Source organism: Carya illinoinensis, chromosome 2 (genome assembly GCF_018687715.1).
Source record: "Carya illinoinensis cultivar Pawnee chromosome 2, C.illinoinensisPawnee_v1, whole genome shotgun sequence".
NCBI lineage: Eukaryota > Viridiplantae > Streptophyta > Magnoliopsida > Fagales > Juglandaceae > Carya > Carya illinoinensis.
Window position 1 is genome coordinate 25,436,996 of NC_056753.1, and position 69,060 is coordinate 25,506,055.

The window sequence follows — 69,060 nt, forward strand, 5'->3', positions numbered from 1 at the left end:
GCGGAATCTCTTCTCTGGACGAAGTACGGCTCGTAAGACTCTACCTCATTTAGAATACGAAGAAATAAGGGACGGCTCATCCGAAATCTCCTTCGAAATAGATTCGAGGGATATACTGGATTTTCAGCAAAATAATCGCGAAATAGCCGCTCGTGCCCCTCAATATGATCACGCCGAATAAACTTACGACGTTGGCGACTGTTACGATGCCTCGATGACTGTCCATCGGCCTCCTCATTAAAAACAACATCACTATCATCTTCAGAGGATACGTATGTCAACAATTTGCGAAAGAAAGTACGAGCCATTTGATGAAAGAAGTGGGAGATCAGGGGAGACTATTGAAATTCGGTTCTATAGATCAAAATAAAGAAGAGTTTGTGAGAGTGAATGTTAGCAATATGCGTATTTATGGAGGAAAAAGTTACTGTTACACATAGGACGAAAAATGTTATCGTTTGAGAGAAGACAAAAAATATTACCGTTTGAGAAAAGACGAAAAATGTTAACGTTGGAGAAAAGACAAAAAATGTTACCGTTAAAAAAATGAGTTTAAATTTTATATTCAATACGTGAGAGAAAATTTTAAAAGAGCGAATAAAGAATACTAAATAATAAAATATGACCATCACGTTAGAAAATTCACTAATTAAATAAAAAATTACTGTTTTTATAATACTAATTCCGGTTAAAAAAATACTGTATTTGATAGTCAAAACCATAAAAAAATTTAATAGAAATTGATATTTGAAAAAAAAGATAATAAGACAAAAGAGTTAGTAGTTAAGATTGTAAATGGAAGAGAGAGAAAAAAGTAATAAAAAAAGAATAGAGAAATATTATTTAATAGAATAGAGATAGGGATGGGGAATGAGATGTGGGAGGTTTTTAGAAGATGAATAAAATTTAGGGAAAAACTTGAAAAAATATGATTTTAAGTTAAATTATAGAGATAGGGATGGGGATACGGATGTGAGTGCTCTAATATTTCAGAACTTTGAATATACTTCGGCCTTGACCGTTGCATATAACACACATTTTCCATCTTCTGCAACGGCTGCCAAAATTATGTTTGAAGGTAAAATACATGGAAGAATAATCACCTTATTACAATAGGATTAACCTGCTCAATACCTACCACGTAAGATAAATGTTTTAGTTACAAATAAATTTTATAAAAATAAATTTATAAACTTACATGAGTTGATATTGTATATTAAAATGTAAAGCTATTTTTTATTATAAAGTAAATATAATATATCATATAAAATTATATCAATTTGTGAATTTATTTTTATAAGATCTTTTTGTGACTGTAGCATTTCTCATTACCTAATACGTAAGATATATGTGTGTGTAACACGCCGCACTATTAAATTATTAAAGATTTTATACTTTACACATAATCTACCAAAACACTCTCAAAATATCAAAACCAAGTCTGGCAGTCAAAATTGTACATCACTTAGTTTTCATTAATCTCAAGGGCCATAATTGAATATCAGGATGTAAAGTTTTAAATTTGATGGATCAATGATGTAATATTTGAGTTTTGATAATTTGATGTGCAAAATAGTGTGAAGGTGTTTGTAAGAACTCAAGTCAACAAAGATAACCTCTCTTCAAGGGGGCTGCCTTTGGAAGATAGAGAGAAGGAAAATGGAACTTTACTAAAATTCTGCATAAAAGGAAATGAAGAGCGTATTCCCTATTTCAAGGGTATTAGTAATTAACTAAAAATTTGTCTACCGTGACTAGGTCTGTAAACCATGCAACCTGTATTGGTTTTGGATCGGACCGGTCCGGACCCGACCAATCACACGCTAGGGCCAAAACAACCTGACTCGTAATATTTGGATCGGGTCTAAAAAAGAATACACTCCAATATTCAAATAACATCACTACACTCTTAACTAATTAAAGCTCAAGCAATAAAAAAAAAGGACTAAAAAAATATCTAAATCCCATGGATCAAGTTTGAGTAATTGGGTGTGCTTGGGATTCCTGGTTTTCCATCGTTTTGTTTGGATAGGTTGGCTTGCAAAGTCTTTCCCTAGTTTGGTTCATCCATTTGGACACACAAAAAGAGAGAGTGGACAGGGAACTGAAATTCTTCTCTTTTTTCCTCCTATTACCAAAAAAGAAAATAGAAAACCATGGCTAGAATGTGACAAGATGAGCGAAATCAAAAAGGACATGCAAAACCAGAAAAGCTCAAACTCATTTATGTATCAAGAAAAGTATTAAGAAATCAAGAAGGCCACGAAAAGTCCTTACACGATTTTTGAATTTTCCATTTTTGGCATTTACTTTTCATGATTTCAAACTTACCATCATAAAAGCTTCTTTCATCTTCAGAACTGGATCTAGGTTCTTCCTAGTCTTTTCACTTTTTTTTTTTTTGGTCATCTATTTATAATAGCCGAGTAAAAAGAGTGCGATCAATAGGGAAAAGAAAGCTAGAAAAAAAAAGCAGAAGGGGAAGGGGAAATAGAAAGAGACAAGTACCATTTGGAGGAGTTGAAGTCTCAACAGAAGAGAGAGAGGCTGAGCTTCATGAGATTCATGGCTACACTTTCATTTCTGCACAATCGTCTTTAGAGCAAAAAGAGAAGTTAGTTGCCCTAGGGTTTTCAGTCTAAGCACTTCAATTTTGTGTCAGATCTTAAGTTGTATATGCCCGTCATTTAATTGTGAAAGAGTGACGTCATTTATCTGGGAACTCATAGCTGAAAACCCGTTCGATTTTGTGAAGAACTCACAACTTAAGAGTCGGGTCTGCCCGTCATTTATCGAGTTCAACCCGACATTGAAGCAAAATCATTTTTATTGGATAGATCTGATCGAGTCAGATGGGTTGCTTAGTCCAATGGGCTTTTTTTTACAGGCCTAACCATGACCCAACCTCTCAATATTACAAATCACTGCCAATAACATTTCACTACTTATTCTACCTAAATGGAAATACAACAGAAATAAAAGTAAAGTAAAAGTCTTCTAGAATCCCACTTTCCATGTGCTGGCTTAATCCCAAATGTCCACTTCATCCACAGTCACGAATTGATCAACTCAATCTTCATCCTTGATTACTCTCGTCGAACCATTTTGGCTTCAAACCACTTCAGATGTGTCACAAAGCCTCCAAGTTCACAACACCTTACCCACAAGGTGTGGGTAGGCATTTTCGAGGAGAGAGTTTCGCATTCTGCCTTTGCACCATCGACTGTTGACAATAAGGTTGCAACCTCATGAATACCCAATCTCCAACCTCCAAAGTTCTTTAATTTCCTTTTAAATCTGCATACTTCTGCAATATTTCTTGTGATTTTTCTAAATTTTGCTTTAGTAATGGCATGACTTGTTCTCTAGAGTATAACATAGAACCCACAGCTTTCACTGGGTAGATCCAGCTGGGTAACTTAGGAGTTTTGGGTGGGGGTACCCAAAGAAGGTCTTGAAGGGAGTGATCTGTGTGGAGGCATGTTTGGGTTTAGTGGTGCTGTACCACCACTCTACCATGGGGATCCATGATGCCTAGTCACAGGGTCTATCTCCAGTGAAACAACGAAGATAGTTTTCTAGGGCTTGTTGATGGCTTCATATTGACTATCTGTTTGGGGGTGGTAGGCTGTGCTGAAAGCTAGTTGTACCCTTTGCAACTTGAAAAGCTCTCTCTAGAACTTGTTGGTGAAGGTCTTATCCCTATCCGAAATGATCTCATTAGGCATCCCATGTAGTCTAAACAAATGCTTCAATAATTGTTGGGCTAATTTAGATGTTGTGTAGGGGGGAGACAAATGAACAAAGTAGTTTAATTTGGTTAACTGATATACAATAACCCACAAATAGTCAAAACCCTGAGATGTTGGTAGCCCTTCAATAAAGTCCATTGAAATACTAATCCATGACCTTGAGGGTATTGCCAAGGGTTGTAAAAGCCCCCTTGGTAGACTTTTTTTAGTTTCACGCACTGGCACACATTACAATTACAGATATAGTCATTCACTTAAATCTTCAAATAGGGCCAGTAAAACTCTCTCATAATCTGGTGTATTGTTTTCTCATAGCCCAAGTTTCCCCCACTAGGACTGTTTGAAGTAGCTCCAATAACTTCCTCTTAAAGGCCCTATTATTGGCCACATACAATCTGTTTTTGCAGTATAGCAGGTCATCCCTACATGAGTAGTTATCATTGAGTTTCCCTTCCTTTCCTCGTTGTAACAAGTCTTGTAGTTTAGCATCTGTAAGGTACAACTGCCTTAATTCTTCTAATAGTCTCAAATCAGGTACTGACACCATAACAAGTGTCATCATTGCTCATTACTGTTATTCCCCTTTCCCCCTTTGAGATAGGGAATCTGCCACTCTATTTTCTTTACCTTGCTTATATTCAACCAAAAAATCATATCCCAGGAGTTTGGAAACTCACCTCTACTACATAGGTGTTCCCACCTTCTAATCCAGGAGGAATTTCAAAATTTTATGATCTGTTTTTACAGTGAATTTAGCTCCCAGTAGATAAGGCCATCACCTCTTGATTGCTAAAATAAGAGCTAGTTGTTCCTTCTTATAGGTTGACATCATTAAGGCTCTTCCCTTCAAGGCTTGACTATAGTATGTTATAGGATGCCTCACTTATAATAAGACAGCCCTTACTGCCCTGCCTGAAGAATCACATTCAATGTTGAGAGGCTTGGCAAAATCTGGAAGGGCCAGCACATGAGGTCTCATCATAGCCTTCTTTAATCTTTCAAAGGCCTTATCAGCTTCTTCATTCAGTAAAACTCATATTTTTTTAGAAGTTCTGTCAAGGGCGCTACTATATCCTCATACCTTTTGATGAAATCTTCTATAGTATCCTGTTAATCTTAAGGATCCTCTAAGGGATTTGAGGGAAGATGGGATTGGCCATTCACCCATAGCTCTCTTAACTTGGGATCTACCGTGACTCCTTGGAAAAATATGAAATGCCCCAAATATGCCACTTCACTGCTTCCAAATTTGCACTTGCTCATCTTGGCAAAAGTTGATGTTGTCTTAAGGTGGCCAAGGTGATTTGCAAGTGTTCCACATGTTGTTTTTCATCCCTACTGTACATCAAAATATCGTGTAAAAACACAAGGATCAATTTTCTCAAATAAAGCTTAAAAACAAAATCATTAAGCTTTGGAAAGTAGAAGGAGCATTGGTCAAGTAAAAGGGCATAACCAAAAACTCGTAGTGCCCTTCATGAGTGCGAAAGGCAATCTTTGGCACATCTTCTGGTTTGACTTGGATCTAGTGGTATATGGACCTCAAGTCTAATTTTGAGAAAATGGTTACCCCACAAAGTTCATCTAGGAGCTCCTCCACCACTGTATTGGGTACTTGTCCTTGACAGTGACACTATTGAGGGCTCTATAATCAACACATAAGCACCAAGAACCACTAGCTTTACGAACCAGCAAGGTGGAGGAAGGATAGGGATTGTGCCTGGGTTGAATCACCCATGTGGATAAGAGTTCTCTAACTATTTTTTCAATTTCATCCTTTTGAAAGAATGGATAGTGGTAGGGTCGAACTGAAATAGGTTTCGTTCCAGGATGTAGAATTATGGAATGGTCACTGGCTCTATGTGGGGCTAGTGTTTTTGGTTCTGAAAATATATCTTGGAACTATAGTAAGAGTTGATGAAAGCTTCAAGAAGCTACTGGTTTCCAACAGTGTCACTAGCCTCCAACATTTGCAATAGGATCCCCTTGTTTTCTAAGTTGTTGCAGCCTGGTAAGCCTTATTTTTCAATTAATTTAGAGTTCTACAACCGTTGTAACACAACCTACTATCCTTCCCACACAAACTGCATTGTTAGATTTTTAAAATCCCAAAAGATGGCCCTTAGGTTTTGGAGCCATGCCACAACTAGGACCATATCACAACCAGCCAATCCAAGGATATAAGCCTCTGTCCTAATGGTAGTCCCTTGTATTGTTAAGGAAACCTAGTCCACATTCCCTTCACCACCCACCAGTTCTCCATTAGCTACCTTTACGTGAACCTTAGTGGCCTTATCCACCCGTAACTTAATTTTCTGTAATACCTCTGAGTCTAGGAAGTTGTGTGTACTTCCCATGTCAATGAGAACCACAACTTTTACAGCACCAATTTTAGCAACTACCCTTATAGTTTTGGGGTTGGAGGACCCTAATATAGCATGCAAAGAAATGTCTGGATTGTCTCTAAGAGTCCTTAGGTCAATTGCTAGACCCTTTTGGTCTTGCTTCAACTCATTGCTTCTACCTCCTTTCTTTTGATCAGTCTCTGCTTCCACAGTCTCAAGTATTTCTTTTATTAGGTATAGCTTGGGCTTTTGACACTTGTGTCCAAGGCTCCACTTGGCTTCACAAAAATGACAAAGGCATTTTTCTCGCCTTTCTTTTATTTGACCTTGGTTTACTTTCTGGATGGGTATTAGGTTCTTTGTGGGGTTTTTTAGATTGGTCTAGGGGTTTTCAAGGTGATTTTAAGATTGTAGGTTCTAGATTGGGGTTAGATGGCCACTTAGTCCATTTTTTTGTAAAGAGCCCCATGCTCCTCTTGGATTTATGCCAAGCTGAATGCAGTCAATAAGTTGTCTGGATTAAACATTCGCACCGGAAGTCTAATTTCATCCCTCAAGCCGCTAAGAATCAACTGAGTTTGTAATGGTCAGATAGGCCCCCAAGCCTATTAGATAAGGCTTCGAACTGGGTTTTGTAGTCTTCTACATACCCAACTTGTTTTAGCCGTGTGAGGCCCTCCCTAGGGCATCATAACAACTCAACCTAAACCTCACAACCAAAGCCTTAACAAAGGCATCCCAATCCCGTAAGGCTCTTGACTTATCCTAGTCTTGGAACTAGGTGAGGGTCTTGCCCTCCATATGAAATGAAACCAAGCATAATTTGTGTAGAGCCAACCATTAAGGTCCTCCCCGTTAAATAGAGGAAAATCCAAATGAATTGAGCGTGTTCATACCTCTCCTCTCATGGTAACTATTGCTTGTTTTGTGTGATTGCTGGAACCATCCCCTAACATATTGTTATTCTTCTTTTGCAGCTCCATCGTAAAGAGGGCAAGTTGCTGGGTACGTCCCTATTTCGGATTGGCACCTGAACGCCAACATTTTAGATTCAATATTTTAAAATTGAGATTGGATTGTACTGAATTGAGATTCAGTTGATTTTTTTAAAGGAGCTTAAGCCTTCTTGTAACCGGTTAATTCTTGTGCCATCCGCCATGATTGAAATTTGTATAAGGATCATGGGCTTTGGGATGCCAATTTGTAAGGACTCAATTCAATAAAGATAACCTCTCTTTGAGGGAAGGTGCCTCCAAAAGATAGAAAGAAGAGAAATGGAACTTTACTGAAATTTTGCATAAAAGGAAATGACAGAGCATATTTCCTATTACCAGTAACTAACTAGACATTTGTCTACTATGACCCAACTTCACAACATGACAAATCACTACCAATACAATTTACTACTTATTCTACTTAAATGGAAATACAACATAAATAAAAGCAAAGTAAAAGTCTTCTAGAATCCCACTTTCCATGTGATGGCTTAATCCCAAACATCCATTTCATCCATGGTCACGAATTGATCAACTCAATCTTCTTCCTTGATTACTCTCTTCGAACCACTTCGGCCTCAAACCACTTCAAACATGTCACAGTGTTGAGTGTATTTCCTTTCTTTTTTCTTTTTCTTTTTAAGTAAATGAGAGTTGCAAAAGGAAGATGCTAATTGGACGATCAAGTGATAAGGGGGAAGGATTGAAATGGAGATGCATCCACTGTGTTCAATAGGTCCATTTTTGGAAGCAATTCAAATTGATGTCACTAATAAAAGAGGTGATTTCTAGTTAACATAGAGAAAAATTCTTTATCATGACGAGATTATTCATCCATAAGAGTTTAAGGTTTTGTTTAGATACTAAGAATATTTTAGATTATCTATAAATAGCAGTGAAATAGTAATAAATAGTTTATGAATAATATTAAAATAGTCTGATAACAGTTATGTTCCCAAATAGACCCTAAGTTGTTTTTGACAAAGTAGCAATAAATAAAAAATAAAAGGGTTAGGTCTACAAAAGAATCTTATAGAAGAATTTTACACATTGATGTAGCTTAAGGTAAATACATGATTAATTCTATTTTACAATAAAAAGAAATTTACAATATGATGGATCACATTAAATCATATCATGGTGTAAATCAAATATTTATCAACGAGAGATATGTGTGGATTGGATGAATGTTAGGGAATAAGAAAGACTTGATCACAAAACTTTTTATGTACTATCCCAGACGAGGAAATTAAGGAAATAATCAATCCTATGGTTTCTACTTTATGCATTCTTCTACAATTTATTTGTTAAAGAATGTACTCTATAGCGATTAATCTATTTATTACTAAAGTAACTCAATTACTCAACATCCCTACATCTTGAAATATTCCAATTCCTGTTCATTTAATGACTACAGGCATATCATCCCAAAAATGTTATCTAATCGTCTAAAAGAGGGTCCTTCACTGTATTGTTTAATTCACTTCATGTACAGTTTGCTCTTATGCTTTGTCATTTTGTATATGATAATTCAATTATATATGGCCTATGATTTATCCCACTACATGAAGCATGAAAAGAAAGAGCATCTCGTAGCCATAAACACTGACATGAAAAAAACCTTCAATATATATATATATATATATGATAGGATGGAGCTTTATAACACAATCTAAAAGTCTTCTAAAAATCAAAAGTCCGATTTGGATGCGATATTGATTTGACTAAACTCTTTAACGGTGATACTGATTTGGTTATACTTTTAACCTTTAAATTACATTTTACAAACTTTGTTTTCCCTCTGAGCCACCTGGCAAACATTATTTTATTTGAGTTGTCATGTTTTATAGGGTTTATGCCCAAAGGGACCCTTAAAAAGAACTCTCACTATCTCTCCCTCTCTCCCAAACATGGAACTCTTTTTCTATGATCTATGTTTCTTTCAAGGGAATGTTGTGATCGTGGTGTCCCAGTTGGTCACATCCTAAACTATATACACAGATCCACTACTTCCACTCATTATTGTACCTTACAAAGACCCAACAAGACTCAACAAAAGAAAGACTCCCCACCATCTGAGTAATTTTCCCTTTTCACATCAGTTTCTGAAGCAACTCTTAAGGGTCCTTGTCATTTGCACCCAATCTGCAACTGCCTTCAAACATGACCCCCATTGAGTTTCAAATAATAAGACTCATCAGTAGGGCCAAAACCCCCTATCTTCTTCCATCACATCTGGAGCAGTATTAGCTGGGTATCGGAACATTAATCCAACTGGTCCACAGAGATTTAGATGCCATATAATCTTATCTTCATACTTTTGCTTAAAAGATAAGGTGTGAAAGCCTTTCCTTGCCATTCTTTTACATGACAATTAAACATGATTGGACACGTGGAGGGCGATATAAGGAATTATTGCATCTGTCAAAAGTTTTACTGTGATTTTGTGATCTACAGAAATATTTACCTTGTTGTCATGTCCTGATGCATATTACATATTTCCACTGTTTCACCCCAAGTTTGCACTAATTATTAGACAATCTATAATATCTGAGGTGCAGAATATGCACTGTGCAATCAACAAGTACAGAACACTGTATTTCATTCTGCCACATATTTCCATATTTGCCCCTCTGAGCAGGAGGTTAAAAGGCTCCCCAGAGACTCCAATCTGGGCGATGAAGGCATCCAAAGGAGACCCTACAGGTGGGTTGCTCCTGGCTGATCTCTGGTCCTTGCAAATAAGGCACCGTGGTGAAGGTGACAAATTTGCTGGCAGAGACCTCTTTTACCTTAGGAATTAGTCCAGAACCAGGACCTTATCTAGGGCAATAAAAGTTCTCAGATACCTCATAATCAAAAAAACATATTTCCATATTTGTTCAGAATATAATCTATAACATGTACAATTTTCGAGCAAAAGCTCTGCTTCTGTTGAGATTTTAAGTTTAAGAGATTTTGAAATTTCATGTGAATAGATATTAGATAATTTGGAATTCTAAAAGCTGGAGCACTTCATATTCTTTAATAACACCGAGTATTAGAGCTTACATGAAATAAGTAATTGTTTAAATTCTGAACGGTCACTTCTTACAAGGTTTCCTGAAGGTCCTTCATTGTTTGTGTCCATACTGCTTAAGTGAAAAAGGACAATGATTCAGAAAGGGATAATCCCGTGGGGTTAGCAACTATTGAGGATAAGATTCGTGTTTTGTACTTGGGACTACTGCTTTAACAAGTGCGACAATAGTCAATGGCCGGCAGCATTTTTAACTTATGGAAGAAGAGACGTTTTAAGACGAGTTTAGAGATAGAACCTGCACGTGATATCCATGCACTGTGGAGGTACAGGTGGACCCTTTGACGTGGCCTTGAAGTGTTACATGTGGACCCAATCTGTTTTGGCAGAATCCTATGCCAGTCAGGATTTGATCTGAATAAATCTGGACCAAGTCAGAGCATGGCTGATCAGTACTGCAATAAACAATATACTGAGAAAAATGGGTGGGAGATTTGAAAAGTGGAAGAGAATGGTGAGACAGCAGAGAGGGAAGCTCTATATCATGTGGATGTGCATCTCTATGCTTGTTGGTTTGCACAAGTACTCTTAACCCATGAAGCAGAGTGTGAGGTGATTTTGAGGAGCATGAGATTTTTTTTTTTTCCTCCCCTCTGTTGTTTATAATCTGATATGTTATAGTTTTTACAAGGGTTTCCATTTGTTCTATTTTTGTTACAGATCTGAGAATCTAAATTTTGTATGTAACATATCAAATAGATATTCATGATAATTATTACTTGTAAATAGAGTTGCAGAAGGCCATGTACTTCATTGAATGCAGGTGTGCATGCAAAACTGTGCTTTATCTTCCCCTCCCTCCCCCCCCCCCCCCCCCCCCCCCCCCCTCTTTTCTTTTCTTTTTTATTGAACTTTTGGGACAGTAACCCAAAAATAGAAAGTTTTTGGCGGTTACAACTTACAAGAGACCAAAAATCAAAAGTCTTGCAAAATTCGCTATCATCCTAAAGAAAGGACTTAAAAAAACAGTTCCTATGGTAGAAAGCATGAGATTCTATTGGTTAAAATTTCAAAGCAGTATGCTACTGTCGTAAACAAGAAAAGTCCAGCTTTAGGAATTGTTTGGATATTGAGATGAGATGAAATGGTTTTAAATGAAAGTTGAAAGTTGAATAAAATATTGTTAAAATATTATTTTTTAATATTATTTTTATTTTGAGATTTGAAAAAGTTGAATTGTTTATTATATTTTATGCGAAAATTTAAAAAAGTTATAAAATGAGATAGATGGTTTCTCAATCTAATGTAAAGACTTTGGTTTATCCAATATCCAGTATCCACCATATAAAAAGCTTGGCTATTTGGTCAGGATTCTAACAAGTTGCCACTATGAATCAACTAGTATGCAATTAGCTTAAATAAATCCTTTAATTTCTTTTCTTATTACCAACAGAGATATAGAATAATAGAACCACCAATCATTAAGGGTAAGGGATTGGCTATTTTGCTTGGACTGGAATTGATATGAAGGGTCTGGCTTATTTCTAAATTGAGTGAGGGATAGAGAAAATAGCGTTCATCTTTACAGGAGTCAGACACTGGATCAATCTTGGCCATAAATCTACCACAATATTTCCTTTGTCTGAGCTAGCTTATTTATACTCGTCAAGACCCATTTCTCGAATTCATTTAGGGGATTGGCAACTCAAGATCCGACAGTTAATCCACAATTTTCATGATTAGGCTTTTTTTCTTCTTTCTGGGAAACTCATGATGGTGGACATTGTTCCTGAATTATTGTCCCTAACCACAATGACAGTGCCATGCCAAGCATAGTGTACCCTTTCAAATAGAGTCCAACTACCCAATTGAAGCTGACATGGATGAGTACAGAAGACAGAAGTGCTATGCAACAAACGTATTTTGTGGCACTAAACGAGTTAAATACTCTTTTTCAAAAGAAAGGTTCTAAACTCCAAAGTAAAACCTAGCAGAATTAAATGTGACCCTTTTTGTTTTATAGCTAAACATATTGGTAACATCCCACCAAGTACATCCAAAAGGATCCGGAAATCAGGCAGCACAGCGGCAGTGGGTTTGTTTTTGCTGTATCATGCACAGAGGGACAAAACAATGCCTTACAGGGACAGAGATGGGCTTGAAATTTGAAAATATAAATTAAGATCAGTTAGAAGCAGTCCTTTTCCAGGTGAATTGGCAAGGGAGACAAGCTGATGCGTCTGCCTTGGCGTCTTTGCTTAAATGGGACCCTGCAATGTCAACCCCATTCAGAGGCCAACACTTGTCAGCCACAATAAACTGTCCCTCACGTTTCTCCATACCCTCCCTGGCTTTAAAAGCATATGTTCTCATAAGTCTTACATTAAAAGCATAAGTCTTATATTACCTTGGCATTTTCTCTACATCAACATGGCAAGGCATTGGGGATCAGTTCGACTACCCAAGCTCTGGTCATGGCAACGGTGTTTGAGGCACATCCGGGAGCAGCGGACGCGGCTTTATATCATATGGAAGTGCACGGTGATTCTTCTTAGTTGGGACGAGCGGCAATGATGATTGTAGTTAACTGGCTGGAAAAAACTTTTGGAGTTCAGGTTGTGAAGGTGAGAGGCTAAGCCTTAGCCATGCAATAGTTGAATGGCTAAAACATTCCGATTTCCGAGTGCTGGGAGGATGGATTCCTAAATTGGACTCAGAATATTGAAATGTGATGGCAAAAGTGAGTTAGCCTGGATGTCCAGAAATTGTGCTCCAAACAGGTCGTTTATGGCTGGAACTTCTAGATATTGTGTAGGATGCATACATGTACATGGTCTCTTTCTTTTTTTTTTTTTTCCTTTTTTTTTTTTAATGTCATATTGTTTTTATAAGTAATGCAATTTTATTAAAAAGCACACGGCACAATCCTTGTACACTGAAAATATACAAAAAGGATATAATCAAGTAGCAGGAAAAATAAAGAGTAGAAAATCTTTGAACTTCCTTTATTTTTGACGAAAGTCTTTGGACTTGGAAAACTAGTGACTGGCTTGGGAGCTGGTGACTGCGAACAACATCCAAAAAAAAAAAAGAAGGTATTGAATACAATGGCTTTTAACTTTGATATCATCAATTTCGAGCATTTTGTTCTTCTTGAATGCATTCTGAATTTCTATTGTGTCAACAACTCCATCTATCGCCGGAACATGACCCAAAAATGCTGAACATTTATTTATGCCTATATCTCTCGAGTCAGCTCACAATATAGCGAAATCTAATAAATGTTTTCCCCCATTCTCATTCGTCCAACTATGAGTTATCAATCAGACTAAAATCAATTTGTTAAATACGTGTCTCACATGCCAATTTATAACCGTTTATCAAAAATCGTCAAGGAGGCTAGTAGGTCTTTACCTGAAAATACTTTGATACTTAAGTCAGTAAAAAGAAACAGCAATCAAATTATCCTTTTCAATTATAAAAAATTACCTGGTATATATAGACCTGCTTATGATACTTATCTTATTTAAGATTTATCGGTGCGAATCATTATTTGATATTTTGAACAATCATGTTACTTCCCGATGCTATTATCCTTCTGTAAAAGATGGCGAGAGGCACATCTTCTCTTGGACTCTTCTTACTTAATCCTATTGCGGCCCTTAGATATGCCCTCTAGGCTTTTGTAATATAATAGGCCTATTTCGATGTCTCGAGCCTTTTGGTCCAAATAGTCCCTCCACAATTAGTTTTGGAGAAGACACTTAAAATCTTTATGGAATTTAATGTTCCAATTCATGGCATTTCACATCATACCTTTTTTCGCCTAATTGTACAAAGAGTAATGCTACATACAGTCATAAAATATATAAATACCATACAACCATTTTGAAAAAGAGTAAAGTTTATTATTAAATTTTTTTTAACGTAAATTTCATATTTATTCACGTTTTTCAAAGTGATTATATTGTGCTTGCGCACTTACAACTAAAGTTATCATTTCTCTTGTACAATAGACATAAAAGCAATATTTTAGATGCATCCCAACATACTTGCATATAGAACACCAATATGTTATTTCCTAAGGAGACAACCCAAATAAAAAAGCTACCCTCTAAAGAAGACCTTATTTATCAAAATACATTTTGAAGGATAAGGAGTAGGGGCATCAAATCTAAGGGGCATCAAATCGTGTTAACGGGTCGTGTTCATGTCGTGTCAAAGTATGTATATTATATTATATAATTCAACCCTAATCTGACCTATTAAGCTTATCGTGTTAAAATTTCAAATCCTAACACAACTCATTAACATAACGGATCATATAAGTCGTGTCAACCTATTTTGACCCATTAGTAACTATTACGAAATAGGTTAACATGATACAATACAATCTATTTTAAATTATTTATGTAAATTAATTGAATATATCCGAAATTAACATATTTGACCTGATTAAATCTAACATAATTTTATATAAATTTTAAAATCACAATATTTATAAAAATTAGAAAGCTAACTACAAGTCTAAAATTACAGTCCAAATAATAAAAATATTTTATTAAAATTTTAACAATTTTACTTTTAAATATAAGGATATAATTGTAACTTTAATTTTTTTAACGTATCATAACGGGTTGACCCATTATCAATCCGTTAAACACTCGTGTCTTAACGAGTCAACCCGTTTTGACCCGAACCCATTAAAACTAAATACTAATATGCTATTATCGTGTCATGATCGTATTTGATTAACGGGTCGTATAACATATTACCACCCCTAACAAAGAGAACCAACCCGGAGAAAGAGCACACTAAAGGGCTCCTTGCAGACGTTGCACACCATGTTTCCCGGAGAAAATCTGCTTATAACATCTTCACAGTTCCCAGCTCCATCCGCTGAAGAATAACAAATCCGATGTGATTTCCTTGTTCCCCAACCTGCCCGCTCCCCATTTTAGATTATCTTCATTACAATTCTTTAGCAGATAGAGAGGCATATGATTAATTTTACATAATGCATATATTTCAAAGCCAAAGTACGTTGAAATAAAAAATTGAATTAAATTAAATAATTCAACCCAATCAAACTGACTTCCAAGACTACAAAAATATTACATGGACATTTGTTCTTTCTCCCTCCACACAACCGGCACCACCGCCTTTTCCTTTTCCCTTTTCTGTATGGAAATAATTACCACTTAATGAGCCAAACGACTTGACTGGAGTATACCATTCATTTATTGATGCCAAGTAGAGGTTCACCAGAAGTCCCCTAACATCTTCAGTTGCTTTCTTTCTTTGGGGTTTGCCCTTGCTTGCCTTGGCCTCCCTAGGGAATCATAGGGAAGAAAAGAGAGTAAAATTTGCGTCAATTACTAGGACTGCATGTACACGAGGAAAATAATCGTGTTTTGTATGCAGTAAATTGCAGAAGTAAATATATAAAAACTTGACCTATCAACTAAAACAAATACCACATGCAAAGAGTTCAAAGCCAATCTTATATATTTATCCCATTATTTGAAAGTAAAGTTCTGTTATAAATATTTTTCAGAAGTTACGCACTACTCGCATCAAACCAACTCTTTCACGAACGTAAAGAGAAACTCAGTTCATTCCCCGTTTTCAAGTTATGCAATCCATAAATTATTTATTATATTTGATCAGGTGAGAATTACAATTCAAAAAAAGTTGGGTTAAAAAATTAAAAACGAAAAACAATTCCACCATAGAGTGCCAATAGCTCGTGGTTCTATCTCCTAAAAACACCACCACAAGATCAGGGACCCACTTAATTAGTTTGTCAATTCAAGCCACCAGTCTACCACATCAAGTGTTGTGGGAGTTTCTTCTATTTCCCCATAATTTCTGCAATTACTATCTTATAGAAACCTTATTCTCGGCACTACAATGATCTTAGCTTATCTTGTCTTCTTCACACTGGGCAAAGCTTACTTTAGCTGATAGGTAAGAAGCACTCAAGCACATAATAGAAAACAGACCAAAACAGGTTAATAAATAATGTTCTCTTTTTTTTTTTTTTTTTTGATAAGTTAATAAATAATGTTCTCTTACTGCTCCCTTATGCCCCGTTAGCCTCCGAATTGATGGAGCTCGTGCCATTGATGAAGCAGCAGCAGCAGCTGCAGCCACACGGATTCTACAAAAAGAAATTCAGAACATCCATTGTCATTTTATTTTTATTTTTTGCAATATTGTATGTTACTGCCGTTGAATCTTTATAGTTGAAATGCCATATACCTATTGTGCACATCAACATATTCATCTGTCTCATCCACAATCTCTTCCTGCATTGATTGACAAAATCATTACCACTTTGTCTTGTGGCAACTGAAGAAATGTGCAGATGGAAAGAAATAGATAAATGAATGATGCACTTTACCTGCAGTAGTTCTTCAAATACATCTTCCAGAGTGATGATACCAATAACTTCACCATCTTCAATATCCTCCGACATATGAGACAAACCATTTCGTGCTGCATCATTACGTTGTAAAGAAGGTGACCTAATCATATTAATAGGCCTTGGAGGCATGTCAATGTCAACAACAACAACAGTATCTGAGTTTTTGTCCTGTTTTGATAGCAAAGGAGTAGTCAATTGAGAGTTCTCAGCAGTGCCTTTGTTCTCTTCAGACTTTTCTCCATCAAGAGTTGGAGGAAGAGTTTTGCCTTTCCCCTTAGCCTTCACCACAGCTGCCATATGACTGCTACCTTTTTGAAACTCATTCAATATATCATACAAAGGCATATCTGCAGGAACCCTGGTGATACCCGCACAGTAGTAGTCAATATCTGAAAGAGATAATACACATATCTAGATATAAATAAGCACACCGTGGAATTCTGCGGATGGAAACAGCACTGACAGGAGTCTCGGTTTCAGGTCGTACAGTGAGTAGACTTTTTACCTAATCCCAAAGTGAAAAGTATAGAAAGTAACAAGTTACAGAATCAGCAAACAGGTAATACATATATTGTTATAAATTTTGTCAACAGCTTCATGTTCTGACCCACCAGAAGAAGTCCAATTATATTCTTGGGATTCCCAGAGTAGACAGGAACTCGACTGTGACCCCGTGCAAGAATTTTTCCCATTGCTTCCCTAGGCGATTAGATTGGAACATGGAATTAAAGCATTGTTTCATAAAGCCAGAAGAAATATGCCAGTCAATATGCATTGCTTTTCATGAAAAGAAACATGCAATCGTTAGCAAAGGCATGTACACATTTTTTTTTATAGGTAGCAAAGGCATGTACACATGTTTTAGTAGACCATACCGGAGTGAGTGGAACGACATTGAAGGATGTATGAATGCAAAATTTAGTTAAGATAAATTTTCATTGAGTTGAATAACTCCTTTTTTGACACAACCTCAACATAGCTTCTAAATCATATTCCAAAAGGTCTTTACCTTTTATATTTAAGGGAATGATAGTGGAACAATAATCTCCACAAAAATAAATTCAACATATTCTAACAAGTTTCTGAAGAAGGAAATTGATTATAAAAGAATGTGGGCAGTAAAATGATAAGAGAATTTAGAAAGAAAATATAATTCTTGGCATTTTGCCAGTGAGGATGGATGAAAAAACAGAAAAATAATAGCAACAAAATTGAGACAGCAGAAGTTACCAGTCCAACTTTGAGTTGACATCTAAAGAAAAGGTTGATTCAATTGGTGTCATGGCCTCTTCAGCAGTCTGAGTAAAAATAAAAGCAAAACAAGGAGGGTGAATTTAAAATGCCACCCACAAATAATACGAAGGGTCCAGGTTATAGAAATGGCAGTATGTAGAAACAACCAACCAAAGCCATTTTGGAGAAGTATGTACATAGTGATGCACTTTGAAGAACTCAGATCACAATATAAAGCATTTCCATTAAATCGTAGCCAGCTATCAAATTTGAATGAAGAGAAGGAAGTATGTGGATGCAATGTAAGAAATGTACATGGCATGCAAAGCACTATTATCCATCAAAGCATGCCCCTCCACCCCCATTCTTTTCCTAAGTAAATAAATAAAATATGTCCTCGGCTGCATTCCACAAATCTTTTAATTTTCTTAAAAATTTAAAGGACTAACTCATCAAAAAAGCTAAAAGGGCTAACCAAAAACTCTAAAAATGCTCAAATACAAGCAAACAACAATAGAAAAATAGCCATATTCATAACAGTTCAAGTCACATTGTTACCTTTTCGGTCAAATCTAATGCTCCACTAATAATGGTCGTCTCATCATGTGTAAGTTCACCTCCCTTCCCAGCCTAAGCATAAAAAAAACAAAATGCTGTGCTATGAATTAAAAAGCCAAGACAAACTTACACATTCTGAACATTAATGGTTTTACTAAGTGATAATTTTTTTTGGATAGGTTTACTAAGTGATAATTGCAGTGCATTGTAACTACAAAGGGATTTACCTCTTTGCCATGGATGGAGACAAGAGCTTTTAGCTGAGCCCGTCTAAATAATGCTTCATTATGTCCCAGTACGCAGTCCAGAACCTGAATCGCATATATTTTAAGTGTGAAGGAGTAAGTATCAATCAAAAGACTACCAGGAGAAGAAAATTGAGAACATTAGCCATAATGTTCGTGAAAGCGTTCTTTGATATTGTATGGAACCTCAAAAACGTTCCGATTATTGAGCCATTTCAGGGCACATAAACATAGGAAGAAAAAATTATCCTAAAGCATCACTCTACAACTCTGTTTTATACCTAACAAAGGTACTGTGATAGCAATAACTAGAAAGTGTGTAAAGGAGAGGTTTGTGAGAAAAGCTTTTTCCACATAAAGAAAAAGATAAAACAAACTGCAGTTTTCTCTTGAACCACTCCAATGCGCAACAACTATGAAAATCTCCCATTCACAAATTGTTATAAAAATTCCAACTTCGATTTTACCTTTCCAATAGGATAAGCTATTGGATAGCAAATTATCATTAAAAATCTCACAAGCCATACAAAGTTGGCCCCTACAGCAAGTCCATATCTTGTGCATATTGCCTGAGGAATAACCTGAAAAATGAAATAAAACAGAAGAATCAATCCCATAAAACAAATGAAGTGTAGTTACAAACATGGTAGCGGAACTGGCAAGTGCATGAAAGTTGGTAAAATAACATACCTCCCCAAAAGCCAGAACAAAAGTTACAGAGAGGATAATTGCGATGTACTGATTGAAGAGTTTATCCAGATAAATAGGAAGGGCCTGCACGTTGCAAATGTCAGAGCTTATAGCTGTAACTGCAATGAGTAATGATGCAGATACAACATTTTCTACAATTCTTTTTACAACTATGATATAAATGAAGGGCAGTATTTTACAAATACTCAGATTTTACAACTAACTTTGATAAACTGGCACCATGGCATTAGTCGGTTGTACAAACGGTTGTCTATATAGCATTATTCAATTGTATTAAAAAATACATAGATGCACGCTATAATACGAACATGCTATCAGATTATTAATACTTGGATCAAATTCAGAATGATTCGAAAGAGACAGATCCCAAATAACCAAGTTCGCCACAAATATAATTAGAAAGAAAGACTCCAGTAAATTAACAAGTCAATTACCTCCATGGCAACGGCATTACATAAAAGCAAAGTCACGAGAAGCTGGTGCTGCTTCTGCACCACTGGAAGTATAGCAGCTGCACATAAAATTCAAAAAAGCAACATAGAGTATAATTTAAAACCGGAACGAAAGCGTTATCTAGTTGCAATCGGGGGATAAAAAGCGGAAGGGGAGTTCATAATGAGATCGGACCTGCTTGCTTTTTCTCGATGGATGTGCCACTACGTCGTAGGATCTCGAGGTCGACGAGGCTGAGGGACATGAGGCCAAGGGTAAGGCCGGACATGATCCCGGCGAAGATGACAAGGAAGCACGATATCCCAGCGTACACGAACCACCAGACCGATCCAAACGATATACCGCTATCGCCGACCTCCGATTCGAAGTTTCGAGTCAGCATCCGAGTCGCCATGAAGGCATTTAGCAGGTGCATCGCGTCGGCTATGCTTATAATCTCCTTCAACTTCCTCTGCTGCTGCTTTTCTTCTTCAGTCTCCTTCTTCTTCTGGCGTTGGTATAAAAAGTTTGATTTTTCGCTGCGTCCGTAAGAAGTGGTGAATCGGTAATTAAAGGAGTTACTTGGAGTGTACACGTGGCGCTATCTCGGAGGTTCGGTTAGGTCTGGGGTACTCGAAACGGCCTCACGCGAGGATCGAACGGCTGAAGTGCCGTAAAGGTGTCAGGTTGTGTGTAAGGACAAAGGTTGGGTGGGGGTGGAGCGATCCACGTATGTCCGTACGGAAGAGGTACGCGTGATCTGGAAAGAGTAATTATTGAAAGTGTATAGTTATGTATAAGATAAAATTTGTATATTAATATTAGTTTTTTAATATTTAAAATTTAAATTAATATTATTTTTAATAAAATTTATTTTTTAACTAATTATATTAAATTAGTGTATATATTAATATATAATTATATTCATAACTAGATTTTTTTTATTAAAATAATATTTACAGTCGAGATGTAATTATCATGTAATTTTATTTTTAAATAAATAAATATAAAATTTATATAAAAAAATATAATTTTTAATAATATATATTAATTTTTTAAAAATAAATTATACTATATTTATGTATTTTACGATTTTATCTAAAATTAATTTTATTTTATTATATAGTGCGGTGGACCAATTTTATCACGAGATTTTATATTATGATTAAGATAACCATGTCACATTTATTTTATCATATAGTCGGGTGGATCAATCTCTCACGCTTCTTAGCCAATACACAATAAAGTGAATATTGACAAAGTGGAGTGGTTTGACGTAGAGGCTGTGTAATATCTTAATTAATCGATTGCTTTTGAATGCCAATTCCAAGTGAAAATGAACGCAAAAAACATGTGGTGTACGTACACCGATCTAAAGCAGACTACGATGTACGGGTGGGAAATGGAACGGCTTTGAATGAGTACGTGGTTGGTGAAGGTCAATGAATTTGTCACGAATTTGGATTCCCAGACCTAAACACAATAAAAGAAAAAAAAAAAAAAAAACACAGTTCTGCTACAGGTATCCGGCTTCTGGGAGAATAAGTTGCCACGACAGCGGATATACTAACAAAATAAAAAATAATAAAAAAGAAAAAAAAAAACCGAAAATACAAATGAAACCCAACCTAGAAAAACAGCTAGCTCTGGGGTGTTTAGTACATGCATTTGGTTTCATCGAAGAAATTATCAGCAGATCAAAACACTTAGAAGGAAATGTCTAAGAAATTGGTTTGAATTAATTTTAAAGATCTTTTTTATATGTTCTACTCATTGTTTCCAAGAGTTTTTGAGTTGAGTAAGTGGGTTTCCCTCTGTTGTTAGGCTTACCGATTTAAATGCATTGAGGGGGCACAAATCCTTCTTGTTTAGTGTGGCCTAAGCATCCACACGGAAGGACACCCCAAAAGCTTTTCATATTTAATGCAGAAAGAGATGGACATAATATTCAATATCAATCGCGATTATGCTAGAAAGTTTCTCTATTCATTCATTATCCACAAGCTCTGAAATTGTGGTCTGCACCAAAATCATGTATAAGTCGCTTTGAAGTATGCTTGTATGCCATCCTTCTAGTTCAAGGTGGGGAAGTCATAGTTAAGGATTTGGGACAGTATATTTTACATCTTTCGTCCTCCGAAGGCAGGGAGTATATTTTACGACATTCATAGTATCTACCAGCAATGCATGCTTAAAGCACTCTTCTGGGGCAAACCCATGAAAATATGAAAGAAAACAAATTAACTTAGCAGCATCTTCACTCCAGTAAAATCACAACCCAATATAAGTATGTTTTTACTTGTCTCCCGCTTAGTTGTAAGATGTGAACTTTACGATATTTTGATACCATATGCTAACACTATGCACGAGATTAATAAAAGACTTTAAAAATGTAATTTAGAGCAAGGTTGAAGTTTTAAGAGATTTTTTCAACACTGTTCCTTCACTCGTCGTTCCCATATATTGCTACCTCCGCCATTAAAATGCTTTTCAACCTTCTCCGCAGTATGCTCTCAGCATCCCACTACAGCAATAACACAAAAGAGAACCATACTCCAACTTCTATTAACGAAACCCACTTTAGTTCAAACAAGCAAGACCATGTAAGAATGCCCCGTCAAACCCTCTGAGCTCTTTCCTTCTCTTTCTTCTTCGTCAGTTACAGAGCCCAATAAGATACGCCCTAGCTCTTCTCCTTCGCTTGCCCACTTCCCTTTTCGCTCTTATTCTCCTTCTCCTCTTAATATACAATGGCTTCTATGTCTTCTACCTTCACCTCCCTTTTCTGTCTTCTACAATGGCTGCATTTCGTCTTCATCATTATCTGTGGGGGAAGATGCGAAGGAGATGCACAGAAAAAGATTAAACAAAACGCTTCATTTTATTATTACACGTGGATGGATGTGTACGCGAGAGGTCCCAACCCCGTTTGCAAATAGACTTTTTGACAAGAAAAAGGACAAGAAGACAAGCAAAATACCGTAAAATGAGATTAGCTAAAAAAGGAAATAAGGTTGGGGAGTTTATATTTGTAGATCAAATGGGGATCCTACGCACCCATGAAAAGGCACGTGAATCTCACAAATTGTGTGGAACCTCACCTGCATGGGCTTGGTTGTTATTTTCCACCTCGCTTTGAGAGGTTTCCGCTCACCTTTGTCAAAAGGATAGGCGGATTTTTAAACTCACTATTTGTATTTCGCTCAACAAAATCTCAAATAAACAAAATATTGAAGAACAAACTAGATCAAATGTCAAATATATAGATAAAAGTAGAAACAGAAAAAAAAATAGTGAATAACAACTTATCCATCGCCACATCTTAGCGACGTGGCTATAAGTCTCACAAAACAGAAACGCTTCAGACCGGATACTCCTACAAGTAGAGAATAATGGAAACCAATAGGTGTGTGCCACGTAAGCGTTATATTTTTAACCTATTGTACCGCGATGCAGGGAAACATCCTGTTATTGGCAACGAAGCACACCCCCAGTTTGTCGCCCTCTCTTTCTCTCTCTCTCTCTCTCTCTCAACACGGAGAACCCCCTAATGTTACTCTGTCTCTCATTCAAAATTCATCTAAGCAAAACAGATCCTCTCTTGCGTTTGATTCTCTGCGTTTTGAGGTCGCTCTCTGTCTTTGTGCGTCATCTCTCTCTGGCCACTGATGCAGTTCTTGCATTCGATTCTCTAAGTGCAGTCTCTCTCTCTCTCTCTCTCTCTCTCTCTCTCTCTCTCTCTCTCTCAAGCAACTCCATGAAACCGAAACTCCCAAAGTGAAGCACAAGATTTCCTTAATAAAAAGATATTACCCAATGCATAAACATAGTCAGTAAAGTGTAAACATTTTCTCCACAATTTGCAATAAACCATCTATCTGCATAACTAAACTTATTTTTATTCATTTTTTTTACTATTTTCCAGAAGTCATTTTCAAATCAAACATACAGAGAACAAAGAAGAAAAAACTCCCAAGAAAGAAATTCACGTTTCACCAATATAAATCCATTCACAGAATCGCACATATAAATAAAAACTTCATCATAATTTTCGCTGTTTGGTTCCTGAGAAGACACCCATAGATCATGACAAAGGCTTCAAACTTCAAATCCCCACCCCCCCCCCCCCCAAAAAATTAATGGAAACTTGAGCTTTCAGTTTCATGGAGGGGTTTCAGTTTCAGTGGCTAGAGTGAGATATGAGCATGGGTGGGTTTCTTGGAGAGACAGAGAGGTGAGACAGATTTGTTTGGATGGCTTTCTCATTTTGCTTGGATGGGTTCGAAAGAGAGACAGAGATGAGAGAGGGCTGTTGCGTGAAGAGAGAGATCGAGAGGGGGTGGGAAAGGGTCTCCACAGAAGGTGTAACGGTTGTAGCCCTTTCCGTGTTGGATGAATTCTCCTGCGTCGCGGCAAACAAATTTGAAGGTGCAGCCCTTACGTCCTTTTACCCATGGGTGGGTGGGTTTGCTTGGATGGGGATGGCTTTGCAAGGTAGAAGATGGTTCAAAACAGAGAAGGAAAAGACTGGGTTCGGAAGAGAGAAGGAGAACAGAACAGAGGAGAGAGAGATCTGATTTTCCAAACACGTGAAGAGAGAGGTTGAGTTGTAGGTTTCGTTTCCCTGCATCACGACATTTTGAAATTGCTTGAAATGGGAGATGTGGCTATCAACTATTGGCCTCCGGTAAATAAGCGTTATAGGATTGAGTACATCTATATGCAAGCACACGGCGCACCACATGCGGACAAAATCTGACGTGGCAACTTAAAATAAAGAGGAAAAAAAAATACGGAAACAAGAAAAAGTGGGAAATGGAAAAGTAGCTTCCTTCAGAAGCTTTTCACCGTTTCATTCATCCCGTACGTAGTTCTTGCGCGAGAGCTTCCCCGACCAATCACGTACAATTTCCGGTGAATCTTCTCCACCATTTTCAGTGTGACGACCAACCCTCTCATCAGTTAATTTTATTTTCATCTATCTGTCACTTTCTCTATTTTAATCCTCAAGTGGTCTCCATTTTTTTGACAGGTTTGAGGTTTCTCAAGTGGTCTTTGTTCCAGTCCATTTTATACCATTAGAGTACATGGTAATCTTAGAAGGAAAATCTCACGTAGCATTCGAGTTTCAGATGAAAAAATGTGCTTCCCGAAAAGGTATTTTTAGTTTTCTTGTTTATTTGAAAATAAGCATGTAAATTTTTACCATTTTTTTACTCTTATATAACGAGGTGGTGTTTTCCTTTACCTTACAAAGTGTTATTTATTTTGGTTTACAACCAAACATAGTGTACATAGCTGCTGATCAAGGAAACCAGTAGAAGAAGGGGGGGTTGAGGCTGCGTTGGTTGGTTTCCTGAAAACAGGGGAGATTGAGGCTAGAGTGAGGGTCGGAAGCTTGTTGGAATAGAAGGTAATTTTTCCTGGCTTGGGATTGAGTTGATTAGTCAAGTAGAAAGTAGTGAAATAATCGGCCCTCATATCTCAAAAACATTACAGAAGTGTTATATAGGGCATTATTAGCAACCAACATCTCTCTTCTTTTTTTTTTCGAAATATTTCTCCTGTTTTATCCATCCCGATTCTTCGTCTTAGTTTGGCAAAATGAAAGTGAATGTATTGTTAGAACCAATATTTATGAAGTAACCAATATAACACTGGCTAGCTTAGCACCTATGTTAAGCTCTGTGTTAATGAGGAAACAGGACCAGATTAGCTAGTTGGTTGTTATACTAACATAGACTGGTGACTGCATTAAGGCACCCATCCCATCTCATGCTTATACAACCAGTTGGATATCACGGGACCATCAATCCTATACTAACGTGAGACTGGTGAAGACAATTGCTTAATACACAAGAATTTGTGAAACCATGGTAATTCATGGAAAGTTCTCATTCCAAAATAAAGCTAGAGTTGAACTCCAATTTGATACATAGCCGAAAGGAGGAAAAAATAGGTTACAATTTGATAAATGAGATGTACGTGCTTGCTCTTCTTCTTCTTCTTTGCCCTTTTTGTTTTTATTTAATAATTTTTTTTTTTATTTTGCTTAGGAAAAAAAAATATAGTCTGCATCTATTCATACATACAAGCTCTGTTAATAGAGTTTGCACATTCATCAAACTATGAAAAACTGAACGTGGTCAACAGTAACGTAGAAGACATAATTTTCATATTTAGTCTTGTACTACTATCTATTTTAGCTAGAACTAGCATGCATATAAACTCTACATATGCAATCATGCATGGTTGTATGTATTAAGTCCTCTTGATAAAAAGTTGCGGCCATATCAATTTAGTTTCTAAATGATACATTATTCTGAGCATATATAATATCTATTACTGTATACTGCTACCAATGGGTTTAGGTAATATAAAGCTTATCTCCAAATTATTTATTGCATTTTATATAATTTATATAAGCTGATTTTTAATGTATAAATCTATTCTCTAGATGGAGAAAGGGAAGGAGCATGCATCTTCCTCTACACCTCCTACCGCACATCCAGAAATAAATCCTCTGTCCTAGGTAGGAATTTATCGCTTTTCGACATATTAAGCTTTTATAGCATTATCATTACTGGTTTTGTTCCGTAGTTGGCACGAGTACATCTTTGTTTCATAATCATTTTTATTTTATATGTTAGGCGATACCAATACCATTTTATCCGGGTTTGTCAAACTATATGCATGGTTTCCATCCACCAATGCCACATGCGTGGTTACCACCATTTGTGGAGCATCCTGATGCAAACCCATCTACATGGACTAGTCAGGTGAGGATACTTCATTTCTTAAGTACAGTGGTTATTTTTATCAATGTTTGTAATCAATTTCGTGGGTGTAATTGCAGGGAAATCCACTGCCCCCATTTCACTCATCAGCTTTCTCTCCGATTGGTGCTCAGTCGACAACTTCAAGCCATGTGGATGAAATCCAACATATATCACCCGAGTCTACTGGAAAAAGTTTGTCGACTGAGCCTTCCATTCATGATACTGTTGAACCCAATGATGCTGATCAGTCCGGGGATAATGTTGAACTCAAAGATGCCGATCAATCCGGGAGTACAAATATTGAAGGGGCCGATATCGTTGAGGAGCCAAAATTGAGAATGGTGTTTAAATCTGAAGAGGAGTTACTTTCTTACTATAAACGATATGGGCAATAATCCGGTTTTGGGATTATGACACAAAGGAGTCATAGGTTTGAGGATGGGAGCATTAGATATGTCACATTGGGTTGTGCTTGTGGTGGGAAGGCACGAAACCGTACGACAAATGTCGCGAGGCTGCGTCCGACATCAAAGACAGAATGTAAGGCACAGATAAATGTGATGTTTAAAAAAGGGGTGTTGAAGGTGTCGAGTGTTAACAATTCCCATAATCACGGCCTAAGTCCACAAAAGTCAAGGTTCTTTCGTTGTAATAGAGAAGTGAGCGAGTCTGTTAAGAGAGTGCTAGATATAAATGATCAGGCTGGGATCAGAATGAACAAGAGTTTTGCCTCTCTTGTACAAGAAGCGGGTGGGTTTGAGAAGTTGCCATTCACTGAAAAAGACTGTCGTAACTATATTGACAAGGCACGCCACCTTCGACTTGGAAAAGGTGGCGCTGGAGCTCTCAGTGAGTACTTTACTCGGATGCAATATAAGAATGACAGGTTCTTTTCACTAATGGATATGGATGATGAAGGGCGGCTGAGGAATGTATTCTGGGCGGATGCACGAAGTAGGGCGGCGTACAAATATTTTGGAGATGTCGTCACATTCGACACGACATATTTGACAAACAGATATGGGATGCCGTTTGCACCGTTTGTTAGTGTAAACCACCATGGCCAGTCAATTCTATTGGGGGCTGGATTAATTTCTAGTGAGGATACAGTAACGTTTACATGGTTATTTCAGACTTGGTTGACTTGTATGAATGGTGAAGCTCCCAAGGCTATTATCACAGATCAAGATAGAGCCATGAAAAATGCCATTAGTCTCGTCTTTCCAAACAGCTGACACAAATTTTGTTTATGGCACATCTTGAAAAAATTACCAGAGAAGCTAGGTTCACATGGTGCATACAAAATTGGTTTGAAAAGCCAGTTGCTAAATTGTGTGTATGACTCTGACACAATAGAAGAGTTTGAGGGCTCTTGGGAAGTGTTGATTACGAAGTACAACTTGCAGGATAATGCTTGGTTGAAGAGTTTATATGCTGAGCGTACGTATTGGGCACCGGTGTTCATGAAACAAGTTTTTTGGGATAGAATGAGTACAACCCAGCGAAGCGAGAGCATGAATGCTTTCTTTGACGGGTATGTTCATGCTAAGACAAACTTAAAAGAGTTTGTCGATCAGTTCGATAATGCATTGAGGAAGAAGATTGAGAGTGAAAGTGAGGCGGACTTCCAATCATTCAACGTCACAATTCTCGTCGTCTCTCCCTCTCCACTTGAGAAGATTTTTCAGGGGATATACACTTGCAATAAATTTAGAGAAGTTCAGAAAGAAGTAATAGGGATGCTTGCAACTCTTCCTACTCTACACCGGAAGGATGGTGTAATTGCGACGTACCATGTAGAAGATGAAGTGGATGTTGAGGATTTCATCAAGGAGGTGACCCACACAGTGTACTTTAATGAGGCCGAATGTGAAGTGAAGTGTTCATGTGCCTTGTTTGAGATGAGAGGGATACTGTGTAGACATGTGTTAGGCATTATGAGAGTTAACAAAGTCTGTTCGGTTCCTGAAAAGTACATACTAGATCGATGGCAGAAAGACATCAAAATGACATACACTCTTATACGAAGTAGTTATGACTTAGTTGATCAGAGGCCTGAAGTTAGCAGATATTCACGTATCATCAAGAAATGCTATGAAGTAGCCACAAATGCATCTTCATGTGATGAGCACACTAAGGATATGTTAGATAAGTTAGATGCGATGAACTTAGGCTACCGCACCAAGACGCCGCCCTCGAAGGTTGTAACTACTGATGCCGACACAATGATAGCTGTGAGTTCTAAGAAAGTATTGAGTCCTAATGTAGTCAAAGGAAAAGGTAGACTGCCATCTCTTAGAAAAAAATCAATGATTGAGAAAGTGAAACACACGACGAAGAAGGCTAGTCAAAAAGGAAAGCGTAAACAGGTTAACTAAGTGCACTATTCTGAATATTCACGCTTTTATACTTTGTATTTTACTATTATAGAGCCATGAGAAGTGAGGAAGTGTTTATTCAGTACTTTAACACCATCTTTTTTTATCTTTGTAGCCGCATGGAATACAAGGCGTGGATGTTGGAACGTGCAGGAATTTATTTGGACAAGCAGATGTTGGAACAACACAAACTGTTCCAGTTCAGGTAACATTTTCCGGGTTTTCAATGATAGGAGAATTAATTTTTTAAGATAATACATAAACTTTTATACTTTTCACTAATATTCTACTTATGTATTGTTAGCCGTGACAATACACTACCGAAGTGTTGGACTTTAGTGCAACCGAATTAGGCTTTGCAGTGAATGAGACTCAAGAAAGTGTAAATGGTTTCCTTTATGTTTGTCATACTGTGTAAATGTTCCATAATAAAGTCCTCATGTTGGGTTGATTTTTAAATACTTCTTTATGTTCACAGATGCAAATTGGGTTGGATGGAACCCAGCCGGAATTCATGCATGAGACACAACCGTCACAATAAGTCACTTAATGGGGTTTGTATCTCGAAATTAATGCACTATGTGTAAATTATAATTTGCTCAAATACGTGAGAAGTACCATATTTGCTGTTAATTTATGGGAGTTTTATATATTCTTTATGTTCAGATTTGGAATTCATCTATGGAAGTTTGATGTGTTGAAGGACAGATTTGGTGTGCTGTGGTATCAGTTTTATAATGGGTACATTCATGGAAGTTTTGTACAAAAAAAGGAAGAGTAAGGGGAAGGGTATTGGGCACTCAAGCAACTCGGTGTTATATATTTTTTTCGATGGGCACTCAAGCAGCCCAGATTAGTGAAGCCAAACAGTCTAAAGCACAAACAGCTGTTATATATATTTTTTGTTGGGTAACATCTTGCAATTGTAATTATTTTGTGATAATTTTACTCAAGTTATGGATGAGTGGTTGTTATTATTTTTTGATGAAAAACAACCAGCTCAAATGCAAAGTACTGCATTTATACTATAGGTATATGTGTAAATATTCCACGTTAATATTTGATGGGTACCCTGAGTGGTTGTTATTATTTGCAAGATTAAAATAGACCACTTGTTGATGGGTAACTTGAGTGAATGGTTTGTTGTCTCCTACTACAGGGTTATTATTTGCAAGATGTTGAACTGGCATTACACTACCCAAGTTAGCAGATTTCAGGATGTTGATGGCCACATTAACAACCACCATATGTTTTATTATTGTTATATATATATATATATATAATTTTTTATATATTTTAACTTCTATAGTGTAGCTTTTATTTAATACATATATATATATATAGAGCATTTGTCATGGTATGTCTCTTTATTTATTTATTTATTTATTTAAGATCAGTTTGATATGTAAAGTTTGTCTATGAAGTCCAGATTTTCTATAATGTTTTAGTCTATCCAAACATTCTTTTATAATTGGTTTGTTGAGGCGGACTTCAAGTTTCTTACTGTGGTGTCCTGTGCAATGTATATAATTGGTTTGTTGAAGCCAGGTTTAAAGTTGGACAAACAGGTGTCGTGTGCATGAGTTGTTAACTTGCCCAGATAAGCAGTACCTGCCATTTTAAATTCATACTACTAATTCGGTGTACATGTTCCATGGGAGTTATTAAATCAACTTTACCTAAAGATATGACCAATTCTAACTTTACATAGCAATTTAATCTTTGAAGAGTTAATCACATTTGATAGCAATTTAATCTTTGAAGAGTTAATCACATTTCAGCAAAATAACTGAGCAATACGGATTCAACAATAAAGATAAATGCAAAATCTGGGCATCTGATCAGTACTTAGATATGTTTCAGCAATACAGATTCAACAAACTAAGCACATTTCGGCATATACATGGTTCAATTTATTTCACGTACTAGGCAACTGAATAGTACCACAGACTTTTCAGCAATACAAATTCAGCAACATAAGCACATTTTGGCTTCACATGGTTCAATTCATTTCAAGATCTGGGTACCTGAACAGTACCACATAGCACTTACAGCACCTGAATTTTCCCACTACACTATCTTCACAACACTATCACACTTTCCAAATAACAAACTAAATGAGCTGCAAGTCACATTTTGCTCAAAAACACAATCAGCAGTTTCATCAGAATGATCTGTCAGTTGCCTACTTGTTCTAATAATTTCTTACACATTTCCATAACTACTAGTCTAAAGCACAAATTCACAAGTTCAAGCTTTATACAAAATGTTTGACAATCAGTGAGTATTCACTGTGATAGTGAGAAGTACAAATAAAGTAATATACAAATTATAAGATAGAGCTTTATATTTCTGCATTGACAGCCAACTCCCAAGTCCCTCTTGAGAGTTTCGCCATCTCTTTTTCGAACCTTTTCCATCCAATTTCGAATCTCTTCCATCCAATTTCGAACCTCTTCCTCTCTTTTTCGAACCTCTTCCTCTCTTCTTTGAACCTCTTCCTCTCTTCTTTGAACCTCTTCCTCTCTTCTTCGCAACTCTTTGGCTATTTGTTGAAACTGAAACTCTGCCTTAGTTTTCTGAAGTTCTTCCTCATTCCTTAAGGAGTTAATTTCTATTTTAACTAGTTATTTTTCTCTTTCATGGCCGCTATCACTATCTGCCCATTTGAAATAATTGCAGTGTGGTAACCCCTGTATAAATAAACCAACAAAAGGTATAGTAAATTAACTTGTAATTTTGACTCAAACCCAAACAGTGCAAGTGCTTCTGACTCCATTTTTTTTTTTACCTGAGAATTATACTTTGAACACCCAAAGAATGATCGACCTGGATTTCTTGGCGTATTCGATATTCTAAGCGAGGCGGGTGACCCACAAGTGCACATTGAATTGTTTCTCAAAGTATGAGTAACACGTGAAGAAGAAGAATCTTCACTCGATACCTTTTCTCCCGACAACATTTTCCCAAAATAGGCAATGGAGTATACTGTTGCTATGAAAAAGAAGTTTTTCTCATTTTTAGTTTATGCTCGGGTTAAGAAGTATTTTTTTTTTTTAAGAAGAGAGGTGGAGCAAATTAGTTACCGTTAGGGGAGTGTCTGGGGAAAACAGATAAATCATATTAGTGTCAGGTGTTAGGGCAATAAGAGCCTTAATGTCATGAACACAGTCAGAAACACAAAGATTAATTTCTTATCCATAAATGATAGACCCAGCCCAATCAATGAACAAAACTGCACAAGTTGAGACTACACAAGCACAAATTCGAGCTAAATGTTTATGTAGTGTAAAACAAAATATAAAAGTAGTTTCAACATATTTTATAAAGAAAAATGGGGCACATCAGCTAATTGTTCCATGAAAGCATGCATATATGCAGATCCATTGTAATGCAGTCAGGTTTGCAATTGCCTTTATTGTTGCAGATAAAAAGGGCTAGCTAGCAGTTACCTAGCTACTTTTTTAATAAAAAATGTACGATATCACTTACATTGGATATTAAAATGTAAGTGATATCACGATACTACTTGCAGATTTAAATTAGCTATTAGCTATTTCAAAAAAATATACTTTAGTTACCTAAAAAGATCACTTTCTGAGTTTTCTAGCTGTACAAATGATATTATAATATGAGTGGTGGAAGTTTAAGGTTGGATTTTGAATGATCAACTTGATAGTTCCTCTAGAACTTGGTTATTGAATGAGGAATCGATCTCTTGTTAGTTAACATATTCTACTCTATTACATTCTAGTCTCCTGTGTAATTATTGCTTTCCTAAGTCTCTTTCATATGTCATTTTAACCATACTACTATCTATTGTTTCTGTCTGTCATGTATTTCTTTCCTTCTAACTTTTTCACACATCATTTTTTGTAGATGTTCCATCTGATACCAACACCACAGGGGAGCTTTTACGTGTTGAATAACATTTTTTGCTTGAATTATTCATAAGGAGTGTTAAGACAATTCAGTAATTTGACAGATAACTCTATGTTAATTTTTTTTAAATGTTTGAATTGAACATCGAAAGTTAAAACCAAATTTTGTTTTAAGGTTTGATTTATATTATAATATGACCAACTTGATAAATGGCTTGTTAGATTTTGATGGTTTCAGTTTAGGAGACATTCACTTCAAACCTTTTCAACAAATTAATCTAAACACACAAATCAACTATATTTTTACAAATAAAATAAGTTCAAATTTTCGAACCTATTCCTTCCACTTTCTCGGCAGCCAAACAGGACATTAGAATGTAATGCTTTCTGTGTGTCAACATTAAAACACTATACATAACTCAATCTTCGTACAAAAATGAAAACTATTAATTTCTGAACAGAAACCCTAGCAAAAAAATGTTCGGTGTGAAACCAAAACTATACATTTTCAAATAGAAACTCTAAAAAAAATTCTGAATACAGATTATTTGCTTCTACTTTATTCATCCTATTAAAATATAGACCAAATAACCAAAAGCACCATTGAGAGAGAGACAGACCTGTTAGGCTCGATTTAGGGTTTCCAAACTCGGATCTACATCGTAGAGTCCATGAACAACATCGATGATATTGAAAACAAAAAATCGCAATATATCAATAGCTAAAATAACTAAAAGCAGGAGAGAGAGAGAGAGAGAGAGAGAGAGAGAGAGAGAGAGAGAGAGAGAGAGAGAGAGAGAGAGAGAGAGAGAGAGAGAGAGAGAGAGAGAGAGAGAGAAGGGAAGACCTTTCAATCTCGATTTTGGGTTTTCGCAATCTCTACAAATCTACGCCAACCAGTAGAAGAAATACAACTGATTTTCAGTCAAGATTAAGCTGCAAAGGTACAACATCATACGGGGGAGAGATTGATAGATGAGAAGAGTTTCGTAGGGGGGAGGGAAAAGCTGAACGAAGGGGAAGGAAATCTGAAGGGGAGAGGGCAAAATATTTCTCTTAATTACGAAATCTGTCAGATTTCAATCCCCAAAGATATTTGCTGCTTTTCCCGCTTAGACTTAAACGCCCCGTTTTATTTATTAATCCACGTCAGCAGTTTAGTGCGCAATTCGTCCCCCCCGTGCCTGCATTCAAACTTTTCCTTCTCCCTACTCTCAATCTCTAATGCTACTCAGTCTTCATCTTCTTCTTTTGTTATTCGTCTCCTCTAGCTCTCCTATTTTTCTTACCTTCTTTTAGCCTTTTTCTTACAAATCCATGGTATTCATCGAAAGATCAACAGCCATGACCATTGGTCTCTACAACCAACGGCCTTGGTTGTGGGTCTTTGTGGAGATTCATGGCCAAGTCGTGATTTTGGGTTTTCACAACCCACATCCAAGTTGTGGTTGTGGGCGATGCTATGGGTTTGCAGAACCCCACGGTTAAGTTGTGACAAAGAGTGTTTGAAACACACAATCATGGCTTGGTTGTGGGTCTACACAAAGACCCACGAGTAGACCACGACAATGGTTTGATTATCGGGTTCTGCTACGTACAAGCCATCTGTGCACTTGTTTGTGTACGGAGGATAATATTTTCAGATGCTTAATTTAAAAATAAAAATAAAAAAAATAGAGAAAACATGAAAGAGAGAAGAGAAAAGAGTCAGGAGCGAACATCGGCTTCAAGCTTCATTTTCTCGTCCTAACAAAACCTAAATCGTAGGTTTTCATCTCCATCTTCTCCATTTGCTGCAGATTTCGGTGAGCTTTATTTTTTTTTTCTATTTGTTCCAAGTTTTTATCTTGGGCAGCTCCTTCGTCACTTTGCTTATTTATGTTTTTTAGGTATGAAGATGATGATATTTATTTATGTTTTCCTGGGCTGCTGTCAACCATTTTTGATCGGCAAGATAGAAGGTGATGGTTTTTGCTTGTGTGGGCCTTGTCATTGGGACTGAAGGTGGTGGCGATACTCACACAGAGAGAGAGAGATAGAGAGAGAGAGAGAGAGAGAGAGAGAGAGAGAGAGAGAGAGAGAGAGAGAGAGAGAGAGAGAGAGAAGAAAACGGAAGGGTGGCGCGACGTTGAGGAGGAACTCACCGTGCGATGGGACTGGGTGATGGCAGAAGTGGTGGTCGTGCTCGACGTGGGGAGCAGCGGGAAAAAAATAGATATGTTGCTCTGTTTTGGGGAGCAAAAATAGAGAAAAATTTCAGATTGAGCACGACCCACATCTTCCTCTTCTTTTTCATCTTTGCCTTTCTTCATGACCCAAATGAATTCTTGTTCAGAAGCCTCAAGACCCATGGCAATTTCCATTGGCTGAGAATCAGTTAAGTTGGCCAAACTTCCGAAGCATATATAAACAACTGAATTGTTGTTTTTTGTATTAAACCACTTCAAGCATTCTTGTTTATCGATGGAGGATTCTTTTCCCCTCTGACCTCTGTCTTCAGCCTCCTTGTTGCATAGTGAAATTGGACCTATATGCCATGCCTTCCTTCCCAAGACCTTTATGTAATGATTTGCATAAGCCGGTTTGAGCTCATAGAAGCTGTTTACAACAACCCCACAGCTCCTCACCTTTGCTTCTTTGGTTTCTTTCAAAAACTTTTTATGAGGTTTATAATGATGAAAGGTTTAGAATTAGATAAAACTTTTTTATGAGGTTCATACACTTGTAGACTCACCATTGTAGACAGAGAGAAAAAACTAGTTCCATGAAAAACAAGCATTGGGATGCCAAATTTAGCAGCAACATCAGTTGCCCATGGCAAGAACATGTCGGCAACAATGCAATGAGGTCGGTTATCTTGTAGTAGCTGCTCGAGGGGTTGTCGGAGCATTCTCATGGCTGTCATGAAACTAGCAGAGTTTTCATCGAAAATTTGGGGGAGGAAATTTCGAGTTTTTCCCTTCCCGCTCCAGAAGCAGTTGTTTGATGAAGACAAAAACGTCTTCCCACTCTTGTTGCACGAAATCACTTTCTCCATGCTTTGAAACACGCCATTTCATTTGACATGTCAGCATCGGTGCACTTTCTGGTCCGCAAATGGCTTGCAAAAGGAGTTTTCCAAAAGAAAAAGGTGGGAAAAGTGAATATCGAAAGGAGTGCAGCCGGTTTCATTAATTCATCTTCCCGCACGAATAAAACTCACCGTTTCATTAAGAGTAATGTCCACGTCAGCCTGGTGCGCGAATCCGTCCGCAAGTGGCCTGCAACAAGACTTTTCCTAACTTGTGGGTGTGAACAAATGGGTCGGGCGAGCTGTGTTCAGGGGCCCTCCAACCAAGCGTAATGGGTGTGTGTGGAGGTTGAGTGATAGGCAACGACAAATTTAAAACTTTGACCAAAAAAGACAAAGGATAGTTTTTTAGAGGAGATAAAACGTCTATTCCTCTAGATGTTGGCTCAAGGGGTATATACTTTGGTGTTGGTGATATGTTCTCTCCAGATTTAAGAATATTTGAATCTCTTGGGTGCAAACAATTTTTAGAAACTATCGAGCTAAGAGAACATCCCTCAAATTAACAAAATGCACTTACAAAAAACCAAAGGAAAGAGACACAAACCACCCCTCATTTTAGAGAGACCAAGGGAGAAGGAATAAGATCTTCCCTCTCCATTTAATGTAATTGGGATGTGGAAGGAAAATATGGCACGAGAAGTGAACCAAAACACACAAATATCAATTTACTCCACCCTAGAGTTAAAAATATTCCCTTAAACATTTCAAATTATCCATTTACAAATTCACACTCGCTTCTCTTTCCATTTCTTTCATATTTCAACTAGTAATGTTATTTTTTTTTTTTTTATATTTTAAATCTTGTCATCTTCGGTCACACTTGTTGATGTGATATATTTGAGTAGTTTTATATGTCTCAGTCTATCGCTTCGACAGACAGTCACTTAAGACATATCACATGTGATTGAGATTTGAGGATGAAGAACAACATTCTTTTTGTCAATTGTTTTGTCCATATACAGAACGCCACAAATAAGAGTACCAAAATCACTAATCAAAAAAAAAAAAAAAAAAAAAAAAAAAGAGTACCAAACTTTTTGTACAAACGAAAAGGGAAAACAAAGTGCAACAAAACCTAAATAAGTACAGGAAAATAATAAATGTTGTTTAGGCTGCATGGAGGCATAATCCAGACTTTCGGACTAGAACTTGTAGTGTGTTTCTCTCCCCCGATTTTTGATGAATCCAGGCTTCGCAATTGTTACGTAGACAAACCTGCCATCAAAAAACTGAACCACAAACCAGCTCCAAAGTTATGACAGAAATCTCATTGGTTCCCCTGATTTAATAAGGACACCAAACTATTACCAAAGGGCATACCTTTCCATTCATCTCTTTCACTGCCAATTTGGCAGTGTCCTCACTAGTAAACCAGATATACGCAAATCCTAAAGACTGTCCAGAATTTCTATCCACAACTAGTTTGACTGAAAGAAAATGTTAAACAGAGGTTTATATGTAATCATTGAAATGTTTTTTCTTTTAAAATTCAAGAATCATGAAAGAAGCATGCACAAAAGAAAAAAAAGGAATGGATAAAATTCATCAAGAATGAGATAAGGTATGCTTAAGGATCAACTACAGAAATCTCCCAATGCCCTATGTAATAACTTCAAAACATGATAATGAACTCTTCAACTCTCCAGCCTGACTTTGCAATGACCCATCACACAACCTAGCAAGCCTCCATTGCATGAATATAGGCACTTTGCATTTATCACTGTTGGGAATTTGAACCTCCAAAATTCACCCCCCTAGGATCTACCCTTTGCAGGAATAATAAGAAAAATAGAGAAAAACAACATAAGAAATTTATGTGGAGACTCTAAAACAGGAGAAAAACCACTAGACTCAGAGAAGAAATTTCACTATGTGAAAAATTATTACAATCACACAATTTTTCTCCTCACCCTCAAACACACACACAAAGCTACCTCACTAGTAAAACTTTAACTTTATACCCCCTTCCCCTTTTTACAAAAAGGCTAACAGAGGAATTTAACTAAAGTCAAAAGTTACTAGATAAGTTTTCAACTGGTGCACTTAAACTAATAGGCTAAGCCTCTTATTTATAACTTGGCATAATGCTTCTTTGTTTACATTCCACCGGTGTGGGACTAAAAATGAGCAATTAGTCAACAATCACCACCTGAACCCATTATCCAGACGCATTGTCATCTACTTGTGCCCCAAGAGCACTACCAGCATGCCTTGATATACTTGAACTTAGGACATAATCCAGAAACCACTGTAAAGTTTTCGTATCAGCTAACTAAATAGTCTAAAATAAACATATTACGAAGCCACTCCTTTCAGCAACTTCTTTGTTATAATTAGATATATATGATGAGAAATGTTATCCTTCATCTCAAGTTTTGTCACTACCAGTCGCACCTGGTGATGTGGCAAATCTTAAGTAGTGGTTTATTCAAGTCATAAATGTATAAAGCCAATTTAAATGTGCCACATCACAAAGTGTGACCGATGATGATAAGTAAAATCAAGAACGAAGAGTAACATTGCTAACACTATATTCGACAAGAGGGAAATAAGAATAGGGAAAAGGAAAAGACCAGCCTGGATACAGATATCAACCGTCTTAAAAAGCCGTATGAAGTCCCAGCTCCAAGTACAAATATAGGCCTAACAAAGGCCAGAAACAAAAAGTCAAGTGAATCCTCTAAAGCTCGAGGAAACAAGAATTCGTGGGCTAGAAGGGCATGGAAATTGGTGCATTTTTGGCCCAGACAAAAGATTTGGGTTATAATTAAGGTTGTGAAACCACGAGAAAGGGCATTAGAAGTTGCCTCCACAAACTTCCTAACTAAAGAATATACAAGCTAAGAATTCACCTTGGCTTACTTCTCCATAGTGTGAAAAGACCTTGTGCAGACGTCCCTCAGACATTGAGTGCGGCAGTCCTGCATCAGTTTGCTCCAAAGGGTTCAGAAAAATGGTTATTATCTGCAGAGAATTAATGGAGAACTTCAACTGGAAAATATTAACAATTAAACCAAATTACAAAAAGCAGCATGGCTTGCCGGCAACTATGAAGCAAGAAAATTAGAAAGATGCAAAAAAGTGCCTGCTTATGCTTAATATTCTTTTGTTTTTAGAAATTTCGAATCATTCTCAACGTTGTTTAACCTCAAAACCAATTAATCCTGGAAAATTACTAAAAGAATGAGACACCCATACAGCCTACCATACTTATTAATGGAATGTCAACGGAACACACCCTATAGATTTCTAGGAAGAATACTCTCTCAGTAACTAACAAACCTCTGAGCTTCATTCCTACAAGTCTCCACGTATGAAGATTTATAGGCCATTTGGAACAAAATTAATATACCTTTTATGAAGATTTTCGAGGAAGAGAGAGTTTCATCCTGTACTGAAGTGCTCGAGCTCGGGCTACAGCGAAGTGATTGAAACGACGGGTAACGAAGAACAGTTTGTCGAGAGAATGATATTGAACAAAATTGAGGTGAGATTGATGATGGAACTGGGGTCTCTGAGAGAGAGGCGTTAGGAATGGCTGGGTGTCTGTGGTATTGAAGCAATGAGAATTGGGACGGGAAGTAATGCAAAAGTGCCATTGAAATCCCTAATCTAAATTTTCCGAAAAAGCTTCGAAACAGTCCGAGAGAAGGTTGACGTCAATGGTCGAAGCAACGGACGTTCTTTATGAGAGCGACGCCGTCACCCTGCCACGTTGTCATCGCCATTCCGTAAAATTTGAGAAAATGTACCAACAGAGAGCGTAAAATTAAAAAAAAAAAATCCATACATCCTCCTACCATTCTATTTATATTTTATTAATTAAAATATGATATATTTATTATTATTAAATAATTATTTATTATATATTTTTTTATCATTAAATAATAATAAATATATCACATCATATATAATGTCATAAAAATAAAATAATAATATAATGTATAACATTACTTTAAAATTAAATGCATAAATTAATATAATTTTATAGAACATAATATATATTTGATAATAAGAAAATATTTATAATATGATATATTATATCAATTTATAAATTTATTTTATAAAAATTTTTTTATATTGCTAAATCATTTTTCTATTTTAATTATTATGATAGATATCTTGATTTCGAGTAATAATATATACTACACTCTTATCTTATTTTTATCTTACTAAATAAGATATGACACATTTATCATCATTAGATAATAAAGAAGTATGCAATAAATAATTATTCAATGGTGATAAATGTGCCACATCTTATTTACTGGAATAAAAATTTGATGATAGTATGGTATATAGAATTTTTTAAGTTTATATAGTCTTGTATTCTTGTAAATTGGTATGACTTAATTTGATAGATCAAATCTATTTTACAAAAAAAAAAAAATTAAAAATATAATTTATCATATTAAGTCATATTAATTTATAAGTTTATTCTTATAGAATTTCTTTATAAACTAAATATTTTCTTTATATTAATTTTTAACTATAGGAAAATTTAATCTATTTATACTCAGCATAATCTAGCATGATATTAAATAATTGATTTATATATAAAATAAAATAAATAATTTTCAATTAGTTAATATTACATCATATAAAGATAGATAGATAAGTATAAAAGGAATGATGACGTGCATTTGCCTTGAGTGGGAAGGATGTTTGCTTTCTCATGTGAAAGAACAAAGAAGCCTTGAAATTCCATCATGACATGAAAAGAAAAATAGGATGATGCTTGGATCCGCCCAACGATGGGCGGGCCGTTTGCCTACCGAGGCCAGGCATGCACTAGATAGGCTTCCAAGGATCTAGTAGATTACTAAGTGTCAATAGAGCATTGGTATTGATTTGGCTAAATTCATTTTTAAATTTGATCAATATCAATCTTTTTTTACATTTATCTACTCTATTAAAATTCAATCTCCACATTAGATTAGCTATTCATTCTCTATATAAAAATAAAATATTATTAAATTAATAAATTTTTTATTTAATTTATTTTCTCACATTTTGTAATTCTACCAATTAAATGTTAATAATAATTATATTCTAATTAGATTAATATTAAAAAAAGTATTATTAAATGTTAATAATTCTACCAATTAAATATTAATAATAATTATATTCTAATTAGATTAATATTAAAAAAAAGTATTATTAAATGTTAATAATAATAATTATATTATATTACAATAATATTATTATATTATAATTAAATCAATATTAAAAAAGTATTATTAAATGTTAATAATAACTATATTCTAATTAAATTAATATTAGAAAAAGTGTTATTAAATGTTAATAATAATTATATTATATTAAATTAATATTACAAAAAAGTATTATTAAATGTTAATAGTAATTATATTCTAATTAAACTAATATTTAAAAAAGTATTATTAAATGTTAATAATAATTATATTCTAATTAAATTAATATTAAAAAAATTATTATTAAATGTTAATAATAATAATAATTATATTATATTATATTAATATTACAAAAAAGTATTATTAAATGCTAATAGTAATTATCTTCTAATTAAATTAATATTAAAAAAAGTATTGTTAGATGTTAATAATAATTATATTATATTCAATTAATATTAAAAAATATTATTAAATGTTAATAATAATTATATTTTAAATGTTAAATGTTAATTATATTAATTAATTTAATTTATTTGTTTGGAATGAGAAATTAATATTTTAATATTTGATGAATGAATAGTGGTCTTCCATCTTTAGCTAACCATTATAGCAAAAGTCTAAATTATTTTAGATTTGCCTAATCCAATGTGAATAATTTTTGAGTCAAATTATGTAAAATTTAGCCAAACATCACATTTAGCCAAGCCAATGTGGATGCTCTTAAGCAAGCTCCTGTCATCTAATATATATTGTTTTTCAATTTTGCCCTTAGTTTGTTTTTCAAATTTTCGTCTACTATTTTTTTGCCAATTGTGTCCCTAATTTTATGAGGAATTTACAGTTTGTTCAATTTCTTTTATTTCTCCACCGATGGTGGCTATATTGTCTTTTTACATTTCTTCCCATTTTGCCCCTACATGCATTTCAAAATCTCAGTTTCGTCCCCCATGTTCAGCTGCCTTCCCAGTATCTTCTCATTGTCTTCTACCTCCTTCCACTGCCTTCATATTCTGTCTAAATCACATTTCTACTTTATAAATATCATTCTCTACTCTATCAAACTACATGCACGAAGAGGAAGTGTTACAGAGTGAGAGAGATGTAGATAGAGAGAAAGAGAGAGAGATGGAAGAGTAGAGTTAAGTTAGGTGATTTAGTGGCTGTCAGGGAGAAGACAGATCCTCCATGCATGAAGGACAAACCAACCTATGTCCCTCACAACAAATAACTTCAAATGCCCAGCAACGGTCCGTGGCTGCAACAACCACAAAAAATGAAAATAAAAATAACAACCCACTCGATCCACACCGTAGCATAGTCACTAAAAAGCAAACGGGTGGCGCTTGCTGCAATAATCGTAAAAAATTCCCAACTGCTGATTAGAAAGCAAGGAATATGAAGCAGAGGAGGAAGAACGAGAGGGTGCAAACGAAGAAGATGAAGTATTTAAAGAGGACGATGAAAACAATGATGATTGATGAGCACAACCACTACACGGTAATCGGTTGGCCCTCGTTGCAATGGTCCGCCGCTGCAACAAGTAGAAAAGAAATGGATCTACAACATAGCACAACCACCACATGACAGAAAAAAAAAATCCCAACTGTTGATTAGAAAATGGGGAGAGGGAGGATCGTGCAGATCTATGAAGGAGGAGAGGAAGATAGCTCAACTGCTAAATAGAAAACGGGACATGAAGTAGAGGAGGAAGAACCAAAGGGTGGTAGTATAATCAAATCCAACATTCTGATGAAACCAGGAAACAAGGACACCCAAAAGAGGCTCCATGAAACCAGCCTTGCAAATCCTTTTGCCCCGTCACCTTATGCCCCACCGGTAATCACACAACCACGCTTCTCTACCTCCTTTACTTGGTTGCTTCTCAGAAAGGCAGCACCAAAACTCAAAATATGCTGCATCTGCACATGGCCAGATGGAGGAGATCAGAAATACGTCAACGACTGTTGTTGGTGAAGGAGCGGCGAAATTGAGAGGAGAGAAGAGAGAGTGTGACCCAGTAACGGGGAGAGAGAGAGAGAGAGAGAGAGAGAGAGAGAGAGAGGTATGGAAGACACGGAGACATGGGTAGAGAGAGAGGTATGGAAGACACGGAGACATGGGTAGAAAGAAAGAGACGTTTGTGAGAGATTGTTGAGGGTGTCAGCGTAGGAGGTGAGGAATGGGAAATAGAGAGAAGAAGAAAACAACTTTTAGGGTTTTGGTGTATTGGTTTAAATGGTGTCGTGTGGAATGGGGTGAGGGGGCTGAATAATTCCCCTCCCCCCCCCCCCCCCCAAAAAAAAAAAACACAGCCATTGTCTTCGTTGCATGAGGAAAAAAAACCCAAATAGAGAGGACTAGAGAGAGTAGAATCTTCTTCCTCAACCTAGATCTAGATTAGCACCTCCAAGAGCAAGACAAATCTCAGATTCTGGTGAAATCGAATAAATACACAAACCAAACAGCCAGATCTACATGAAAAAATGAAACCCATAAATTTCTTCGGACTAAAACCAAGGAAAAAAAAGAAAATAAATATCACCAACTCCATGAAACTTCATTTGAGAAAGAGGAGAGCTTCATTACCCAAGTCCATGAAAAAAAAACCACCAACTCTACCCACAACAAGCGACAGTAGAAAAGATCAAGAACATAGATGGCACTCCACGACATAGATGAAGAAGAAAAAGGAAAGTAAAAAATGAAGTCCATACATTTTTGTTGAAAAACCAAGCATAAAAAAAAAAAAAATGAAGGGCAAACATGCAAAAACGAAACCCATAAGATTTTTCATAAAACAAGCAATGCAAAAAAATAAAATAAAATAAACATCCACCAAAAAAAGGATGAGAATGAAAGAATAAACTTAATTACAGAGAGTGGAGAGCCTCGGTCCCAAATTCCATGCAAAAAAAAAAAAAAAAACCACCAAATCTATCCACGATAGGACACAGTAGAAGTGATCAATAATATAGATATGCACTTCAGGGCATAGACCAAGAACAAAACAAGAAAAATGAAACCAAAAAATGATGCCCATACATTTTTCTTGAAGGACCAAAGATGAAAAACAAGGGGAAAAGAAACATGAAAAAATGAAACCAAATCTACCCACGACAGGGGACAACAAAAAAATCGAAGAAGAGAAACAGGCCTGGTTGCAATGAAAATGAAATGGGTATGAGGATGTTGCTGCGTTTAGCCGAGAATGCAGGCTGAGGGACCTAACCAAAAGCAGGAAAATTAAAAAGAAGTGAGGAAAAAGTGAGTCAGAGAGAGAGAAAGTGTGAGGGAGACAATGTTGACAATGAGAGAGAGAGAGAGAGGAGGGAGGGAGAGAGGCCAGAATAAACAGCTGGAAGGATGGCCCAGTGAATGGGGACCCAGCTTGGATGTGCATCATCCTCAATTTTGGACTATACTATGGCGTTTTATGTCCTCCTATGAGTATTATATGACAATTATTTCCTAAACATAAAAGGACACATGATTTATTATATTAAAAAAGAAGAAGAAGAAGAAGAGAAGAAGAAGAGAAAGAAGGCCACTTAATTTAAGAGCATTCTCAAATGCCTTTAATGTATAATACAAAAAATACAAATTATTTTAAGAATTATTCATAAAATAAGTTCTATCAAATTATGTAAAAGAATATATAAAATATAAATTGCTATAGAAACCCGCTACATGTAGCAGGTATTGAATTACTGCAAACTACGAACATAGTGATAATTTTGTATATTATAGAGGTGAGTTGTTAATAAGATAAAAATATAGAAAACTTTCAAGTGGGCATACGTGCTCTATGCTTAAACTTGAAAATAAGTTGAAAATAAATTTTTACAAAAATAATTCCACTCACACTCTATCAAGATGCTCGAATTTCATAAAATCCTAAAATAGAGTGTTAATCATTTGAGGGTTAGCTAGAAGCTTCCTAATCATATATGTATATTTGTTTTTTTATTATCTTAATTCAAAATTATTTTCATCATTCTCAATTTTAGTTATAATTAGTTAGATATTTTGTTATGTCAATGTGAAATTGTATTAATATGTTGGTAACATTTCTTATCTCTTTACTATTTAGTATTAGTAGATCACCCTGGTTCTTTGCAACATATTTCAATTCCTAAAGTCGATACTTCTCTCTAATAACTTCTATCAAGAGAAAAAATTGAAACGATATTTTGATCAAACTTATCAAAATTTGAGACTTTTAGCTTCATTTTTCAAACGCTCATTCTCTTCATAAAACACAATATCATACTTATCCATACAAGCTGACAAGCGAAAGAAAGAGTACTTATAGAGATATGTACTTTATTTTTATCTTAATAAAATATAATAGTACTTTAAATTGGGCCCGCTTATAGTTAGACTCATGAATGTTGGAGTTATGAGACGTAGGAAAAATATCGACTAAGCACACGTGCATCGCACATGCTGACTTATTGGTATATATATATATATAGTAACAATGTGTAAAGTATATTTGTCTAGTGGGGTGAAATTGTTTTTAATAAAAATAATTTATTTTTCATAAAACATTGATTAATGAAACATGTAATGTATATGGAAAGAAAAGGAAAATTTTAGCAAATATTTTTAGATAATGATAGGTAAGTGTAATGTAATAATTGCTTCTTAAGACTGATTATCCAACAAAATCATTAGTTCAAAATAGATCATAATTTAGTACAAGTTTAATACAAGTTCAATAAAAAGATTAGTTCAAAATGTAATGGATGGGGGAAAATATCCCGGTTATTTGATTGATCATTTTGTGTCATCTTGTATAGGATCGATTGTGAGGATATTGAAGTTTTTATGGTACTGTTGGTTGAGCCGATCAAGGTTTGCCCAAGCTGAATCAGCCATTCTTTCTGTGATGTTTATGCTGTCATATTTTTAGATATGGCAAATGTTCTTACATGATACAAATTTAATAGTTTTTCACAATTAATAAAAAGGAAAGAATTTCTATCGAAAAGAATTCAAAGTATTGTAAATTTACTACAGTATATCTCATATTGATAAATGTTTCAAATAAAATGACAAAGTTTCATTGCATTTTGTAGTTAAATAAGATATTCACTATTCTCATAAAAAAGACAACATATATATAATTATAATTTGTAGTACAATATATCTCATATCAATAAACACTTCAATATTTATAATTTTTTTTATATCAATTACTGAAAAGAATGCAATATCATGATAAAATAATTGGTAAAATTGGAGGGGATTGTTACTATTAAAAAAAATGTTAACTTGGGGTAACTTTTGAAAGAAAAGATACTAGAATACAAATACCTCGCTAGAATGATTCATAAAATCAATTGCTGAGCAACATGCTTTTTTTGGAATGTCACCAAACATCAGTGCAGCTAGTTGTCCTTTGTCATCATCAACTTCACCATATGCTTGGCAACTATAAATGATGAAAATAATATTTTGTGTTAAAATTGATAGGAATGCTATTAAATTGGATTAATTACACTTTACCCCCTCAAACTTTCACTCAATTCGCAATGTGCCCTCAAAACTAATAATTGCATCAAAGTTGACTCACTTACTTTCAAAACTTCCCAATCCCCTCCTTTCGTCTACTAGTAGCATTAAATTAAACCGAAACGTCCTCCACGTGTTGCTCACATACATCTCCTTCACTTCAAAGACAAAACCACTGAAGGAGAAATTCGAAAACCCCAAAATACAAAAACCCTAAACCTGCAAAATTCGAAAAACTAAGTAAAAAACCATTGACTTCCTCTAGACCAGACCATTGATTAATTGCTATTCTCATTTGTGTTTCTTTCATCTTTGCACCAATCTAAGTGGCTTCAAACATTTTCGTTTGTCTTCATCGAGTTGCTATGTCTTCTTCCCAATGGTTGTCGTAGAGGTGAGTCCATCTTGAAATGAGTCTATCTTTGTCTTCATCTAATTTGTATGTTCTTCGTGTGAAAATGAGTAATTTGGCATGGCAAATGTTTCAGTTTTGAGGATGTCTGTGTCCAATAGTTGCACGTGGATGGGTCCAATATTGTATGCTTCCTAATATGATGCTAGTGTATTGCTGAGTGGCTTTAGTGGTTCCAGTTTGAGAACACAATAACATGGGGGTGTTTTGTTGTCAGGTTTTGATAGAGGTGATCCCTTGCATAGGAAAATGCACAAATTTATCTATTTGGTCAAATTGTTTACTTTTGTTTAGTTTATATTTGGTCTAATAATTGACTACGGGCCATGACTAATTTAATTGACTATATTTTGTAGGATGGCTACAAGAAATTTACTATTTCAAGTCCATCATGGTGGGGTAATTGATAGGTGGCAGAATGAGAAATATGTTGGGGGTAAGACTGATGTGTACCATGAACCATATGATAAGAATCAGCCGCATGGAATGAGATACAGACAATTGTGACAAAGTATGGTTACAATCCATATGACCTAGTCTACTATAGACAGCCTGGCTTGGGATGCACAACGGTTTTGAATTGCTCACATCTGACCATGATGTGCTGTCTATGTGGTTGCGCTTTAGGGTCAATAAGTAGTTAATTTGTATCTTATGTCTCATTCTTGAACTTCTGTTCACCAGTCTTACTTGCATGATCATCACATCGAGGATGATGTGAGTGAGGATGAGGAGGAAGTAGAAGCACGTTGCCTTGGACTTAATGATCCATTTTGGAAAGCAATGTTATGTAGTGAGGATGAGTTGTATGCCATTGATGTAAGCACAATGGGAACATCAAGGTCAAGTTTGAGGTCAATGCCTACACAACTAGTGTTAACTGGTATTGATGGTCAAGTGCAATTTGATGATAAAGAGCCACAATCTCCCTTAGATGTTGAGTTTGAGGAGGACGAAGGGAGTCATCTGCCACCTGGAATAGGCCAGAGCAGAAGTGGTCCAAGGTGGCCAGAGGAGGATGACAATGATATAAAAAATTCCTCTATTTCCTTGTTTATTTTTTAGTATTCATTTTTCTTAAGCTACTGAACAGTGCTTTGTTTCACAATTAACAGGTAACTTATCTAATATGGCACCAAGTGATGTTCTTCAATCTCCTATCCATAGTGGCAACGAAGGACATTGTGATTTTAGGTTCTCTAAGTTTTAACATGTTGACTTGGAGAATCCAAAAATATCTGTTAAAATGAAGTTTGGATCTACATCACAGTTTAGAGAGACAATAAGAAGATTCAACTTAAATATTAATAAGTCTATAAAATTTACAAAAAATGATGGGGATAGGGTTGTTGTTATCTGCAATACCCCTAAATGTCCTTACCGGGTTTATGGGTTTGGGATTAGTGGGCAACAGACTTTCCAGATAAAGTCTATGAATCCAAGACATGAGTGTAGCAAGAGTTATAAGAACTCCATTGTCACATCATCCTGGATTGCAGATAAGCTGATGCCACTATTTATGAGCCAACCTAATATGTCTATTCATGCAATTACTGATGAGATTAAGAGAAAGTGAGGAGTGGAAGCTCCTAAAAAAAAGTAATTTTGTAAATCTTTTGAGACATTTATTGAGACACTTATATCCAATCTTGGACAGCAAATTGAAGGCAAATGGACATTTATCAGTGACAGGCAAAAAGTAATTTTGTAAATCTTTCGATATATTCTATTAAGTCAACCTATTAAATGAGTCACTCATCCAATATTTTTGTAGGGTTTAAAGCCAGTAATGGAGGAGTTGGTGCCTTACAATGATAGTTGTATTTGTGTGAGGCATTTATATGCCAATATTCGAGATGCTGGCCACATGGGTGTGTCTTTGAATGAGAAATTGTGGTAGGCAGCTATAACATACACCAAGAGAGAGTTTGAGAGAACTATGGAAGAACTGAAAGCCCTCAGTGAGCTTGCATATGACTACCTGAAGGTCATATACCTATCACAATGGTTTAGAGCATGGTTTAACACATTTTGTAAGTTTGACCTAGTAGTGAATAATTTCAGTGAATGTTTCAACATGTATATTCTGCAAGCACGAGATAAGCCAATTGTGACTATGGTGGAGACCATATGGAAGAAACTGATGAGGCGGTATCAGTTGAAAATGGAAGTAATTGGTAAATGGGAGAAAACAATAACATCTCGGATAGTTGCAAAGCTTGAACTTATGCATGACCTATTCATCTATTGTACTCCAACGTATGCAGAAGGTGGTCAGTTTAAGGTTAACAATGCTATTGATTTGAGCAAGAGGACCTGCTCATATTTGAGATGGGACATGACAGGTATTTCATGCCCTCATGCATACACATGTATTGTGTATTTTGACCAAGACCCCAAGGGATATATGTACCATTACTATAGTGTGGAGATGTGGAGGGCAGCATACAAGCCTTTAATTTACCCTATACCTAGTAAGGATCAATGGCTCACTACCACATATGAGAAGCCTACTGCTCTTGAGGTTAGGAAACAACTCAGGAGGCCAAAGAAACATCAAAAAAGAAATGAGGACGATCAACAAGGAACAAACAAATTGAGGAAAACTGGTTTGTATATGACCCGTTCGAGGTATAAGCAAGCTGGTCACAATAGAAGAAAATGTCTGCGTGGGAACCCAGGTACGCCCTCCTTCACTTCTGCAGTAGAATTTCAAGCTGCTTCATTTCAGATGAACTAGTTAGTGGCTACTTCTTCCTTATTTACTATACAATATTCATTTACGTAAATGTTGAGAATGTTCATTTACATTTAAATGTGCTACTAGATTATTTCACAACCTCCATTGTCAAAGCCTTCACAACCAAAAGCCTAATTTAGGCAAGCTAAGTACACTCCACAGTCGTCACTTTCGTAGGCTACATGCAAACAAGTCCAACAGTGCAGACTCCCCTGTCAAAAGCCTTCGTAGGTAGAATGGCAAACAAGTCTAGTAGGCCAAACTAATTAATTGCAAGCCAATGTGGTTTGTATGCCAAAGTTGATAGCCAAACCACCACTCAGAAGGTAGTCTGCAAGACTTAAGGGCCACCACTCACAGACTCATACATGGCCACCTGTGTTTGTGGACTTAAATGTCGATACAAGCAATCCAGGACAAGGAAGACTATGTTCTTGGGGCAATCCTGAAAGAGGAGGCATGCAATTCAAAGTTGGTCAACTGTCGCCCAACACTCAAGTGCCTTATGCCAAAGCTAATGCATTAGTGTAGAAAGAGAAAAGTGTGGAGTTATCTTCATGTGTGGAGAAGATGAATCAAAATCAAAAGAGGAAATGGAAGAGACCAAATTGGCAATGTTGACTACTATTGTAATGGTGTAGTTAGGGTTTTATGATGTTATTGGTATTATAAAACTTTTGTTGTAATGGTTCAAAACCAGTGCATTTTTGGTTTTATGGTATTATGATGACATTCCAATTGAGAGATTTTGATAAGTATGGTGATTATTATTAATCATTATTACCACCACTTGACTACTATGTATTGAGATTTTTTGGATAGGGAACATCCTACTCTTATTATGTGTGATATTTAATTTACCATATTTGTGCTATATGATAAAGGTATAAAATAAATACTTTGCAACAGTCTGACCTAATAGTCACCAACAGAACACAGTAAGTTATTGCTACAAAATTCAATACATAATCAAATTACATACAATAACTAAAGTCAACACGACAAATGATGTCCAATATAACAATCAAACTCAAAACAACAATCACAATTAATATACATCCAAAAAATTACATTAACCAATCCTCCACTATCATCAAGTTCTTGCGATGTTCATCACCATCATGGGACATTTTCATATAGATAACAGCAACAACTAGAACAATTACAGTGACACCACACCATATGCAGTTATTGAATTTCTTGCGCAAGTCCTTAGATTTTTTCTTCTCATTATACAATAACTCTTGGATATGTTCCCTGTGCTCCCTCTCCATCACCAAGTTAGCCTCCAATTTCGACTTCTCAATCTTCAAATCATGACTCTGTATCCAGAGTCTATCTTGTATCTGGCCAACAACATCTCTACACATGGAGCAAAAATCATCATCTACCTAATCAAAAAATGTACAACACCGATCCTCACCTGCATGTTGACCAGCAGGAGTCCAATATGAGTATCTCTAGAACTTCCTTTTGTAGTTATCGTCCATAGTTGACACTCTTAGACATGCCTGTAGATTGCAATGACAAAATGGAAAAATGGGTCATTCAGTGGTGCTTTACCACTCCAACTTGTGCTAAATGAACTAGTGGACATCTTTCACAACCTGCTGAAATATACATGTTAGTCTGTATATGAGTCCAAGTCATGGCATAATAGGATCTAGGGAATATATCATGGCAAATAAACTGGAGCATTGTTTAAGCATGATAACATTAAGATTAAGACAATATCATGGCAAAATTGGAATACATGCATCGCTTGCTTATGCTATATTCCTATTTTACATGAAACACAGTACGCAACTTTTGGGCGTGTGCAGCTACTACAAACAACAATAAGCATGAATTCATTTCAGTTCCAACAGAAACTACTTCTGCAAACTGATCATTTTGATATAAAGAACCAACTTAGTTTGAATGTAAACAAAGAAAAAGGTAATTTCAAATTTATTTCTTAGCAACTTGATGAAGACGAACGAAACACCAATGAGAACAGCAATCGATCAATGGTCTGGTTTGAAGGAAGTCAGTGGTTTTTGACTTAGGGTTTTCGAATTTTACATTTAGGGGTTTTCGAAATTCTCCTTCAGTTTGGGGACAATGAAGTTGATGAGGTGAGGGGTGGTTTTTTCTTTGTAGTGAGGGAGATGCATGTAAGCAGCTAGCGGTGTAACCGGTTGGGTCCGGTCTTGTTTTAGACAAAAGTTAGGACCGAATCGGTATGCACCAGTTTTGTATTTTTCAAAACCGATTGCGCACTGGTTACTCTCCTAAATTGGTACTTCAATTTTACCGATTTTCAGTCTGGTTTAATGTATTATATTATATATTATATAATATATAATATTATATATTATATACCATAGTAATAATATATTGTAGTATATTATAATTTTATTATAGACTATAACGATATATTATAATATATAATATAGTGATATAGTATTAATATAACTATTAATATAATAAATAAAATGATATAAGATTTTAAAATTTAATATTATATTACTTAGTAATTTCTCATATAATACAAAACTAATATATATAAATTATATATAATAGAAAAAATTAAAATATATATATGAACTGGTCACGTTTAGTTTAAAAAAAGAAAAATCAGAACCAAACCAATTTTGACCAGTTTTAATAAAAAAAACTGGTACTAGACCGAACCAAACTCGGGACTAGACCGATCACACTAGTTTGGTCTGGTCTGGTCACTGGTTTTTTTTAACACCCCTAACATGAAGGATATTTCGGTTATATTTAACGCTACTAGAGACAAAAGGGGGGGATTGTGAAGTTTTGAAAGTAAACGAGCCCACTTTGATGCAATTATTAGTTTTGGGGGCATACTGTGAATTGAGTGAAAGTTTGAGGGAGCAAAGTGTAATTAACCCAAATTTGTTACATATACAACTAACATTGAAAATTTAAAGAATACATATAGTGGTTATGAGATACTTGTATGTTGGCAATGGTAACAAATGAAACTTTCATTGTGTTTGTAGATTGTTCTTTTGTTACAACCAATGCATGATACGTAATAAGAATATTTAATACAAGTCAACCACATTTATTTTCGCCTTTATTCAAAATTTTGACTTCAATATTACAGGAAAAGAAAATATTTAGACACAATGATTAGGTACATTGTAATGGTATAGTAATGAAATCCTAATTTATTATTAAGAATAAGATTTTACAGTCATAGATTGCAAAATTTTCATCAATTCAGCAGCATCACAAATTTGAATTATTTCTTGAAATACCCATCCACATCTGTATCATCTGTTGGTTTCTAGAAATAATTCAAATTTGTGATGCTGCTGAATTGATGAAAATTTTGCAATCTATGACTGTAAAATCTTATTCTTAATAATAAATTAGGATTTCATTACTGTACCATTACAATGTACCTAATCACTGTGTCTAAATATTTATTTTTTTTCCTGTAATATTGAAGTCAAAATTTTGAATAAAGGCAAAAATAAATGGAAACGGAAAGATGGAAAGAGTTAAACTAAAACTGGGACTCGAGAACTGCTTCTGTGTGGACAGTAGATGGAGGAGTGGAGGCTTGGCCCTTCTATGGGATAACCACTTGGATGCTGAGATCAAGAACTACACTAACTGGCATATCTCAATGTTAATAAAACTTCCCAATGAACCTACAAAATGGCAAGTAACAGGCTTTTATGGCCATCCAGTTATAGCTAAAAGACATGAAAGCTGGGAACTACTAAAGGCCCTTAAGCCAAGCTCAAGTACTCCTTGGATGTGCCTTGGTGATTTCAACGAAATCACCCACCATAGGGAGAAGTATGGGGCTTCTAACAGACCATATTTGCAGATGGTGAAGTTCAAGGAGACTCTCAGTTTCTGCAATCGTTTTGACTTGGGGTTTAGTGGTAGCAGATTCACTTGGACCAACAACAGGAAAAGCAGACACTTCACAAAAGAAAGACTCGACAGGGCCTATGACAATAGCAAGTGGATCAACCTATTTGGAAACTTCACTGTAACTCATTTGGATTGTTCTCAATCCGATCACAACCCCATAATAGTCCAGAAAACAGGCCAATTCCCTACTAGAAAGAGGAACAGAATTTTTAGATTCGAATCAGCCTGGAGCAGACAGAAAATGTGTGAGGAAATCATCAAAAAAGTCTGGCAACCCTCCACCAGATCCCCTAACAACCTGATCAGCACCATAAAAGGACTTACCTACTGTCAAAAGGAACTGAAATCATGGAGCAGAACCACCTCTAGGGGCCAAGGAACTCTTATAAAAGAGAAGAGTGAGCTACTGAATCAACTAAAGAGAGATAACAAGGGGGATCTTCAGTGGGAAATTAAATTGATCCAAAGAGAACTTAATGATCTTATGGATGTAGAAAATCTTAAATGGCAACAAAGAGCAACACAGGCTTGACTAAAAGGTGGGGATTGTAACACTAAGTACTTTCACAAATGCTCTAGTCAGAGGAAAAAAACAAATACAATTACTAAAATTCTCTTAGAATCAGGCCAAGAAGTCCAAAATCACACCTCTATTTGTCAAGTTTTCCATGATTATTTCCAATCCCTCTTCTCAACCTCTCATCCAGCAGGCATAGAAGAGTGTCTCACCCTAATGAAACAGGTGATAACTGAGGAGATGAATGCAAACCTTTCAACCACCTTTACTAAAGTAGAAGTAAGGGAAGCCATCCTTAGCATGAATCCTATTGGCTCCCCGGGCCCTGATGGTTTCCCTGCTGTCTTCTATCAACACTACTAGTCAACAGTTGGAAATCAAGTCTGCAAGGCCACCCTCGAAGCTCTGAATGGTGGACAATGGGAAGACAAGATCAATGAAACTTTTATAGCCTTAATTCCCAAGAAGGTGAACCCTATCTCAGCTACAGATTTCAGGCCAATAAGCCTTTGCAACGTCTTCTACAAGATCATAGCAAAGACCTTGGCAAATAGACTGAAAAGAATCCTGCCTAGCATCATATCCCCTACATAGACAGCCTTTGTACCTGGAAGACTAATCACAGACAACATAGTTGTGGCTTTTGAGGCCTTGCACACAATGAAGGCTAGATTAACAGGAAGGAGTGGGTATATGGCCCTAAAATTGGACATGAGCAAAACTTACGATAGGATAGAATGACATTTCCTGAAATCTGTCATGATAAAAATGGGATTCTCAGCAGGTTGGATAGATCTGATAATGAAGTGTGTTACCACAGTCTCCTATTCTATCATTGTTAATGGAGAATCTCAGAATTTTTTCTATCCCTCCTGTGGCATAAGGCAAGGGGACCCTCTCTCCCCTTACCTTTTCATACTATGCTCAGAGGCCCTTAGCTGCCTCTTAAACCAAGCTGAGGAAAAGAAATTGATTTCAGGGCTGCCTATTAGAAAGAACCATCTGCATATAAACCACATATTTTTGCAGATGATTCTCTTCTATTCTGCAAAGCCAACTCCATTGAATGGAGCCAGCTATTCCAACTCTTAGAATCTTATGAAAGGGCATTGGGTCAAAGACTTAACAAGGAAAAGACATCAATTTTCTTCAGCAGGAATACAAATGCACAAACCAGGGATATAGTCACAAGTATTGCTGGGATCCAGGGGACAAACTGTTATGAAAAATATTTGGGATTGCCAGCACTAGTAGGGAGGTCCAAAACCAAGTCTCTAAAGGGAATTCTTGACAGAGTGCAAGCCAAGCTAGGTAGCTGGACAACAAAGCTTCTTTCCCAAGCAGGAAAAGAGATCTTAATCAAATCAGTAATCCAGGCCATACCAACCTACAGCATGGGTATGTTTAAGCTTCCAAAGCAACTGCTAGAGGCACTTGACAAACATGTAAGGTCCTTCTGGTGGGGTCAGCAGGCCAAGGAAAACAAGATCCACTGGGTGGGGTGGAATCAAATGTGTAAATCCAAGAAAGCAAGTGGCCTGGGTTTAAGGGATTTTGAAAACTTTAACAGTGCCCTCCTTGCAAAACAGTGTTGGAGGATCACCTCTACTCCAAGCTCTCTTGCTGCCAGAGTTCTTAAGGAGAAGTATTTCAGGAAGAGTTCTTTCCTCAATGCTAAGAGAGGTCAGAACTCTTCCTTCTTGTGGCAAAGTTTCATCTCGACAAGGCATCTCCTCCAAGAGGGTCTTATGTGGCGTATAGGAGATGGAGAAATAGTAGATATTTGGAAAGACAGGTGGCTCCCCCAGCCTTCAACCTTCAAGCCTCAAAGCTCCCTGAGATTCCTTCCTACCGACTCCAAAGTCTCCATGATGATTGATAAGTCAACTAACACTTGGAATATACCTTTGGTCAATTCCCTTCTAAGCAAATCAGAAGTTGATCTAGTCAGTAGGATCCCTCTGAGCCTATTCCCAACACCTTACAAGCTTATATGGAGGTGTACCCACTCAAGGGTGTTCACTGTAAAGTCAGCATACTACTTGCAATCAGAAATAGACCAGAGGGAGCGTGGCCAAGCTTCTATGCCCATAACTGAACCTACGGCCTGGACCAAGGTATGTCAACATCCCAAATGTAGCCAAGACATTCCTATGGAGGGCCTGCCTGGATGCTATCCCAACTAAGGAAAAACTGCACCAAAGGAGGGTAACTGAGGATGCCTTGTGCCCCGTATGCAACTTACAGACAGAAACCACTGCACATGCCTTGTGGAGTTGCCCCTCAGCTCAAGATATCTGGAATTTAAGTGTTAGAAGGGTTCAAAAGGCAAGCAGGCACTTCCAGTCTTTTAAACTTCTTGTGGAGCACTTCTTGGAGAGCTTGGCAGGAGAAGAGATCATTGAATTCACCCTTACGGCTTGGAAGATATGGAAAAGAAGAAATGACTCAGTTTTCAAAAATGTGGTGGCTCATCCAAGCTCAGTCATTCAAGCAACAAAGAGACTTATGGAAGACATTAACCAGACTACTCAACCAGAAAGGAGAGTCCCTTCTACCACCACTGAATCCACGTGTTGGGAAGCTCCTCCTCAGGGTAGCCTCAAGCTTAACTAGGATGCTGAACTGGACAAGGTAAATAACAAGGTGGGGGTTGGAGTAATAATCCGTGACTGGGATGGTAGAGTTAAAGCCTCCATGATAATGATCCACAACATGTTCCCTGATCCTCTACTTGCTGAAGCGTATGCAGTCTTCCAAGCATCAACCTTCCTCAAGAGCCTGGGCTGGCAGAATGTGATCCTAGAGGGAGACTCTTTGCAAGTTGTCAACAGCTTCAAGTCATTAGTAGAAACAGACACTTATGTGGGTGTTCTCTTGAGGGACACAAAGTTAATACTAAACTCATTCACCAGCTAGTCTGTTAGGCATGTTAAGAGAGTTTGTAACTCTTTAGCTCATGCTTTGTGTTGAGATGCTCTGAGCATCAGTGGTAGTATCATCTCTTTTGACACTATCCCTTTTTGTATCCAGCATTTGATATAATATAAGTCTACATATGGTTTCCTATAAAAAAAAAAAAATGAGAGGATTGATTGTAAATATACTTGTCGGTCATGACAACAGAGACAATCCTACATTGGAAACATATATTATGATTAATTCAAACATATATGATATAATGGAAAATGTAAGATTGTTAGTTGCTAAAAATACCATTACAAGAGGCCACTTTTAGCCTTGCTCAAAGTATAAATGGCTTAACTCCAATTATTTTTGAGATTTTTTGACACTCAACATTTACAAATCAACCCTACATAGTTAAATATATACGGTTTAAGTTACAAAATTGAAATAAAACAATTAATAGAATTTTTAATAAATTAAAATTGAAAGGTAATTGTAGGAAATAAAGAACTAAAAACATATTTTTACTTTTGATCAACAATATATATTTCTTGAATGATTGTTGGTCCATATGTTAAGTTTATCTCTCTACTTGGTTTAATATGGATTGGAATTGTTTGCTAAAAGATCTAACAAATAAGATCTAAATTCTTAAACAGTTGATAATTAAAGATTTTAAAATATTGAAAAGTAAATTTTCTATTTTTGCAATTGAGTCTTTATTAGCATCTAATTCATTGAATGAGACAATGTTGTATTTTGGTGGCTCTAATGGTTGTTCATCATCTAGAATCTCCTCAATGATTGTTTTAGAATTTAAGATCCATTGATATTGATATGCAGTTTCAATTCTATACTTATAATCTAATGGTTTCACGTATGCATTGCTTATGATTGGAAGATGTGTAAAGTGTCATCCTGCAAATCAATATCTTTATCAAACATGATAGCTTGTACTCAATTTCATGTAGAATATGAAAAAAAATGTAATTACTATGATAAGTTTGTTTTGTTTTAAAAATATGTTTTGGTTATAAAAAATATTGTTTTTGGAAAGATGCTCTCGAGAAGCAACTGTTTTAAAATGCTGAGATATAATCATTATTAGGATAAAATTTTTATAATAAGAAAGATATAATTAAAATTTCTTTTTAAAAACATGAAACAAATAAATACTATACATCTGTATTAATCAATGTTAGATTTTGATATTTCATTGGTGAGCGTTGTCTTGTTCGTTTGGGTGATTTGCCTGCCACAATCATCTTCATTTTTCAATTTCTTGTACTTGGGGTAATGTATTTGATTGATATATAAACTGTCTGCATCTTGGAGGCTGTTAATGTAGGAAAATATCAGTAGTATCAATATATAAAGTATAATTTGTTTTCTATAATTGCAACAAATTAAAGAACACAATAGTGATTACAGGGAACACAAAATTAAATAAAACATGCAATTTTGTTTCAATAATCTGTTTTAAATTATACAGTTGAATTTAGTTACCTATATAACATTAATTTGAAGATGCTAATCTCAACAATTCTGTAAATACAATACTTTTTGTTTAGTTCTTTTTAGATCCATCAGTTAAGATTGGTCGTATTAAAATCCTTATTAAAGAAGCAGTCTTAACTATTGATAAAGCCACATATAATTGTCTATGTGAAAAACTAGGTTCAGATAAATGTATCCCAATAAAATCTAATGTTTGTCATTGTGACTTTTTTATACTCATTACAAAGTTTAATCTGATAGGAAATTGAGTTCGCTTAAACTGGAAGCCACTATTTCATCAACATTTAGTAAGAATGAAATTTTTGGTATAAAACCCTTTTCCACTTCGATATCCAACTACAACTTCAACATCAATGGCATTATAGTCAAAGTTGCGATAAATTAGATGTGTTCGATTGCATAGTCCTTCTGAATGATTCATGGTCCTGAGTAACATGATGGAACAATTTTTCTTGAGCAACAATTCATGCGAAGGAAGTCCATTTGGTGTCAAAGCATTTAAAAAATCATCCACAATAACTTGTTCATATGGATCTATTGTTTCATTAAAGCTATAATATCGTGTAAGTTCACAAGGAAATCTTTGAATTGGCAATGCATTTATTTCATCAATATAATTGTTCTTTAGTGTTAATATAGCTCGATTAATCATATTTGAAAGATTTATTGAATAATTATGAATATCATGAAAAGCGACATCTATTAAATATTCCAAAGAAGTAGTATCGTTTTTGACCGGTGCAAAACTGCAAGTGCACAGTATCGTAGTTTTATAGTAAAGTAATAAGTAGAGTATCGTCCTCAGGGATTGGTACCTTACTCTTGCCAAATACCAAAATTTTACTAATCTCAATTTTATCTAGAGGAATCGCTAAGGTTTTTGTAGTTGCAAATAAACTTAGATCAACTCAAAGAGAAATAAGCAAAGAAAATAAAACTGACTTTCAAAGATCAAATTCAATGGGGAAGAAACCTTCTAGGAAATCGATTTCACCATAATTCTTCACTATGCTTTTCTCATCCAGCTAATTTAACTTAAACCTCTTTTGTCTATTAGCAAATCTCTAATTCATCCAAAAGCCTCTTTCGATAGTCAATTGGAAGTGATTCTAGTTTATCAATTCACACAAGAGTATGCAAATTAAATAATCAAGAACGCAATAAGACCAATGATTTAATTACTACACAGGTTCATACAAGTCTTTCGATCTCTATACTTACCTATGCTGAAATATCCAAGATCTACCCTATGATTCCCTCTTTCGATAGCAAATCACAAGATTAATAATCATCTAATCAATGGCCAGTTAATTAGAAGCATTAAACTCAGAATAAATCAGATAAACAAAGAGAGAATTGCATTAAATTAGCATGGACAAACAAGCATAGTTCGGAATTAGGTTACATCGTTTTCCTAGAAAGAAGAAAATTTAGCTCATACTAGAATTGGAATTCAACATAAACGAATTCACCATAATTGTTCTGAGAAGATGGGAAGAAGAAAATAAACACTGAAAAATCCTCCTTGCAGCCTCAACTGGTCGTCAAAAGCTCAAGAGAACGATTCAACGCCTTTCTCCCGTCCGTGCTCGTGTATGAATCCAACGTACGTGCAATAAATTGGAATTCCGTCTCCAAAACAAATGATTTGAATCCCTCTAGCTATGTTTTTCTCTCCCAAAGAGTGTTCTCCAGTCAAAAACCCGCGGCTCTAGAGTGAAGAATGGCCTTTTATATGGTCCCACGGCGGAAAACCTAAAATCTGTCAAAATACGATGTTCGCTCGAGCGGGGTGTCGAGCGCGCGTCGAGCGTTCGACTCTGCCTGATTTCGCTCGAGCGGCCAATGTCTCTGCTCGAGCGATCTTCGTTTTTCAGCAACCCGCTCGAGCTCCCTGTCGAGCGGCAGTCGAGCGTTTGAATCTGCCTGAATTCGCTCGAGCGGCCAAAAGCCTCCGCTCGAGCGAACTTGTAAAATCTGCAATATGAAATTTTGCAATCCATCAGTTTTCGTAAAGAATAACCATTTCATCAGGAATTTTTATACTTTCATCTATTGTAATTGGTGGCATTTTGTTGTCTAATTCCAATATATATTTTGAAAATTTTGGATCTAATCTTACTCGCATATTCAGTTAAGCGAATCTTGATTAATATAGGCCATAAATAAGAAGAAACCAAACTACCATCAATCTGTTCCTATCTTCTTCCTTTACGAATCATAGGTAAAATTTAATGAAAATCTCCGCCAAACACAAAAATTGTACCACCAAATGCTAATTTTGAATCATTGATGGGAGCATTTTATCTAATGCTTCTATAGATTCTTTTCTAGACATAGAAGTTTCATCCCATATGATTAATTTGTAACACGCAATAAGCTTGCGAGCGCACTTTGTTTGTTGACACTACATGTCCTATGTTTATCAATATCTAATATAATTTTAAATCGTGAATACACTATTCGACCTCTAGGTAGAATAGATGCTACAACACTAGATGAAATAGTTGTAAGTGCTACTAATTGTTTTGATCTTACAATAGCAAGAAATGCCTTGTATAGAAATGTTTTTCATGTCCCACCAGAACTATCAACAAAGAATACCACAGCTTAATTTGAAAAGATATTTTCCAACACTAAATTATAAACATGTCATTCATTATTAAGAGCTTTTGATGTAAGAATATATTCTTCTGGAATAACAACAGCTAATTCATCATCAATATCCTTAGATTCAAAATGGTCTTTATAAAAATAAATGTCATTACCAAGTTGATTAAATGAATTAATATATTTTCTCATTGATTTAAGTGTACAAGAGATACATTGCAAAACTTGTAATCTTACATTAGTTGAGAAATTTTCACTTGATTTAAAATCAACTAATATATCTTGTTCAAAACATAGCCAAAGTTCTATTGGATTTGTTGGATTACAATAAACCAAGATTTTTATAAATAGTCATTTCAAACTAAACGGAATTTGATATAAAGATGCTTTATATAAACAATCCTCTAAGGTACTATCTATTTCTAACAAGTCATGCATGGTAGCTGCTACATGAAATGTTGGAGCCATAACACCATTAACTATTTTGAGGTCATCAAAAGATAAAGGATATCTTATATGATTTAGTAATATCCATAGATAATACCTTTCACCCTCAAATGGATTTGATGTAATAATTTGGCCTATCACATTTTTTTTCTAAGGAGTCTACATTTTGTACTATTGGCTCCAAAAATAAAACTCTGGAAATTCTTTGTATAACAGGTTTCTCGTACTCTCATTTATTCGATTTGTTGCGAAAAATTATGTTAGCATTGATTTTGCAGAAAAATCAAAGTTGAGAACATTACACGAAAAGCCACTTGATGTTGATCTTCAAGATGTAAATGTAGACTATAAACTGCTAGATACATTTAATTGATAATAAAGCCATATATTTTTCACATAGCTTCAGGTGGAACTATCTATTGAATTGACTGAAATTATTCAATTTCATCAATTTGTTGAGTGTCTTATTTAGAAACCAAGTTGAAAGCAAAATAGTCATGGCCTTTGTAGATGTATTTATAGATATATTTGATTGCTTTGATTGTAAAACAAATTTATACATTAATATGACAATTAAATGTTGCAACCAAATAAGAATTATATGGAACAACCCAACGGTTATACAAATTGTAGCCTCTATCCTTGACAATAGTTCTATTGTCAGAACGTTTATATCTTGAGAAACAATCATTGCCAACAGTTGTATTTGACGTAAAAAAATTTGGATAATGGTTTTTGCAGCTATCATTTTTTTCATATATACGTTTGTCGGATTTAAGATTCCATAATGACCATGCATCATATATTTAATAACGACATTATATAGATGCAAATTCTTATTTTTATCAGGTATTTCCATTGATACAATATGTCCAAAAATTATGGAGTATATAATTTTCAATCTCTTTGTAATATAATTAAGACATGTGTATGTGGAAGCCCTCTTCTCTAATGCTAAATTACATAGTCATATGCTAAATCTTTGTTGTTTGAACAACTGATCCTTTAATTCCTCAAATTTTGCTTGAAAAATTCATGCAACAAAATCAAGATGATTTTGTGTTTTTTCTTGTGGTTCCAATTCATGTGAAATTTATTTGCAATTTGGGTTACATGTCATTGTTAAGAAAATGCCTGATTTGACTTACCTTCTGTATGCCTAGCCTACCAGTATCACTAAAATGAAACAACAATGGATATTGAAGTGGATCATAGCAACCAAAATAATATTGAACTCTATGACTTCCACTAGCATGACTAAAAACAACAATGTCTCTTTGTAAGGGAATTAAATACACGTTGATCTAAACTAATCTTATATGGATCTTTTGATTTTTCCAAGTTTGGCAAGTCACCAAGAGATCGAAAGAACATAGAATATGGATTGACATGAAGAATATACATGAGTTGAGCAATAATTGATGAATCCAGCCTCGTCGAATTAGGAATGTGATTTTCTAATTCATGCTCAGTATCATAAAAATATAATTGTAGATAAGAAGGATGCTCATCTAAAGGGACTAAATCATTGATGTACTGATATATTTGTCCTTGAGCTTGAAATGTGTAAATTGTTCTGTTTCTTTGGCATAAATTTCTATCAAATCTCACTCCAAAAGATGTAAAAGCAAATTTGTTATTATATGTTCAAAGATAAGTCAAAAATTTGGTAGAATCAGCTATGGTGGAAGTGAAGAAATGATATGGTTGATCAGGATATCATTTGTAACTAAAGAAATTGTTCAATCAGCACAACAAAAACCATTTGTTTCATGATAAAATCTCTTTGCTATACAATATCTGTAGCATGGCATAGATGACAGTAACGTGATTACATGCAACAAAAGAAAAAATAAAGGGTAACAAAAAAAAAAAGGAACTAACAAATTAGATTAACTAAAAGAATAAAAAACGATGACATGCAAATGAAAGAGAAACACACTGACAAAAAAAATAAGCACCAAGACAAATTGATAAAAATATCCATATGGAGCGACAAAGATAGAACAATGAAGAAAAAGGATTGAGAAACACACATAAATCGACATAGAAGACATGGAAAAAAAAGTGAGTAACCCAAAAATAGACGTGCACAAAAAAAAAAAAAAAGAGCCAAAGAGAAACACATTGATAAAAACCAACACAAAAGAGAGGAATGAAAAAAGCCATATGGATCGATGAACATAGAATAATGAAGAAAAGGAGTGAGAAACACACAAAAACTGACATAGAAGAGAGAGGGAAAAAATGAATCTTAGAAGTAAAGAAGAAACCTAGTTTTAGAAAGGGAGCAGCTTCAATGAGAGGATAAGAATAGAGGAAGATAGAATATGAAGAGACAAGAGAACAGAACTAGAAGAAAATAAAAAAAGAACCTTGCACTGACTCAAATAAAGCTGGCAATAAGAAAAGAAAAACCTTGCATTGACATGCCAACTAACGCATTGACACAAATTAACCCTCAAACACTCGATGGACACAAAAGGAAAGAGAAAAAAAAAAACTTGCACTGACACACTTACACAAATAAAATTGACAGAGACATAAGAAAAGAAAAAAACTTGCACTGACACGCCGACTGACGCACTGACACAAAAAAACCTTCAACCACTCGACAGACATAGAAGGAAAGAGAAAAAAAGAAAAAAAAAATCAATTGACACAAATAAACCCATCACCCTGACCCACATACAGTCAAACCATCCTTATCTCCAACTCTTAACCTGACCAACTGACACAAAAAATTCATGACCCAATCCCTTTGCCCAAGACTTAGGATAAGTATAGATCTCAAATTCATCTCAATTTATCTTAATTTATTATTACAAATTTTTAAAATTTTAATATAAAATATAATAAATAATTTAAATTTTTAAAATTTTAAAATAATAATAATATTAAAAAATAATATTCTAATAATATTTTATTTAACTTTTAACTCAACTCAACTTAACTCAACATCTAAACGCAGCCTTAAACCATCAATTTTCCCCCAAACATCAACAACAACAACAACAACAACAACAATAATAATAATAATAGATTAAGATCATAACATCCAATTAAAAAAAATAAATAAAAAACATCTACTCTTTTTACAAACCCAACCAAAAAAACACCACCATTTATTTAAACCGAGGGTAAAAAAATGTAAATACACTAAAATAAAACATAAAACCCTCAACCACTCGACAGACATAGAAGAAGAAAGAAGAAAATAAAAGAGCAAATGACCAAAGAAATCCATTACCCTGACCCAACCTAACACTCAGGCCTAGTGGATTTGATATGAGATGAGATTAAAATTGAAAGTTAAATAAAAATTATTAGAATATGTTATTTTAATATTATTTTTATATTGAGATTTGAAAAAGTTAAATTATTTATTTTTATTTTTGTATTAGAATTTGAAAAAATTAAATTGTTTATTTTATTTTGTATAGAAATTTAAAAAAGTTGTAACGATTAAGATGAGATGAGAATTTTTTAAAAGTGAACAAGCCGTCAACCTTCTCTCAACACTAACTATTTTGTGTTAATAATGCAATTGCTTAAGTCTCCTCTCTGGTCTAAGCCCGCATTGAACTAGAGGTGGTGAAATAGTTTTCGAGCATCTTTGCTCAGCCAGGTTCTGATATGGCACGAGGGGGAGGTACCAGGTTGGATGGTCTAGAGGCTTAATGGGGGAATTGAGTTTGACAGAGGAAGAAGAGGCAGTTCTAGAAATGGATAGTAGTAGGGGGAAGAGATTCTCCATAAGGGGGAGAGAAGTCACATCGGTAAGGCTTGCTTTGAGAGAACAGTGGGGAAGGAACTCATTAGTAATAAACTGTCAAAAATATGGCATATCAGTAAACGAACTACATTTCAAGAAGTGAATAGAAACGTATTTATTATTACATTCGAAACTCATGCGGACATGAACAGAATCTTACAAGGCAAGCCATGGATGTTTGATAATGCTTTGTTCATGCTATTGTCGTACGATGGGAGCAAGCGCCTAGGAAATATCACTTTCGACAGGGAAGTTTTTTGGATGCAAATATATGACCTACCATTAGGATGTATGATAGCGGAATGGGGTTCTCAAATAGGAGGTTCAGTGGGACGAGTCTTAGAAGTTGATGCCGATGATGGCATTGGATGGGGGAGATGCCTACGAGTTAAGGTGGAGATGGTTCTCGGTAAAGCTATTGCTAGAGGCCGTTTCATAAGCTACAAGGGAACAAAGCATTGGGTCCACTCTTGTTATGAGACGCTCCCAAAGATTTGTTTCCAGTGTGGCAGTGTCCTCGATGGTGATCAGGGGTGCCAGTCAGCCCATGAAGGAAAAGGTGAAGCAGCAGCTTCGGGGTCACAGTTCTGGCCTTGGTTGCGTGCCGAAGGAGCCACGATAAGATGGGCATCTCAGTCTAGTTATGGTAGAAGCAAGGGTGGGAAGGAAGCCGAAAAGGACAGCGGCACGATGGAGGTGGAAACCTCTACTAGTATTTTAGCTAAAGGGCTACCAAAAAAGGAGGTTGAAACAAGCCAACCTGGCACCACCCCTATCTTGTTTCAGAATCACAAGTTCGTACAAAATAATGGCACCTTAGCTATGGGGGGAAAGGATCAGTTGTCAGCAGAATCAGAGGGACTAGAAATAGTGTGGGGAACTGTTCCAATGCTTGCAATGGGAGAGAAATGATCGCAGGTTTTTCGAAAAGCTGATGTCCTTGTGATGGATAATTCAGAGGGAACCGAGATTGAAGGGTGGGAAATCTTTTGGGGGACTCAGTTTCTGAATGGGCCTGGGCTAGGGAACGAGGCCCAATCCTACATCTGGGCTAGCCTCTTTCTAGAAGAATGGGCCTAACCTTGTCACCACAACACCAACGGCTAGTTATACAGAAGATGAAGAAAAAAAACAAGTGGAATAGATGGTTTCGGCTCAAAAGCATCGAAGGAAAGGGGATGACCATAAGTGGAAGAGGGGTGCCAGTATACTGGGGAGTCCCATAGCTTTGGTTGATTCCAATTTGTCTCACAGGAAAAAGAGGAGTTCAACTGATAGCAAGGTTATTCCTATTCCCTTTAAAAAAACTCAAAAAAACCCTGGTGAATGATAAACTAGTGGACGGTGTATGTCCAGAGGTATCAGCGGTGGCTGTGAGTTAGTCCCGCTGGTCCTAATGAAAATCTTAAACTGGAACTGTCTAGGGCTTGAGAACCCCCGAACAATTCAAAACCTTCACGCAATGGTGAAGGATAAGCTACCTGATGTGGTCTTCTTGATGGAGACCAAGTTATGTTATGCTAAAAGTCTTAGAGTAGCTAAACGGTTAAATTTTGGTGGATGTATTATAGTTGAGGCTAGAGGAAAGAGTGGCAGACTCATGCTCCTGTGGCAACAGGTGGACTGTTTAGAACTGATCAATTATTCTCAACATCATATCAATGTTGAGGTTAAAGATCCACGGTGCAACTTTAAGTGGCTCTTGACCTACTTCTATGGACACCCAACAGCTAATCTAAGGAGTTAAACCTGGGATTTGCTATCATCATTCAAGCCTGAAATGGGGGATGGGGAGTTATAGGTGATTTCAATGAGGTGTTGTATAAGGATGAAAAGGTGGGAGGAAGGCCCTAAAGGGAGAGTCTATTGTGTAAGTTCAGAAAGGTGATGGATGAAGGAAATCTCAGTGATTTGGGATGGAGGGGAAAGAAATTCACTTGGTGCAACCTCCAGGAAGATGAGACGTTTACTAAAGAAAGACTTGACCGAGCCATTGCAAATAGTGATTGGAGGGATACATATTCTGAGTTCTCAGTGGCAACCCTGATTGCAGTCTACTTTGACCATAGTCCAATACTACTGCAATGTGGTATAGGTAGGCCATCAATCTGTAGACCACATATCCCCTTCAAGTATGAAGCAAGTTGGTACAAGGAGGAGGGGTGCAATGAGGTAATCTCAGAAGTTTGGGGAGATAGGACTAGGAGGGAGAGGTGTATGACTAGAATGTTTAGAAAACTGGATTTAACAAAAAAGGGACTAAAACAATGGAGCAAAAATCTTGTAAGAGACAGAACCAAAGCTATCAGAGAAAAGACCTAACTCATAAGCTTATTACAAAGGGATGAAAGACCTGATAACATGGTTGAACAAAAAAGGCTTTAACAAGAGCTGGACTTCCCGTTAGACCAAGAAGACACCTGGTGGAGACAAAGAGCAAATAAGCATTAGTTGATAGGAGGGGATAGAAATACCAAGTTCTTCCATGCTTGTGTGAAGTAAAGAAGGAAAAAAAAAAAAAAAAACTCCATCACTAGAGTCATTGATATGAGTTGGACAGTATTAATTGAGAAACCTGATAAAGTGTCAAAATTTCATAACTAAGTTGGGTACTGTTTGGCCATTTAAATTTTTTATCTCAAACATAAAATTCTCATCTTATCATTACAATTTTCTTAAATCTCCATACAAAATATAATAAACAATTCAACTTTTTTTTAACTTTTTCAAATTTCAAAATAATAATAATATTAAAATATAATATTTTAATATTTAATCTTAAAACTTAAAATTCTCATTTGAGAATTCTCAGTGATCAAGCAGAATCTAAGTGATTAAATTGTTTAATAAAAAATGAGTTAAGTACTTGATTATACAATTAATTAGTCAATTGATGAACTCTAATATTTTACACTTAAAATGATCTATAACGTTGCTCTTAAGCCACATAAGAATTAATGTATCAATTTTATCCCTCAGAATGCTAACACATTTTACTTATGGGCCGAGGGCATTTTTGAAAAGAAATTGGTGGTCCCAAAACCAAAAACTAGCAAGTGCTGGAACGCAGGGCACGGACAGAGGGCTTGGTCTCAACGACCTAAGACCACAGCTGATCCTTGCGCATAGAGGCAGAGCATGTCAAACAACCAGGCGCAGGAAACAAGTTCCGAACATGGCCTTGACTCACGCACGTGGGAGAAAAATTAAGGCAGCACGAATGTGCCTTGACGGAAAGGGGAGAATCACGCAGATCAAGATGCACGGAGAAAGGAGCTGAATTTATTTTTTCTTTTCTTTTTGGCTTCATTTAAGTTGCAGTTTGCAGACCTGAGGGATACTTTTTTTTTTCTTGTTTTTAGCTTGGTTCAGATGGCGGGAGGGGCTCTTGTTTCTCTCTCTGTTTTTTTTTTTCATTTATTATTTTTTTCCGTTTCTTTGGAGATTTCCGTCGGTCATATTCTTATTTTTTACTTTTTATTTGGATTTGCTGGGAGACCTTACGGGCTTCTTCGTTCTTAGTGGGGTTGACAGACTATTGCTTTTGGGCATTTGATTTTTTTTTTCTGCAGTTTACATTTTCGTTTCAGACCTTAGGCGGCTAGTAATTAATTTTTTTTCTTCTTTCTTTACGTTCTTAGCCTTTTCTTTTTCGATTCCCAACTTTACTTCTTAGTTCTTAGTGGTTTCCGTTTACAGATCTTGCTAATTCATTGGTCGTTTTTGC

At 35.8% G+C, this 69,060-nt stretch overlaps 4 protein-coding genes across 6 annotated transcripts; 1 reads left to right on the forward strand and 3 right to left on the reverse strand.

The window, feature by feature from the left end:
- Positions 1-15,151: 15,151 nt before the first annotated feature.
- Positions 15,152-20,263, reverse strand: LOC122300506 (DUF21 domain-containing protein At4g14240-like). 2 transcript variants are annotated; one of them, XM_043111218.1, is made up of 13 exons: positions 19,916-20,262; positions 19,723-19,799; positions 19,268-19,351; positions 19,045-19,158; positions 18,560-18,643; positions 18,333-18,404; positions 17,772-17,839; positions 17,153-17,240; positions 16,973-17,046; positions 16,518-16,899; positions 16,376-16,422; positions 16,190-16,274; positions 15,152-15,443 (listed from the first exon to the last, which is right to left on the reverse strand). In XM_043111218.1, exons 1-13 carry the CDS (start codon positions 20,154-20,156, stop codon positions 15,396-15,398), a joined length of 1,464 nt encoding a protein of 487 aa, XP_042967152.1. In that variant the 5' UTR covers positions 20,157-20,262; the 3' UTR covers positions 15,152-15,395. The 2 variants fall into 2 exon arrangements, with proteins under 2 accessions (XP_042967152.1, XP_042967151.1); XM_043111217.1 differs by lacking the exon at positions 15,152-15,443 and adding an exon at positions 15,460-16,137 and having other exon boundaries at positions 16,180-16,274; positions 19,916-20,263.
- Positions 20,264-26,909: 6,646 nt separating this feature from the next.
- LOC122301824 (protein FAR1-RELATED SEQUENCE 5-like) lies at positions 26,910-29,418 on the forward strand. Its single transcript, XM_043113197.1, has 5 exons — positions 26,910-27,654; positions 27,775-27,971; positions 28,077-28,868; positions 28,993-29,082; positions 29,356-29,418. Exons 1-5 carry the CDS (start codon positions 26,910-26,912, stop codon positions 29,416-29,418), a joined length of 1,887 nt encoding a protein of 628 aa, XP_042969131.1.
- Positions 29,419-33,679: 4,261 nt separating this feature from the next.
- Positions 33,680-35,795, reverse strand: LOC122301825 (scopoletin glucosyltransferase-like). The gene is made up of 3 exons (XM_043113198.1): positions 35,493-35,795; positions 34,903-35,412; positions 33,680-33,694 (listed from the first exon to the last, which is right to left on the reverse strand). Exons 1-3 carry the CDS (start codon positions 35,793-35,795, stop codon positions 33,680-33,682), a joined length of 828 nt encoding a protein of 275 aa, XP_042969132.1.
- A 954-nt stretch (positions 35,796-36,749) lies between these two features.
- On the reverse strand, positions 36,750-39,515 carry LOC122300507 (organelle RRM domain-containing protein 2, mitochondrial-like). Of its 2 annotated transcripts, XM_043111219.1 has the most exons (4): positions 39,184-39,515; positions 38,684-38,752; positions 37,152-37,258; positions 36,750-37,060 (listed from the first exon to the last, which is right to left on the reverse strand). In XM_043111219.1, the coding sequence occupies exons 1-4, from the start codon at positions 39,428-39,430 to the stop codon at positions 36,974-36,976; spliced, it is 510 nt and encodes a 169-aa protein (XP_042967153.1). In that variant the 5' UTR covers positions 39,431-39,515; the 3' UTR covers positions 36,750-36,973. The 2 variants fall into 2 exon arrangements, 1 of the variants encoding a protein (XP_042967153.1); XR_006240035.1 differs by having other exon boundaries at positions 37,021-37,060; positions 37,152-38,795; positions 39,184-39,222.
- Positions 39,516-69,060: the final 29,545 nt, after the last annotated feature.

What these genes read in the sequence shown, in the direction of transcription:
- LOC122300507 (XM_043111219.1), bottom strand. Translation starts at nt 39,430, where the DNA reads ATGGCACTTTTGCATTACTTCCCGTCCCAATTCTCATTGCTTCAATAC. An exon ending in CTATGGAGAAGTAAGCCAAG is followed by an intron (nt 37,259 to 38,683) that starts GTGAATTCTTAG and finishes ATTTTCTTTCAG; the next exon opens with TCAAACTAGTTGTGGATAGA. An exon ending in TGAAAGAGATGAATGGAAAG is followed by an intron (nt 37,061 to 37,151) that starts GTATGCCCTTTG and finishes TTTGTGGTTCAG; the next exon opens with TTTTTTGATGGCAGGTTTGT.
- LOC122301824 (XM_043113197.1), top strand. Translation starts at nt 26,910, where the DNA reads ATGACACAAAGGAGTCATAGGTTTGAGGATGGGAGCATTAGATATGTC. An exon ending in AAAAAGGAAAGCGTAAACAG is followed by an intron (nt 28,869 to 28,992) that starts GTTAACTAAGTG and finishes TTATCTTTGTAG; the next exon opens with CCGCATGGAATACAAGGCGT. An exon ending in CACAAACTGTTCCAGTTCAG is followed by an intron (nt 29,083 to 29,355) that starts GTAACATTTTCC and finishes TTATGTTCACAG; the next exon opens with ATGCAAATTGGGTTGGATGG.
- LOC122301825 (XM_043113198.1), bottom strand. Translation starts at nt 35,795, where the DNA reads ATGGAGAAAGTGATTTCGTGCAACAAGAGTGGGAAGACGTTTTTGTCT. An exon ending in TTTTCTCTCTGTCTACAATG is followed by an intron (nt 35,413 to 35,492) that starts GTGAGTCTACAA and finishes CCTCATAAAAAG; the next exon opens with TTTTTGAAAGAAACCAAAGA.
- LOC122300506 (XM_043111217.1), bottom strand. Translation starts at nt 20,156, where the DNA reads ATGCACCTGCTAAATGCCTTCATGGCGACTCGGATGCTGACTCGAAAC. An exon ending in GTAATGCCGTTGCCATGGAG is followed by an intron (nt 19,352 to 19,722) that starts GTAATTGACTTG and finishes TGCAACGTGCAG; the next exon opens with GCCCTTCCTATTTATCTGGA. An exon ending in TCCATCCGCAGAATTCCACG is followed by an intron (nt 16,900 to 16,972) that starts GTGTGCTTATTT and finishes GGGTATCACCAG; the next exon opens with GGTTCCTGCAGATATGCCTT.